At 40.1% G+C, this 72,089-nt stretch overlaps 1 long non-coding RNA gene across 2 annotated transcripts; it reads left to right on the top strand.

Moving 5' to 3' along the window:
* Positions 1 to 34,486: 34,486 nt before the first annotated feature.
* On the top strand, positions 34,487 to 57,519 carry LOC311207472. 2 transcript variants are annotated; one of them, XR_014618267.1, is made up of 4 exons: positions 34,487 to 34,750; positions 34,843 to 34,943; positions 38,623 to 38,766; positions 56,704 to 57,519. It is a non-coding gene; the product is annotated as an uncharacterized lncRNA (long non-coding RNA). The 2 variants fall into 2 exon arrangements; XR_014618268.1 differs by lacking the exon at positions 56,704 to 57,519 and adding an exon at positions 45,410 to 45,537.
* The last annotated feature ends 14,570 nt before the right edge of the window (positions 57,520 to 72,089 follow it).

The following is a 72,089-nucleotide window of genomic DNA, read 5'->3' as shown; positions in this document are numbered from 1 at the left end:
CCCCTTTGCCTATGTGCCTTGTCCCTGACATGGGGGACCACCAAGGACCGTAAGGAACAATGTCCCCACCTTGTCCTCACCTCATCTCTGCTGCAGCTGTGAGCAAAGCTGTAGCTGTGTGTCATCTTTGAAGGTAGCCTTGTGCTATGGATACATATCCCCCAGGAATAGGGCTGAGGCAGCTAGGAATTTAACTGAGAAGACAGAAGAGCTGTTGGATGCTAAAGGCTTCCAGCTAGTGGAAGCCTGGATCAGATACAGACTAGAAAACTCAAGGTACATGGCTCCAATTTCCCATTACCAATTCCCCTGAGCTGTTTGATCTCCCACACTGAAAGCTCTAATTTAGGAGAGATCCCCTTGGGCTGTGTTTTTCTTGTCCTCTCTGCTTTGAGTCTAACTTATAGAAATGAGTCCATGAAGTTTTGCAGCCAGATGCCTGCTGGCTCTCAGGTGAATGTAAGGAAACATCCTGAGAACAGTTCTGCTCAAGATGTAGATCTGTGGTTGCTATTTATATTCCTAGAAATCAGAGCAAATGGCAGCATTTCAGTCCCATTTCACCTGGCTGATTAGCTTTGCAATCAGTGTTTGAAAGAATGTGAATTCACCGGCTATGCAGAAATTTGAATAACATAAACTAAGCAATGGAAATAAAACAATGGAAAGACAATTATTTTTCTTTAAACAATTGATTGCAAGGAAAAAATAACAAATATATTTGCAGTTAGAAGTCAATTCAAATTTGGGATAAATGTGAGCTATTCTTGAAAAAACGGAAGTATGTTAATTCAGTGTTGTTCAAGAGAGGCATTGATGATTTCATTGTTGATTTCTTTAGAAGAAGGCCAGATTCTGAACTGGCATCAACAGATTATTTCCTTCAAAGCTGGCAGAACATTGATGATTGCAGCAGCAGAAAACCTTGCTCAGCACTGCACCAGTGTTATTATTATTACAGTTTTCATCCCGTAAAGCTAAGTAGATCAACATAATCATGGCTGACTCCAAGTTTTTCAGCAGCGTGGGAGAAATTGGATGTCACTCTCCTGTGGATGAGGGTCCAGGGACAAGCTCCTTCTGCCAAAGGAGAGGCAGTAGGAGGAGAAAGGCATGTTTAAGACAGAAATGTGGAGAGCAGGTCTTCCTGCTGCCCCCACCCCTCTTCATGGCTGTCCCTGCACCCTTGCCCTGTTCCAGCCCCAGAGCACTCTGCCTACAGCCCAGCACCAGCCCCAGTCCCAGTCTCATGCCACAGGAACAGCACACCGGGAAAACAAGCCCACACTCACATCATGTCTATGAGTGCCTGTACCCCACCACATACTAAGTGTGATGTGAAGCACCAGCCTCTTTCTCTGCCAAAGGATCCTTGACATCTCTCCCAGGAAACTCAGCCTTTCACGCCACACCTTCCCATCCCTCCACGCAGTCTGCAGTTGTCTCACTGCCGTCTTTGTGCAGAGGCCAATTACATGCCACAAAAGCTCAGTGGCACGAAGTGAAAACAACACAGCATGGAACAGAAATGAGGAACATATGGTCGCCATACAGTATTATTTACCTACCTGTCTTGAAAGCACCTCTTCTTTAATTCAGCAGCAGCCTTTATAACAGGGACAGACAAAAACCCAGTGACCACATCTGCTAGAGGAGAGGGAAGGTCTTACATTTAAAATGAAAATGTTCAGCTTGATACATGCTGTTTTTCTTTCTGGGCTTTCTTTATAACTGAGGCACAGAAGTAAATTTATAAGCAGGGTTTCAAATTTGTGACATTTTTCTAGCACAATAAATGCTGATGATTTCTCCATTCCTTTGTCTTTTTTGATCCTTTTCAGTTCTTTTAAGAATCTGTATGAACTTACAGTATCCGTTTTTGATGGATGTGATTGCTGGCAGAATAGTAAAAAGATAAATAATGTAATTACTCATTTCTCAAAGAATGGTGCTGTATCTGAAGCATAACGAAGGTACATTAGGAAGATATTGCATGAGCTGATGAAAAATTTCTGGAATAGCCCATGGAGATGTGGAACAGTGCATCGATCACCTTGTCATCTAATCTACTATACATAATAACAAGATGGCAAGTTAAATTAGTCAGAAAAGAAAGACCAAGATTTGTATATTAAACAAATAGAACTAGCAGTGGATAATCCAAATTTTGTCGGTGGCAATAATAAAAGCAGCAATAGAAATATTGTTCTTTCACATTAAAAATAGTGTCAGCCTGTGGGGAAGATATACATCTTGACAAAATAATCTGAATGTGACAAATAATCAATTGTTTCAGACACATAAGACATTAAAATGAATGGCATTTCCCCACTGCTTTCAAAGCCATAGTCTCATAACTGAATTAGGATTTGCAGCAAGTTTGACAGCCCCAAATGGTATATAAAATGTATTTTACTCTTTGCTAGTCTACTATTCAATGAGAAGATTAGAAAAAGATGTAAAAATCATCATGCAGAAGGTCTGACAAACCATTCATCTCAACACCCTGTAAAGATAATTCTCAGCCATCTAAGATGGATACTGAAGAGGTTCTGGCAGATAAAGAGACTGGCAATAAAAAATCTCTAGGGAAACATTGATTTCCCATCATTTCTAAAGAAAGAATGGATTGCAGAAAACAACTGGCTACACAGGTGTACTGTCTTCATTACACCATTTCAATCTCCCTGTTGCCTCTGAAATGAAAGGATTCTCTTTTTCCACAGTAAGGGAAATCATAGACAAGTGTAGGTTTGGTCAGGAAAAAGCTAAATAAAAACAAATTTTTGTATTCTAAAACCAGACAGAAGAATCCATTAGCAATTTTCCTGTTGGCTAGGAATGTTCTAAGCACATTTTAAAAAGAACCATGAATAGACAGACTTACTGTGAGAAATCCCTGAGGCACTATTAATCATCAATATATTCATTTAATAGTCACGATGGGTTTGACTGCAGCTGGACCATATACCTGGCGAGTGCAGCCTTAGGAGCTGCATGGATGAGAAATTGTGACCTTGAGAGCTACAGTTCCTTCCGTGTGTTTTCTGTTTGCTGGAAAAAGGACCTCAGTTATTTGCTTATGGTCCATATTTTGAGGATGGGATGGGGAAGGAAACTCTGCCACCTCCTTCCCATTTGCTCTATTGGAAAGCAGCAAACTCATAATGCACTATCTATTGCACTCCTTTCTCTACTTGCTCTTCTGGACCTAAACCATATAGTTTATGCTACAAGAAGGCTTTCTTTAAGAACAACTTTCAGAACAAAATCCACCCATATTTAGAAAAGAATACAGTTCACATTTTTATCCATGTGTATATAGGAGGATTTTTGTCACTTTTCAACCTCAGTTCAGTTTAAAAAATTTGGAATTAATAAGCAAATCTGAGGGGAAAAAAAAAAAAAAAAAAAAAAAAAGGATGCATTGGAGTTAACTCAGTCATTACTTTCACAACCAAGCAATCCCTGCTCCGACAGCCTCCTATTCCTCCTCTGAATATTTTGTCTACTGCCTTTTCCTCAAACAAGTCGTCTCATTTCATTTCATCAGCCTAATATAAACACAACTCCTCTCCACCTTGCTAGGTCAGAGAGAAGTATTTAACATGCTGGAACTCACCAGCACCAGTTACTTGTGTCTTGATGACTGAAATCTTGACAGAAGAGAGAAATGGAAGAATTCTCTGAATGTTCAGAGTCATTAAATGTACATCTGAGCACTCTCATAGCTACTATTACCAATTAACAAAACCCTGGCAGAGCATCGAGGAAACTTGCGATCCAATTCTGTAAATACTCAGATGAGAAGGGCTACACAGCTGAGTGACCTCACTGAGTTGACTACTAATGCCCATGTGCATGAAGCTCCCTGCTCGCTTAAGTGTTTGCAGGAATCCTAATCTTCACCCATGCTGTTCCTAAGTGTGTGATATGAAGAACAGTTCTGAGACTTTTCATCACTTGTCATATTTTTGTAAATTATCCTAAGAATTTTAAAGTTTTCACTATTCCAGTAGTTACCATGTTTACACATAGACACACCAGCTAGGTCACGGTATTTGACTCTGGACTTCTTTTTTAATTAGTTTTGCTGACCAGGGACCCACTGTTGTTGAAACAGATGTTGCAGCCCAATAATAGCTCTCAGCTGCCATCAGCAAACTGTGGAACTCAGCCCTCACCATGCAGAACAAATGAGTGTAATAAGGGGCCAGCGAACTCCAAACAATAGGGACACTTCACAACATGTGTATTTACCCATTTTATCTTAAGCCACATACATTTTAAATGCATTTCTTTTTCTCATCTAAAATAGAATTACTGAGCAACTATTGAGCAACTATTTCACAAAAAAAAAAAAAAAAAAAGAAAGAAAAAAAAGAAGAAGAAGAAGCATGTATAATACACATAATCAACCTACCTTATTAATTTCTTTATCCTAAGTATTTTTTTAATTATCTTATTTTTGCTATGCATCACATGCAGTACTGATCATACAGAGTCTTCTAGACCTAAAAAGACAATCTAGTTGAGCTTAATCTGAGGACTGAAGGGAAGCCTCTAACAACTCCTGTCCTGTTCAGGCATGTGTAGAAGGGAAATGTAACACTTGCTTCCTAAGGTCAGAAGGGGTTGATTCCCCTGAGCATGCTTGTGGGCTCTTCTTTAGAAAGACTGTGGTGTTGAGCCAATGTGCTGATGATCCTAAATCAATATGTTCTTCTGTATGATAAATACTTTATTACAATTAAAAGGTGTATATCTAATTTTTCTGCCTGGGTATTACTATTGTTCACCTACGCCTATGTCATTAATTACCCGAGAAGCAGATTATTTAAGACCAGGCTTCATTTTTTCTGTCTTGTTCTTACCTTCCAGATTTTGTCTACAACCTTCCTGAGCCCTTTAGGCTACTTCTTTCACCTTGTTGGTAGTTATTCAGTACCGCTAGCCCTTACCAAACTTTTTACATGTAGCATTTTATAACATTAAAAAAAAAAATAAAAAATACATAGATCAGTGTTGATCTCTGGACATGTCTTTATATCTGATTGTCTTTCAAAAAGGGCATGAATATCTTTCTTAGGTTGAATGGTATACTAATTTACTAACATTGATGTGGCAGAGAGAATGCATTTCCGTAAAGACTTCTAACCCATGTGCAAAAGTAGGAGTATAAGTAGGCATAAGTATTTAACAACAGACAGAAAACATCCTTGAAAAGCAATGATGCTATCGCAATACTGGTGGAGAGCAAATTAAATAACAGCTTGTGGTTCAATATGGTGTAGAATTTAAAAAACAGCAATCCACATGTTTACAAAAAAACAGACCCATAAATTCTCATGTACAGTTACTCTACAGCTCTGATTATGAATCTCTATTTGTTTTTTAGTATTTTAATGCTACAAAAATTCCAACAAGTGACAAAGGATTCAGGAAAACAAACAAACAAACAAACAAACAAACAAAAAAAAAAAAGAGAGAATGCTAGAAGGCAGCTGAGGAATGGAAGAGTGTTGGGTTAATCTAGTATAACCTAGTATAGGTGCTACGGGAGTGGATACACAATAGTTCAAACAGGGCGTCCAGCTGAAATATGGCAGAAAGGATGCCATTCTGCAAATAATTTGATTTGCTAAGCTGTGCTTTCTACCCCATCAAGTGCTTTTCCAGCACTACCTTTGAGATTTCCAAATACCTTCTGTCCTGCCAGAGTGCAGCTCACTTTGAAAGTCTCTGTGATTCATCACAAAAATACTCCTGGGGATCTCAACATTTTCATTTACAACTACCAAAAGTGTTTAAAAGCAGAAGCCAATTGAACATCAGGGTGAAGAAAGACAACCCAAAACAGACCAGACTTCTGGAAAAAGGTAGAAGTCCACCTTCCCATCATCTCTCCCCAGCTCACCTCTTGTGCCCACACAACCATGCTACGAATGGCCACTTAGCGATGGCTCAGGCAGACCTGTGGTCTGCCCTGGCTCACCCAAAGACCACTCAGTTTCTCTAGACAGCAGAGGGGAGCACTGAGCACAAGCAGGTGAAGGAAACGAACACAGGGACAACCTTCTCTGCCAGCGTGGCCTTAGTGCTGAGCAGCCACAGAAGTGAGCTAACAGGATGAGTCTGCTCTTTTCTCACATCCTCTGTAGCTGTAACAATGTGGCTGTAATGTTCAGGTATCCACTATATCTGTGATATACTGATTTTAATGGTCACTTGTGAGCACAATAAAAAGTAAATGAAAAAGGAAGGATTTAGAACAAATACTGGCTCAGGAACCTTTCTGTAACACTTACACAATATATAAATCTGTCTAGTAAAGTGAGTACAGCATAGATTAAAAGCCTTGTTCAGTCCTGGTCTGGATGAAGCACAGTAGACCATGGAAGCCACAGGCTTCCCTCTCTACTTGACAATTTCCACTGCTCACAATGATGGAGAACACCACCCAAAGATTATTTTCCAGCCTCTCTGTTTTGATTGTGTTACAGCATTCTCTCTTTGCCCCACCTCTGCTTCATCAAACATAAGGCACCAGGCTTCATTTCACAGCTGAGTCTTGTCTCCAAGCCAGTACCCAGAGACAGACTCCCCCTATCACCCATCTGCGTTGAAGTGTTACATTCGTAAGCAACCACATCTGTGGGACTCCCTGTGTTGGGAAGAGTTGGCTGCAAATATCCACAAAGTCAGCTGGTTTTCAGACCCTTTCCTAAAACTCCTTTGCCCTTATGCTCAGGAAAGAAACCAGTAAGGCCGCTGATGGGTTGAGACATCTGCTCATCTGCAGCAGCTTTCACACGTGGTCCTTCCCTCTGTTCTTAGACTTGATGGCAAAGTCTTGCCTCAGTGGCAAAGCCAATCAAAAGTCTTCCTGCTTCTTCTCATCCTTAGGTGTTCACCCTTTCTTCACAGAAGTGGAGCTCAACATTAGTCAGATGTTTTAGTGTGTCCAACTTGTAGCAGCTTCCCAGGTGGTAGGTGCCTATGACTTCTACAAATGAGATCTCTTTAAGATAATCCTGTCTGTAGTTACTAAAATAAGGCATTCCCTTGAGACTGAAGTGGCACTTAAAGACATCTTGACAGTAATGTGGAAGCAATCCCCACTTAAACTATGGAATCAAGAGTTTTTCCAGTTGTGCAACAACTTTCCCCACCCTTACACACATACAAAGAAAGAGCAAGCTTTTTTTGTTTGGGAAGGACTGTGTAGCCACATAATGCAAGGGAAAGATAGAAAATGTGAGTGGAGGAAAGAAAAGAAGGAAAGATGAGGAAGGAGAGGAGAGGAGAGGAGAGGAGAGGAGAGGAGAGGAGAGGAGAGGAGAGGAGAGGAGAGGAGAGGAGAGGAGAGGAGAGGAGAGGAGAGGAGAGGAGAGGAGAGGAGAGGAGAGGAGAGGAGAGGAGAGGAGAGGAGAGGAGAGGAGAGGAGAGGAGAGGAGAGGAGAGGAGAGGAGAGGAGAGGAGAGGAGAGGAGAGGAGAGGAGAGGAAAAAGAAAGGTATCTTGCACATATCTGAACTACAGGAAAGCATCTGGCTCACGTCTGTAACAGAGAGAATAAGGATCACATTCCCAGAGACACATAAATGTTACTCCTAAGACAGAAAGTATGATTCATTTTGCTATCCTGCAAGAAAAGGCATTATTTGGCCTCCCAGCCAGTGAAGTAGACAAAATGTATTGCAGACACATATGAATCAAAAGAGTTTTCTCATGCATTTTATTCTGCTCTGTGGTGCTGGCTCCTTGAGCAGCCTGGTGGGCTGGTTGCTGCAGGCTCCCTGAGCAGGCGAGCACAGCACTATCAGCATCACATGCCAAGGACGAGAGCTGGACTGCTGGAGGAACTGTGAGCACGTTTGAGGCTGTAATCTTAGGCCACTGATAATTGTTCTGCTGCTGGGGAAGTCTGACACAGATACTCACCTCCTTGCGGCATGTTTCCAGGTTAAAAAGTGAGGAAGGATAGCAAATGAGGAATAGTGTAACAAGCTGAGAATGGGAATCAGCACCCATTCAAAATATGTAGGCAGTGCCTGTCTCACCCTCATACTTTTACATTTTAGCTTTTTTTTTTTTTCTTTTTTTTTTCTTTTTTTTTTTCTGTTTAACACACAGACCTGAGGCAGATTTTAAACTATGTAATCTGTTTCTGCATGCTTTTATTTGGAATATATGATCTTTATATGTAGTCATGAGCACTTAACTTACAAAATGCTTGCATAGATGTGTGCTGTGCATATTAAAAATATTTTAGAAGTGAACTAAGCTTTCCTGCTGTGACTGTAAGACAGTAACTTACAGAGGGCAATTATGAAGAATTTTTCATTATTGTCAGACTATTCCCTTAATGTCTTACTTGAGGGTGGGTTTTTTTCAGGGCTTTTTTGCCTTCTTCTGTAGCATCTGGTGGAGGTCAGACCTGGAGCAAGATTTCAGCCTGGAGAGCAACACAGGTCTGATCAGGAAGGCAGCTCCTCTGTTCCTTGGAGAATTGTCCAGACTTTATGGGGTTGTCTACATTCTTCTCTTCTAAAACTAGGTGTGCAGTCAGGCATTTTTATCGTGCTTCCCCAGCAGTTTTATACTGCAGTGCTCTTGCATTTTTGTAGTTTGAAATCAGTCCTGTTTCCCTTGTGCTATTCCATTCCTAGTTGCTGGCATCCATGAGTGCATGTGATACAGCCCAGGAGATACTTTCAAGGACACTTGATTTTCTTCCCCAAACTGCACTCTTCCAATTGTAAAACCTTCCTTTCCCTCCTGACATTGTGGTGCTTTTATAATGCAGAATGAAAGCAGTGATACAAAAACGTCTTTACATTCCAGCATTTTCTCTGCATTGCATATCATGGCCAGCCAGTTCAGAAGCCTAAACGTTGAAATTTTCCTGCAGAAAAGGTTTCCTGATTACCCTAAATTTGAGTGAGGGGGACTGAGTGGGAGGAAATGCACTATTTTAACTGAAATCCCTTAATTAGGCAAAGGGACATTTTCTCAGGGCATTTTTGGGAGGTTGTCTTGTAAGCACCATAAATAGGAAATGAAATGGATCATCAAGAAAATTCTCTGGTGTTTTTTGTTTTTTGTTTTTTTCCTAGTGCCCATCAAGGAAATGTTTCCCTTATAAATCAACTCACTTCTTCATATTAAAAGTGATTTGATCTATAGAACAAGAAGGCCTGGGGCAATACAAACTTATGTGAAAGTTGATATTAGAAAGTGAAGGAAAAGAGAATTAAAAGCAAGATTAGGGAAGTAGATAGGATACTAGGCTTATGTGGTATGCCCGCTGGAAGCCACTGAGACTTTTAACATGCATCTAAATTACTTTTATTGGGTTTTAGAATGAAATAGAACAAGTCACGTGCTGTTTGGGGGAGGCACTCTCAACTCATTTTCTCCATCCTCCACGTTTCACACCAGCAGAACTAATCCCTGTGAAAACTTGAGTGAGAGAGAGAGGGTCTTACATGAATTACTGAAGAAGTGATTTTTATTTTTCATTTCTTAAAAGAGAAGCACAGTACCCACCTCTACAGGCAAACTTGTATCGCACAGACACAGAGCACAGCAAAAGGGCGCCCTTCCTCCCCTTCCGACAGACTCCACACAACGGACTGTCACCTCACATCTCCATCATGACCCGAGAGCTGCGCTTGGGTATCGCCTTGCATGACCACACCGTGTGGAGAGTAACACCATGAATCAGTAATGCTGTCTTGGAAATGGCTTGGATCACAACGTTACAGGAGGGTCTGGGCATCACTCACGAGGAGGTCTCAGGGCTGGCCAAATGGCGGATGAGGGGTGTTCACTCCTGGCCCTTCACTCAAGGCCTTGCTCAGGTAGCAGCAAAACACATGTAGGCCCACTCAGGCGTGAAGGGCTGTCTCCTGCCCTGGGCTGCCCTCTGAAGGCGGAAGTTAAATCCACAGCTCTGGATAAAAAATCGTTTGACTCCCACGCAAACTGCTCGCAGGGGACTCCAAAGTCTTGCCAGTGCACGGAAATGCTGGAAAAGCAATGTAAGGATGGCCGCGTTTGTAAAGATTATCAAGCAAAAAATCATAGCTTAGAGAGGACAGTTTGTGGGGCAGCTACTGCCTGTCCCCACACTCACAAAAGCACAAATGCACAGAAGACAACTGAAATACTGAAAACTATCTGCTTAAAGTATAGTTTTTAAAAAACTATTGTAGGAAATGAGGGAAGAAGGACTACATCAAAGCAAATGTTGGCACTAACTGTATTAAGTTAAACTTTGCCACTCTGTTTTTTTGTCAACTAAAAACAAGTTGTCCCTTTATAAATAAATATGGGCCCAAAATTATCCTTACAGAAGACTGCATGGTAGGGAACCATGAAATGTCCACCATAACAGCAACATACACCTCTTTGTCCATACCTATCTGAAACCATCTATAGAAAGATTTTGTACAGAGTAATCAAGTTTATTCATTCTGCTCATTTGCCTTTCTCCTCATTTATGTTTTTCCTTATTCACATTTTTTTTGTAAAAATAAATCATTTCCACAACAGACTGTTTGCTCATCATGGTGAAGAACAACTAAAGCACATATCTTTCAGTAGGTATCAAACAGATTTATTCACAGCCCACATTGCTGGTTAGCTGTTCCACAGTATTAGAAATGTGATTGAAACTGTTAGCTTAATTTTAACAAGCAACATGTGCCATTTCAATTTTTTTCTCCTGAAAAAAAAAAAAAAAAAAAAAAAAAAAAAAGCCTATCGTATAATTCTCAGAACACATAATTGAGATAAATCCCAATTTGGTACATTTCTCAAATGTTTGGTTGAAGAGAATCCTTTTTAAAAGTCATTTATGAAAAACAAACATAATTACCTTTACATGATTGGTTGTGCTTAATTGCTTCCTGTAGGCTTTAAGAAACGTATGTGTGTGTGCATGTGCATATGTGGTCATTTGTATAATAAATGCTCACAGCTATACTGAATTATACTGCATGTATATAGCAGTGAGTGTACTCTGTATCAGACTGCTTTCTCAGCCTGATTTCCTAAGGAAAAAAGTCTTATACCAATACTCTCTCTGAGTGAGTGTATAAGCATGTATTTGCCAGAGATACTCTCTTTTGAGGCCTTTGGCCTGTTTCAGCCAAATTTGAAAAAGATGGTAGAGATTTTAAAGATAAAAATGTTCCCTGCTTTAGGCAGGTGACAGGCTAAAAGGAAATCCCAGTAACGCGCACAACCTGGGCAAGCTGCAGCATGGTCTTGCCCCTTACTGGACTTCAGGTCCTTCCCTGCCCAGACCCCAAGTCAGGAGAAATTCTTAAGAGGCTTGTTCAGAGAACAAAATAGGATAGTGCATGTTCTCTGCCCACCATTGTTTTGTGCACCAGAATGAGGTTCTAACATTCTTAGCCCCAAAAGTGTGTCATAAATGAGAGTTTAATTCAAAGATGGGGAACATACAACAGCATAAAGCCCAGTGGAAATTAAAAGCAAGAGTCTTCTTCATGGAGGATGGATCTTGACCTGAACATATAAATGCAGCAAGCTTTAATTTCTCTGTTTCCAGTAGGATATTCTTTTTTTTTTTTTTTTTTTTTTTTTCCATCCTTCATTACAGAGAAGAATAAGCATTTAAATAAGGGAAATATTTAAAACTAGCAGAGTCTTTACTAACATCACATCAGGGGACAGATAATTCTGACTATCTCAGTGGCTCACAGGTGTCATCTTTGCTGTGTGAGAGTAAAGACAAGCTCAGCTACAAACAATGATGGAGACAGATTCTCCTTAGTTGAAGTACGCTGTTTGGAAAGCAGTTCTTAGCTTCTGACCAAAACTATGCACTTGTCAGCTGGGCATCCTGGATTAGAGGACTTAAAAAAATATTTAACCAGCAGAAGAGAATCTGACAGAAAACTATTATAATTCAGTATTTAACCTATTTTTGTAATTACTAGGGCTTGAATTACAGTAATTCCAACTGAGATGGGGCCCAGATGCCAGGCACTATACAAACACCTAATAAGAAACTGCGGCTGCTCTGAGTCACTTACATACTGGTCCTGCAAATGCTTAGGAATGTGTTTAACTCCACTACTGTCAGTATTAATGGAACTGCTTGGAGAACAGAAGGTAAAGAGATGAGACCAATGAGAGCCGGAGATTTGAGACTGAAGTGTTTAGGTGTCTAATTCCCGCTGGCCTCAAGATGTTAACTCAGATCTGGCTTTATATGACTTACTGACATTTGCACAACAAATCTTAAGCAGACCCACACCAAGTGCACACATGCACAACATTTGCCTTCCAAACCTGTGCAAACCTATTTCCAAAATGCCGTTCAAAACATTCCTCATTAATGTGTGTGTATATTTTTTTTTTCTCACCTGAAACCCCCGAACAGAAGTTTTTCAGCTTCTTAAGGCACAGTGCAGTTGCACCCCAGTTCTATTTGCTCAATACCAGCCCCAAAAGCCTCCTGTGCCCTGAGAGCTAGCAGGTACCCAGAAGAAATACCCTGGTGGTAACAAGGCAAGGGACAGTCTCTCTTGCTACAACCAGTGCCTTTACTCTAAATAGCAATATTTTAGAGACTGCTGTGGATTAACAGAGTGGGGAGACTGCTTTCACCTCTTCTCATTCCCTTCTTTCCTTTCTGGCAAGACTGCAGGCTGAAGTCCCCCTCCCCACCACCTCACCCCCTGTTTGCTCCCTCCCTTCTCTCACTTTTTGAAAATACAGTTTTCTTTCAAGTCCTCTACAGTTACAGTGTTTCGGCCATCAAAGTCCCCTCCCAGCCATTTTCATTTACCTTGTGACTCTGACCCTTTGTAAGGCTGAGGATTTTCAGCGTAAACCGATCCTCGAGGTCCCCAAGGATGTTATTCTCATTTATTCACTCAGCCCTTTGAATGGAGCAGCCCGGAGTTGGCAGCAGTTCAGCGGCCTCACATTCAGAGAGCACACAATCCTTTTTCTTTCAGGGGCCTTTCAAAATAAGGCCCAAGGTCTGCTGAGGTTCTTTAAAGGCTGTCAGTCATGCAGCAAGTTACGTTTCGCTCCTGGCCACCACTGAATGCGATGAGCAAAGGAGGGATAAAAGCACGGAGTAGACAGTAACTGCAGAGAACCATCTCCTGGGACCTGGTGCTGTATGCACTGCAGCATGCCTGCTTCTCCATCAGCATAGCACGCTCTGGGGACATTTGTGTCCATCCTGACCAAGTCTACCCCAGCCTAGTAAGGATGCTGAACCCCAGGATGGGGAACGGAGCATGTCCCCTGCTCGCCCCTACAGGAACAGCTGTGCAACGGACACTGCCTTCTTCAGGTGTGTGATGGACCTGGGGAGCACCTCTAGTGCCATCTGCATGTCCACAGGCAGTCATTACCTCTGACAGCTGGCCCTCCTTTTCAGGGGGGGAAGGCCCTCCTGCACATTTTCATTGTGAAATGTTTGGGAATGATCCCCTGGGACTGATAAGACAGAGACACGTCTGTGAGTGTCCCAGAGGGAGAGAAGGCTTTAGGGAAAGGCTCATGGTTCTCTACCACTGTACCTGCCAACTGGTGTGTCACAAAAGGCTAAAATTACTAGCCAGTCAATTATCTGATTAAAGAGATCCTTTCATTTGAGATTTAGGAGAAAAAAAAAAAAGTGAAAAAGGAAAGAAAAAGAAAATCCTGGCTGAAAGCAATACCTCTGTTAGGTTACCAAACTTACTAGACATTGCATTCTTTGCTTTTTACTTTTGGCAGTGATGAACAGCAAAGTTAAAAAATGAAGAACTGTGGGGAGAATAAACATTTTGCATTAATCAAACATTTTTCTACATTTCTTTTTTCTATCCTCTGATCTCATTTATCTTCCTCTTTACAAAAAGACAACATTTTTTAAAAACTGCCCATTTTGCATATTTTGATCTTTGTTCAACTGATTAAATAAGGAACATTCTGAGGAAAAACTATTCAGATTTCATTAGTTTGCAGTTGCCTTGGAATCCCTTTGAATTACGGCAAGCATAAATTATTGTTCTGTCAGCTAACATCAGAAATACCTCTTTAAGGCTCCTGGACTCAACAACGGCTGCTAAGGTTTGGGAATAAATGTACGATGTGCCGGGGCTTCACCAGCTGGTTAATGACCTGCTGCAGTAGTTATAGGGCCCAAGACGAAGCTGAGGAAGATTAACTAATCTGGCCAGTTTAGTTTGCTAGCTCTGAGTGCAGAGCAGCATGGAGTGCGTGATTATAAACTTTATTGTCTGACCTGTGCTGAATTAAGAGCTGGGCTGGGTGTCTTTTCTTATTGTTGTTGCTTTTTAATGTTTTATTAATATTGCTTTCTTTGTTTATCCTTTCCGGCTTGAGTAACCAAAAAGGTAATTTCCAAGCACAGGAGTCAGCAAAGCTGCATTTCTTTTAGAAAATGCCATGGTCTTTACACACAAGTCAGACAAACATAGCTCAGGCTGGAAATTATTTGTGCATTACAACAGACAAAACTGTAGCCAAATGTAGTTCTTCATTCATGTCTGTTCACATGGTCCATCCTTCAATTTCTAATCACTGAGCTACAGACGAAATCCTCAAGAGTGATACCTCTGTAAGCCACTAGCTCCACAAAACCTCAAAGTTCAATAAAATCTGAAACTTTTCTGGTCTCAACCATCTCCATTCCATTTGATTTCCTATCCAGGCAATGTGAAAGAGTAACAGGAAAGGAGAGTGTTCATACAAGATTGGCATGGCTAAGGAAAAAAGAGAAAAGAAAAAAAAAAAAGTATGTTATTGTAGTTATACTGCAGTTAAAATGAACTCCCTTTTAACACATCTTAAATCCTTTCACTTTTATGCAACTGTTTACTCTGCTGTTCAACCAAGGCCATGCAGACAGTATCTCTTAAGTATGAAATATTTTTATAATGAAACACTCATCTTCTGGATTTCTTCATATGCAGGGAAAAAGTATGTCTGATGTTAAACATATTTTCCTAGTTGGTTTCTACTCTGGACAAGGGAAAAGAATTGGCAGAAAATATATTACTTTTTTGATGTTTTTAAATTGCTACAAAGAAATTCAGCCAGACTGGATGAGATCAGGAAATCCTGCCTCCTGTCTCTCCTGTGGTACTGACCAGTACCAGCTTGGATAGGCATCTATGGGTTGGCCTACAAAATGGAGAGATTTCCACCAGTTCCTGTAGTTGACTGCATAAATCAAACTTCAGGACATTTATAAACCTTCCAAAGCTATTTTATTCAGAATTTCTATTTAAACTGAATGTTCCCATTAACTTGTTTCCTTTTATTATTTTTTTCACCTTCTAAATCATTTATCTTACGTCAAAGAACTTCACAATCTTCATGAAAAGGTTAAAGTGACTAAAAAGTCACTTTAGTGACTTAAATTCAAAGTGGAGTACCTCTAGGTCATGTTCAGCTGCCTCCTCATGCTGGAAGGATAAGGTTCCGATTTTTTTTTTTTTTTTTTGGTGCCTGCACTGCTATTGGCAAACACTTGCTCCACCCTTCATCTCTAGGCCCCGATATCATCTTCATGGCAATGATTCATCGATGATTCTCCCACTAGCAGCAGTGTAAGATATTATAACTAACTAGAGAAAACTTGAGAAATTGTTGATTTATTTCTTACCACACCTAGGATGAATAGCACATTTGGGGTCAGATGGTACTCCAAACAATGACAGGCAGAAGTGATCACACAGCTTCATTTCATGCAACTTGTCCCTTCTAACCTGGGAAAGGGTTATGGTCCATCTTATTTTCATAGCTCTCTCTGTGTTAAGAAACTACTGTTGGAGACATGCAGTTCTATCTTAGTTTGCCTCAGGCAAACTTGTTTTGTCAAGGTTGTCTTGTTATTGCACAGACTCAAGACATACTTTTCAAGTCCCTAAATGAGGTTTGACTGGGGAGCCACAGGTGACATTGAAACCATGAGGACAATGGGATGGATGCTGACAGTCTGCGTGCCAGCCTGGTGTCTAAGTAAAGCTTCATTTTTTAAAACTCCAGAAGCCCCCAGCTCATTATTTTCCCTGCAGAGTAAAAACAAAGGAAACCAAGAGCTTCTCAAATAGTGCTGCTGCCCTGGTGACAGAAGAACAGTGGCTACCAAAGATGGCAAGCCCAGGGAGAAACAAGGGTCCTTGTATCCAATACAAAGGACAAGAAGACATGGGCCCGATATTTGGACAGAATGTGGCTTTGGAAGGAGTTACCCAATTGTGCAACGAAAAGAGCTATAGGGGTTTAGGAGATTGAACATTTAAGGGAAGGGACCAAGGGGAATTTGCATGCTGGAGTAAAAGAGCAAAGGAGGGCTTCAAGCCACCCTGGAAAGAGGTGAAACATAGTATTTCACTGCTGCTGGAAAAATAAAATAAACTTTAAGGGAATGGGAGCTCTAGTGTATGAGTCCTTGCGAGGGGAGCCAGAGAGAGTTCAGGGAGTGAAGGGTGCTGCATGCAATGGAGATAGGCAGCAGGAGCAGGAGGAGAGAGTTGCTTTGCTTGACAGTCAGAGATGTGTTATGGTGAGGGGACAACTCTAGGTTAGACGCAAAGAGTGAGGGATACCAGCAGGGCAAAAGGTAGCACCAGTACCCCCTTCCTCTTCTTACCCCTCACACATGTAGCTAGAAAGAGGTGGCTTAATGGCATTCAAGGACTCAGAAAAATTCCTATGTTTATCTCATAGGCAGAAAATGGGTCTGAGACAGCAATAAGACACCCTGTCTTTACTTGTCATGCCGATGTTAAGCCCCAGTCCTCTTCTACCTCATCTTGATTTCTTTTCCCAATCTGTCCCTTTAAAAAACACTCACACAGTCCTGGCTGAAGCTGAACCAGCCACAGGGAACTGAGACAGCCAGCCATAGAGATGTTATAAAATCCCCTCAGCGCCAGTTTATTAATGTTAATGAGACTTGTGTATGCTCAGAATAGATATATTACTACAAGGGAGGCCTTCATGCAGCCAGAATCAGTCCTCATGGCTCCTGTGAGATGTAATCTAACAGTTAAAGCATTGCTTCCTGGAACTGGCTTTTTTATTGTAGGACAGGCTTCCTCCCCTCCTGTACAGCAGCCCAAGAAGCAGCACTCTCCAAAAAGGCACCTATAGGCACATCTGGAACCTCATCAGCTATTTGACGATGTTTGGAGTTATTTTCTACAACAAAATCTAACCTCACTTGTAATGAAATATGGCCATAGTGCAGCATGCACCACTCCAAAGTGGCTGCCCAGGACCTTGTTTTATAAATGAAAATCCCTTTGCATTTCCACATTGGTAGTCTCACTCCTTCCCCAAAACATTTTAGGACCAGGAGTTAGTGGCAAAAGTAAGCTGAATTTCAGTAAGAAGAAATTTTTTTTCTGGGAGAGACAAACCAATTTACACTACAGAGTCATGCATGGGAGTGCATCATCAGTTTTTCAAGGGCCCCATGAAAAGGAGCAAGGCCTTTTTAAAAACGGGTTTCTTACAGCTAAACACATTGTCCAAAATCTTCTGTTTCTTGTCATGACGCCCTGTGCATTCATTGCCTGAGGGACAGACTTAGGAGCAACAGCTGCTCCACCCAGGACATGGACATCCGTGCTGCAGGCAGGCCGAAGGACCAGGCCTCTCTCCTTGGGGTATATCAGCCCTTCCCACACATGGCAAAGCCTTTGCTGTGCCACTGCAAACAGCTTGATGTTTCCATATAAATCCCTTAATTTTAAGACTAAAAGGGGTTGCTGGATCTCTGCTTGACTTCATGCCTAAAGAAGACCCCATGGTTTTACTGCCAGCATCTGACTTGAGCTCCATGCCTCCATGCCACGATATTTACCTGAAAATCACAGCCCCTTCAAGCCACATGGCTTGTGAAACTGCTGGCAAGACCACATGGTGACCTGCCTCAGTGAAATGCACCATGTTTTGTTTACCCTTACAAAATAAACAACTTAACAATGTCACTGTCCGGTTGTGCTCAGCCCCATGTGTATGTGGATGGGTACAGACAAGGTGAGGTTTCTAAGCAGAAATTTATCTTTTCCTAGGCAAACTACTGTAATTGGAAATGGTTGACAAGCCCCTCTGGTCTGAAATAGAAGCAGCAAGCTTTAAAATTAAATACAAGTGGGGAACAATTATCCTGAGCGCAATAGGATTTCAGTAGTTCTTATACATGTGGGAAAGACAGTTTTTCATATGATTTTTCTTTTTTTAATATGGGAAAAATATGGAGCAAAGCAGAATTATGTTACTGCAGTTCTCCCCAGTAGGAAAGCATCTTTCTTCAGGGCAATCTTACGGCTGCTTGTGCAGCTGGGATTTGTCATGATGTCAAACAAAAAGTAACCGCACACACTTCAAATGAATTCCAGAGGGACCTGCAGCTCTCAGTGGCACGGCCACATCTGAGCAGGGTGGTTTGCTGTGGAAATAGCTGATGGGCTATGACTTGGGTGTAGTGCTGCAGGTTGGTGTGCCGTATGGTTACAAACATCTATAATATGACACACTAGTATAGGATTATAGTAATATGTTTCTTCTCTCCAGAGCTTCTGAAGGAGCCTCAGGATGGCAACCAAAGCAGAGGACATGACAGAGAAAGGGAGGATTTGGGAAGGCTCGATAGGCAGAAGGGTTGGGGTTTCTCTGCTAACAAAGCTGGAAAAAGACTCTCAGTGCTGCTTTTGAAAATCTGCCCCACAAGAACAAATGCTGTGAAAATAAATTCCTACAGAAATTTTAAACGTGCAAATAAGCCCACTGAACTTATTTATGGCATTTTCGCATTTAAACGTGTTTAAGAGTGGTAACCAGTAAGGAAGTTAATCATTATGAATTAACATGTCTTATGGAAAAAAAAAAAAAAAGTAAAATAAATACCAATAATCAAACATTCATGTTGAGAACATTTAAACAGCACTTTTATTATCTTTATTTTTTCAGAAGAAAACAAAATCAAAGGTAAATAAAAATACTGGTAAAAATAAGACACCATTAGCAGCTCGGCTTTCCTGTCGAAAGCAGAACTGAGAAGCTTTAATTTTCTGCAGTATAGAGTTTTTATTTGTTGGTGGGTTTTCTTATTTTATTTTACTAATGTCCCCCAGCTGCCACAATTCATGACATGCTTAGCAGAAACTGAAGTGTAACTGAAGGCCCAGCCAAATTTCTGTCTGCTGGTCTCAGTGTCAGGATGTCATGTTTCACTTAATTTTTATCTGATGCAACTGGTAGAAGAGACAAAGGAAATCTGTAGTACAGAAATTCTCCATTGGGAAGTATTGCAGTGATTTTTTTTTCTTCATTTTTTTTTCTTTTTTTTTTTTTTTTTTTCAGAATAGACTAACACATACTGTAGATAAACACAAGAGAAATATTGTCATGTTAATTTCTCCTAACAGGGTCCAATGAGCTCCTTGATGGATTTTTTTGCATGCAGCAAACCAAGGGTTTGTCTACAGAAAAGAAATGGACTTCTGACTTTATCTTAACCCGATATGTCTAAAGCTGCATTTTGGGCACAAATACTACCACACATCAGCTAAAAAGGGCAGGTGATTCTCTGTGTGCTCTTACTGTGCAGCAGAGGTGAAATAACTCCACCAGCCATGAAAAAAACTTGGGACAGCAATGTTAACCAGCAATTCCCTCCCTTTGTCTCCCTTCGCTGTTTCGTTGTTTTGTGTTTTTTAACCCAGCTCTCTGAAACACACTAAACTCCAGTACAACTCTACAAAAGTTAGCAGACCAAGGTAAGACTGAGCTGTTGAGGTCTATCATAAACTCTGCTGATAATCTCTGAATAATAATCTCTGAACTTGGTTTCACCACCAGAGAAACTGGAGCTTCCCACTTCATTAACATTTGTCTCCTGCAGAAAAATACTAGAAATGAGGATGGACTTCAGAGCTGATATATTTCAGTTTTCTTTGACTTTTACAGAAACTAAGTTCTGGACTTAGATGCTGCTCCCTTGACTGAATCAAAACATTTGAACAACCCTTGCTTAGAAAGCTGGGGTATGGATCAAACCTTTCTGGCTCAGGCTCTTTTCCAAAAAAATTGAGGGATAAGTAACTTTGCACAAACCTCCTTCTTCTCTTATACATTATAGCAAAATACACTTTAACAGACAAAGTAATGTGTTATAATCACACCTTGATTAAAATTTTATTGTAAATGATGAATGTGTGAACATTATCAACATTGTTTTAGTTTACAAGGGACATGCACATCCTCATACTTTTGAATGAGTCCATTGCTGTCTTTAAAAAAAAAAAAAAAAAAAAAAGTCCTCACTAAGTCATGTCCTTAAATGTCCCCTACTTTACACTGGAATGATATGGAACAACTCTTTGTAGGGATGTTTCAGGGTAAAGCAGACAAGATGCAGTAACAAATACCAAGAAGTAATTTACCTTAGATGCCATAGGGATCCTAGTAAGTAAGCATTTTTGTCCCCAAAGGCCAACTTGGCCTAGCCAGACTGGAGCAAAGAGCTTGAACCATATACAACTGACTGGGAATAGGCTTTAAATAGTGGGCCTACATGGGGGCCATGAGGCTATGTTTAGCCCCAGAGGATGCAGCAACATCCTCTCATATTCAACAAAAGTTTAGCTCCAATGCAGGAAAGCATGTCACCTTGGGGCTTTGTTAGTGTTTTCAGAATACAGTGCCTTGAACTTGTGAGGTCCCTAACAGGCTGTTTTGTCCCAGTCCCTGTTGTACCTGAGTCAGGTAGGGTACCTTGAAGCCCCAAAGGGCTAGAGAGGTGCCATTCAATCTAGTTTCCACTTCACAGTGTCTTAAATCCTGGTTAATATTTAGCTTCCAAGGTCACTAAGAATAGCTGACTCCAGTCATGACACTAAAACATATGGGATTATGACTTGGTAAGATATATGATGTGTGAGGTTTTAGTGCAGTGTTTTAAGGGGCTTTTAACAGAAGGAAAGTAGAAGCCAGGAACATGCCATAAGGAACCCAAAAAAAAAAAAAAAAAAAAAAAAGAAGAAAGAGAGAGAGAGAATCACGAATCACTCTCAGACAGGAGGAGAGAAAGAAATGTCCCAATCTCCTACAAACAGGATGCCTAACAGACCAGGCTGGACCTCTTTATACAGAGAGGCAGTATGAAAGCAAGAGTTTAAGAGTTTTAAGTTGTTTCACCATTAATACTGTGGGGAACACATGCCAAGCCAAATGCAGAAATTGCCAGGTTGTGGCAAGGCATCTCTCCTGTCTGGGAGCAGCCAAAGTCCCTCTGGAACAGGTAGAAACCTAGGGCAGAGAGCACAGGAGATGCAGGACTTGCTTCAAGCCCCCATTATCCCATTATCATTCATATCTGGGGTGATGTGCTTATAGGAGTTTCTGACAGAAGGGGCAGTGCATACAGCAAAATCAAAATCTGAATGAAGTCATCTCTGGGATCCATCATTCTCCCACAGTTACAAGTCAGTAAGAGATAGGACAACACGTGAAACTGAAAGTTTGATCCCATGTAGTATTAAACTTGTTATGGCATTTTCAGTCAGATCCCTTCCGCAGCCACTGGGTACAATCTCTGTTTCTCCTCTAAGCTGTCGTGCTGGTCTTGATCCTTAGGGGGCTACCAGGCTCCATCCCAAAGCCAGATCTACAATGATGCACCGATTTTAGCATAACTAAAAATTAGTCACGTACTTTGGAAAGAAAAATCTTTTGTAATAAAACATGTAACACTAGCATTAAATATGAAATGCTGGTAATACAATGATGTTTACCTTAGATAACCAGCCAAATGTCTGACAGAAAACTGTGCCGCTGGGCAGCAGAGGTCTCCTAGTATTCAACAGTGCTGAGTGAGTAAATGATTTTTTTGTTTGTCTGAAGTCTTAAATAAAACAGTGCCAAAGGGGAGGAGAATGAAAAAGGGTAATATTTTTCTACAAATTAATTTTTGGGAGGTCCTTGCTAAACTGAAAAACTCCAGTCCAGTTTAAATCTTTTGAACAAAAGCAAGGCAACTGAAATAAAGAGTAAGATTTTGGCATAATACACAAGCCTGATAGTTTTTATTCAGCAGCATAGAGTTGAAGACAGCACTTTCCAAATTAGAGAATATTAGGCAAATCAATAGGTGAGGTCAAAAGTCCCTGCAAACAGGGTCTCAAGGGAAAAAGGTGGGAGCCCTTGTGTCCCCAGCACTCACTGTGGGCATCTCAGGATCAATTCCTGCCCCTCCCAGAGGGAACGGGAAGCAAAATCTCCCACCTGACCTCCCAGGTGTATAGCATGATGTGGTGGAGCTTTACATAGCTAAGTGAAACTGCCCTAAGAATGACCACCTCTCCATTTATGAGTACCATGGAGCTGGATATGAATTAACTTGTCTAAATAAAACTGTTTAGCAAACAGATTAAGTTAATAGTGACAGAGGGATCGAAATATTCTGTTATGGTAAACAGTTAATCGCTAATAAAAGCGGAACCTCCCCAAGAAGGAAGCAGCTCCAAAGGTGTTGCAGGATGGTCTCTTCAGACAGGTACTATAATTATATGTGCAGACATAATTATATCCCCTCTATCCAAAGTGTAGTTGTTACACGTGTGTTATGACTGACACTAACTCCAGTTAACTCCTCAGCTCATCTCAGAAGGGCCAAGGAATTATTTTTGAGACATCTGCTAGGGCATACACGTTGCAACTTCATTTGCAGCACAAGCCTGGTTGCAGGTTGGTATACCTGTGCTCTTCTCGGAGCTTCATACAATCAGTCCAAATAGCACCATGATCATCAAACTCTTTTGTCTTCCCTGGTTTCCTCTGCTTCTCACTTAGTATTATTGTGACATGAGAAAACTGTTTAAAAAGACAGTGTCAAAGGGGAAAATTTATTTCAGTTGTTCTTTCCAGTCATAAGCTATCACGGCTGTGTGCATAATAACCATAAGATGTTATGGCAGTAAAGAAATTTAAATTTCTCTTTTGATTTGTTTTCATGGGAGAGTCATTAAGACCATGTGCCAGTAGGATTATTGGTTTTGCTATATAGATATTGGACCACTAGGCAGATACCTCATTTTATAGTGGCAGCAAATGAAATGGTGGCTCCATTTGGATTGTATGAATACAGTCATATACAACATTTTTCTTTTATGTATATACACATATACATACGCCCACAAGCACACATGAAGATGCATGTGTACATAAGTATGTTACAGCAGATATGTATATACAGAGACAACAGTGATTTCTTACCGATGCCTAATAAATGCACTTTAGCGCAAATCTAATTACATCTAAATAGGACGTCTTCAAAGACAAACACTGCTTTCTAGCATTGATTTCTGTTCTTGCCAATTAAAATACGAAATCTGCTTTTGAAAAGTATCCATTTACACCCCAAGTTGCTAAGCTACAGAATAGAAAGGTACTGTTATGCACATCATTTTTTCAGGGGCAACATCCCTGCATTCAAGGACACCAGCACATATTGCACATATTGGTTTATTTTTGCCTTTGAAAGCACATCTTTTACTGAAGTCCTTGAAATTCTGGCCCAGCAGTGTAGTTTTGTATTTACAGAAAACAAACAAAACACATTTTATTCATAATCTATAATTTTTACCAGCTACAACCTCAATGTATCTTTGCAAAATGTAATGGTAGAAAAATGCAAGTGTCTTTTGCCAGGTTTTTCCTATACAGGCTGGCAAAATGTTATACCACAACAGCTGCACTCATTTCATCTCCTCAAAGCACTTCTGTAGTGGATCCCTCCTACGGGATTGTTGGTAGGACAGAAGGAGAGCACCTCAGAGATCCCCAGGGAACAGCAACCTTCCTCATAGTTCTTTTGAGGGGACTAGAAATGAGCACCTAAACTAAAACATCAGAACCTTCAACAGGCAGCTCCATAGGAGAAAAACACGTGATACATGTGATTTTAGCAGGTGGACATCCCTCAGCTACAGTCATTACAAAATGGTTATATGACTGGCCCCATAGCTTTTAGTGTGCATGTTATTCAGAGACACAATGATCTAATGGGCTTTTCCAGGTTTCACCTATAACCCACTAGAGATGTGTCTACATAGACAAAGACTAGCATATCTTGATTTAACACTGCCTCCATCTAGGAACTGTAGAAATATGGCAGTGTGATTTCCCTTATCTTTGCAGCTATCAATAAGTCAGGCATGTAATTTCTAGTCTAAAACCAGTTTATACACCAGCTGGGAGGGAAAGTCAGCTTGGCCCTCCACAATGCAATGAAAGATTGTGTGTACCAGACCCATGGTACCACTGTACCATCTAACAGAGCTGCTTATGGCCTATGTGCCACAGAATATCAGCAAGGTTCATGGCCACAACACTTAGTCTCAAGGTGCTGCATTAACCTGTGTTTTCAGCTGCTAAACAGCAGTAGAAATCTGCAAAATATGTAAGATCATGTTACATTTTCACTTGCTTTACTTGGTATAGAAGCAGTAGGCGATGAAAAGGACAGGATGAAAAGTGATGTGTATGGCTGTGAAAGAGAGAGGAAAATACAGCTGGACATCTCTAACAAGATGCAGCCCAGTTTATGCATCTGGACGAAAAAAAAAAAAAAAAAAAAGTGGAAGTTGAAAAAAATTAAGGTTGGGCCCAGCGCCCTGGTGCAGTACAGGCCCAGATTCTTTGCAAACAGGAACTAATTGCTAAAAGCTCTCCAGAGGATTTTTCTTTTTTCATTCGTTTCAGTTAACATTGGCAAAGAGTTAGAAATTTCATCAAGAGGAATGATCTTTTATAAGTCCTTCTTTCTTAAATCTTTTTTTCCCTTTTTGCTGATGTGAGGATTGGCACCAATTTAAGTAACTTCTTTCATCTTTTAACATGGACATTCTTAAATTGGTTTAACAATTTAATCCATTTAGCTGAAGTCCAATGCAGTCAAATCCATTCAAGAATTGCATGGAACAGACCCTCAGTGTTTTACCCAAACCACTGCTCTGTTAGCAAGAAGAGTAGGAACAGTGACTTCAGTTAAGCTCATGTTGTTCCTTCTAGTAATCTACCCTGACACCCTTATGCTGACTCCTGGAAGATTTAGGCATCCTTTTAAGTTGGCTTCCACTGAGAGAGAAATCAGTGTCTGTGAGGCTGAGAGTGGCTGTAGAAGTATGCTGGTTTTATTCACATCCACATGAAAGCTGTTAAACAAGAGGCAATCACAAATGGCCTCTACAAAATCTCTGTACCTCAAACTCTGAACTGGCATAGCAATACTTACATCCCCCAAAATAATCCTCCTTCAGGGCCATCTTTAAATATTATCAATATTGCATACTTACCTTTTTTTTCCAAGGAATTTTTCAAAGTGGTAGCAAAGATTTGATGGCTTTCCATATAAAATAGGACATCTTCTTTTCCTTGATCTGGATCACATCTTATAGTAAATACTTGGTATACAGAGGTTGTTTTAAATGTGAGTTATTATTATTACAGTGGCATCTAAAACTTGATCATTGCCAGGACTCCAAAAGCCACAGTGATAGGAAGTAGACTCCTTGATAACTATGGCTGTTTTTCTCATATGAAATCAAGAAAGGCAAAAATTGACACAAAGCTGAGAAAATCTAATCAGATGTCACCAAACTGGCCTTTTACAAATGGATATTCTCAGCAATGTTGCATATAGCATACATACAACAGAGATAACAATTAAAAGGAATGTCTTTCCACTGCATTTGGTGGTTTCCCCTTATTTATCATGCGTCGATATGTATGTAGGTCTCTTCCTACTCAGATATGTCAACCTATTATTTTGCCATGGACTAAGCATTTGCTCCTAATTGAAGAACAATAATGTAATGTCCAGCACGCTGAAGCTATTTGTCGCCTCCTTCCAAATAATAAACTTAAGCGTTGGAAGGGTTAATGCTTCTTGTATGCCTGTGTTAAGGAAGCTAATGGCCAAAGAGAAAATTTACAGTTCAGCTAAAAGTTTTGCCCAGTTGTCCAGACACACTCTGGGAGCTTTTCTCTGTACCATGGCATACAGAAAAGTCCATTGTCACCAGCACAGCATGGGACTGGGCTGCTTAGTTGGCTTTTCCCATCTGCTGGTCCCAGTCTGCAGCCTACAAATTGCAGTCTGCTCTCGTGCTGCAAAACACACACACTCTGGTCCCCCACATTCTGTTGCTCGTTGTGTTATTTTTATATTCATGAAAACATTAAAGTCAGGGTAAAAGGGACAAATAGTCCAGATTTGAAGATTTTCCAGCTAGACCAAAAAATGCTGCATGGCATGTGTGTTTAGCATTAGGAGGAAAATAAATGTGCTGTTTTCAAATTTTTGCTTCAGGGTCAGCCAACATCAGTCTACCATGTAACAGCTTTGAGGGGGGAAAAAAAGCTCCACTTAAGGATATATCTGCCAGAGTAAACAGTGCCTCAAACCAGGGAAATCTAAAGCACATGCCTTATTGTCAAGTTTGGTTTAACTTGTTTTACAAATCAAAACAGCAGCTCAGTTTTTAAAACCTATTTTTAAGTCCACTAGTGTTTTATCAAGAAGGTTAAAGACCTACATTAGTGTTTCAGTCTCTACATTTTAAATCAAAGATGATGGAACAATTTCTCTTCAGTGAATTAATGTCTTGTCCCGTTCTTTCATGCACCTCCTCCTATCTCCGCATCATGTCTCATAAATTAGAATGTAGGATTCTCCATTTTAACTGTCTTGGTGTACCCTGTGCTCCATGGGCAGTCTTTGAAAAGAAATATGTTAATGCTTACCGTGGGGCAAGAACAACTGGCCCCCAATATACATTGGAAGAAAGAAAAGTTTTGGTCTCTGTGTGAGCAGGAGGAGTCTTCAGAATTTACTTCTCCTTAGGAAACAAAGTGCATACCACAAAGAAACCTCCTGCACTTAGGATGTGTGCAGACAATTCTTCTGATTAATGTGGGAGTTTTTGCATACATATCTGAGGGAAGAATTTGGCTCTTCACTATTTAAATAAAACACTGAAGAGTATTTAAGGACCAAAACCAAGCCTGGAATGTTTAGAAGACATTTCCAAGAAACTCAAATGAAAAAGTCTTTGCCAAACACAGACAAACCTCATCAAACCCTATAGCTTCCTTTCAACTTTTATTGTTTCTGCTCCCCCACAAACCAGCCCTCAGCAGGTAATTCTGCTTGCTTGACTGAAACTGAAGTTTCATGATTATTTTATTCCAGAAGTCTGAGCTGTGTTGAAAAGGGTGGGGGGAGTCAGGGAGTGGGGAGGAGGTTTCTTCCCCCCTCCTCGTCTATAGAGATCTACTTGTGCCCTTGTGGCTGCGTGTAATTTGTTAAGTTCTGCAGGGAGCTGGAGCAGGGAACTGATCCAGCTGAAAAACATCTTTCCCTTGTCCATCTCTTTATTGTTCTCTGCTCTTCCAGCACCGCATGGTTGCATGAGCAGTAATGACAGCACAAGAAAAGCCCAGGAATATGTGACAGGATGAGCAACAGAAAGGAGCACAACAGTGCCTGGCACGGACATACAACATCAGTCTGAATTCAAGGCTGATGTACTGCTATCAGTATCACTGAATACCTTGATCAGGATGAGATTAAATTAAACACTTTACATGTCTTCAGTAAACATAATGAAAATGGAGGTGGACTTGATGATCCTTGTAGGTCCCTTCCTCCTCAAGATATTCTATGATTCCATTATTAAAATAAATATATAAATAAGGCTTAAATAAAAAGAATTTTATTTTACAACATTCTATTTTCATTTTTTTAAATATCCACAAAAAACTTGATCCATTTCTCTAATACTGTATACAGTATGCATACCTGTCTAAATATGTGGCATATAACCATATCTATTGACGCATGATAAATAAGGGGAAACAACCAAATGCAGTGGAAAGACATTCCTTTTAATTGTTATCTGTGTTGTATGTATGCCATGTGCAACATTACTGAGCATATCCATTTGGAAAAGGCCAGTTTGGTGATATCAAATAAGATTCGTGTCCATTTCTGCCTTTGTTGATTTCATATGAGAAAAACAGGCACAGTTATCAAGGAGTCTACTTTCCAATTACTATGGATTTTGGAGTTCTGGCAATGATCAAGCGTTAGATGCCACTGTAATAATAATAATTCACATTTAAAACAACCTCTGTATACCAAGTATTTACTATAAAATGTGGTCCAGATAAAGCAAACATAAATGTCCTATTTTATATGGAAAGCCATCAAAACTGAAATCACCTCTATAGCATATCCAAAGAATTACTTAATCAACATATGTTAAAAAGGTAAAGAGGTCAAATGATGTTTAATAGCCAAATTTTGAAGTTAATTCAAATCTATGAGTCATTACTTACTCCAGTAGGACCAGTTAGGACTGTGCAACTGCTCACCAATATTAACGTGTGTCCAAACATACAGTATCTTTCAATAAGGCTGCAGGAGATGCAGTCATTCAGGTGTGAAGCTGGAGTGAGATCAGAATTTGGCTTCAGCCAGTATCTTAGTAAGAGCTGTAGCAGAAGTATTGACTGTAGCATGCAGTTGGATTCACTGAACAAAGGAAATAAAGCACATGTGATTCCTGTCCAGTATTATTCAGATTGCTTTGAGGTGCGCTGAAATTTAACTTCTTAGAAAGATTTTTGTCTTAACTGTTTCTTCTCTCTTGGGCAGCAAGAAGGACTGATTCAGCTTCCAGGCATTCCTGTGAAAATTGCTTAAATGACACTGGCCGAAGACTTCCATGCTAATTTGTGAATCTAAATAATGCTCCCAGGGCATTCGGGAATGAGCAACTCTTTGCCAGGCAGACACAGGGATTTTAAACAGAAAGGTTTACACAGACGTGACCCGCAGCACTCTCAGAGGGCACTCAGCCCCCAAAAGGGAGGTAATCCCACAACAGTTCTCTCCCCCAACCCCCTCCCCCTTCTCCATATTTTCTATGCTCTCCAGTTTGGATCTTGCACCTCGGTCTTGCAAGCTGCATCCTGTCTAGAGTCACCCTTCACCCCGGACATGGGTGACACAGATGGTGGATACAGATAGCATTTCTGCACCATTATTTAGCAGCTGTAAGAGGCAAAATTATGTCAGACAATCACCTGCATACAAATGGTTGCAGTCTACCCAAGCAGTTCCTTCTATTTCCTAAAGACATTGGCAAAGAGCTGCTTCCCCCAGGGAGCCTCCATCCATCTGGACTCCTGGGCTGCCTGTACAGATGGTGTCGACAGCAAGCGCCTTGGTGTTCAAGGTTTTGGGCCATGAGGACCATGAAGAAATAGAAACTACACCCAGGGGAGGCTCCCCTGAGTCTGTCCAAGAACAACACAGATCAAGTATGGGTCAGATCGGTCACATTTGTTCTTGTCACACTCTTGTTGTATGTAAATAGTAAATCCAAATCTACTTATTGGTGGCAGGCTTCTTCTGTCATGCTTGTGGAGCAGGTGATGGAGAACTTGGACAAATCTCTTGAAATAGAGCCTTGTGGAATAGGATAGCTGAGACACCATCCTGTTTGGATCACTGTGCAGAAATCCTTTGTTGGAAAGAGCCAACATCTTTAATTTTGCTTCAGAGTCAAATTTAGCATACAGACATTCAGCTCAGAGGAAGCCTTTTTACAGCAGCTGGCCATTTTAATTATAGAATTATACAAACAATAAATTTCTAATATTAGATACATTTCTCACAGTCCTTATTACTGAAAATAATGTCTTAGGGCCATATCCAAAGCCCACTGAATCAATGGAAGGCATCCCACTGACCTCATTGTGATTGGACCAGGGCCTTAGTTTCTTAAAATAAAATTTTACAAGGTGCAGGCTAATCCTATTCCATATATTTTTAGTAAAATGGCTCATTTTTTTTTTCCCCCATTAAGATTCATAAGACACAGTCACAATAACTTCTTGGCACCAAGTACTTTATAAGGAATTTAAATGTAAATAGGTCTTTTTGAGACTCTTTTACACCTGGGCTTCAAAATGGCTGGCTCGGAGCACAGGTTCCAGGGTCAGCAGCAGCAAGGGGCCATCACGATGGGCAGTGTTTAGTTCACTTTGAAGTGCTGTGAGAGCAAGGAGTGGTCAGCCACTTTTCCCGGAAAACAAGAAACGAGCCAAGCCTAAAGCTGCAGGTAGCACCAGCCATTCCAGAGCGCTTACGGAATTCCATCAATAACTCATTTATTTAATTTTTCATATATACCCAGGCTCTAGACATCTGCAAGGAGCTAGAGCTACCAAAACACCATGTGACAAGCTGTGCCTGTGGTATGTCCAGCCACACTGAGGCCAGGAAGTAGCACAGAACTGCCAAGAACGTCTGATTTTGTGATTTTCCAGTTTATTCTCAAGCCCATAAAGTTTCAGATAAGTCTTAGATAAGCAAATTAAAGGGGAGGAGGGGTTATCCAAATGAAAATATCAGCCTGCCCCCTTTACTTTACCCCCATCTGGCGCAAACTGAAAAGGAAATGTTTTGAAAGGCATAAGAGTAAGCTCAGCTGCATGGAAGCAGAGGTTACCTCTCATGCACCAGGAGGAAATCTTCCCGTTGGGCACTGCAGGAACTGCCAGGCCTGGGCTCTGAGACCTTCCCCATGCTAGTATCTACAGCGTGACAAAAGGCAACATTTTTAGAGGATATAAAAACTATGGAGGAAAGAGGAGCTACGAGAAAACAGCATGAGGGAAAAAAATAATAATAATAAAAAAAAAAAAAGAAATTGAAAAAACATAGGTGACATAAACAGGAAGGCAGTGTTCCCAACATACCCACTTTTTGGCAGTCATTCCCACAGTATTTTTAGTTTCCTTCACTTTTTTCCACTATGATCTCCATATTACATCTTGTGAATTTTAAGGACCTTGTTTCTGGATTTGTGAAAAGCCTCCTGGCCAGTTTGCTGAGCTTTTCACATGCCAAAGAAATGTAAAAGCCATGGCACAAATGCTACCATGCTCTGAACCAGCACTGACCCAATCAGTGCCATCTGCAGAGGGCCTGCTATGATGCCCTCCAAAATTGGTGGGTTTTAATGGGATCTGGATGTGGAGTTCAGCTCTAAAGCATGCAGCCTGGCCTGCAATTAAAGTGCACTCACGACCTGACACATTCAAGGAGCATTTCAACACATCGGCATGCAGATATGAATGCCACAGGTCAGACGACAGAGAAGGGGCTAGGAAAACATGAGGAAGACAAAATGAATCCATGACAGCACCGTTCAGTTTCACCATCAGGAATAATGTATTTATTTTATGCCTGAGCCAAGGTTTAAATTGCCAACAGCTTTGTCATCATACCCTTTCACCCCTGGCTCACTTTTGCATACAGCATATCACAAGACACAACAATTCATTTTCTCCTGTCTCACTTCCTGTCAAATCCTCTTGCACGTTGCATTGGGATTTCTTGCCCCATAACTGAGGATTAAATCACCAAATGATCCAACGATGCAGCCTAATGCACATTTTGCTTGATGCTTCTAGATTGCCTTAGTCCACTCTTGCCTGCTTCATTCGGCCCTCTAAACACACATTCATGTTTTAAAATGAATTTTGAGTTTAAAATTATTTTTCTCTAGTCTAAAGATCTGAATGTTCCTGATAGGTAGCTAGTGAATAAATGCTGTAGGGAACAGGGGATGTGGTTGTAGCAGCAGCACAAACATTCTGTGCACAGCCACCACACCCCTGGCACAGACCTGGCACAGACCAAGCATGGACCATGGCATAAAAGTGTGTTTATTGCATGAAAGGGGTTATGGAAGTTCATCATGGAAGCACTCATATTTGATGTGAACTGCCAAGTACAGGAATGGCTAACGTGGCCCTTGAGTTACAGCAAATGAGACATTGAATGGGAAGTATTTACATATATTCCATACCGTGTAGGCCTCACTGTGTCAGCATTGCCCTGGCCACCCTTGAGCTTCCTCCAAGCAGCCAGGTGGAGGCCATTTTGCTGACATATATGATCTGCCTTACTGGGGACAGCTGAAGAAGACTTGGTGTCACTGCAAGAAATGAGTCCTGGGCAGCTGTCTGCCTGACAGACCACAGTACTTGTGCCAAGCTCAAAAAAAACCAGCAAGTTTGCCCAAGGGAACCCTCCAAGCATGGGATGCTCATAAGCTTTCTCCTTTGCAACATCCACGCAGCTGGGCAGCAGTGGGCAGAACTGGTCATCACCAGTTGGCCCCCCAGGGCCACCTCAACAAGGACCTAGGTAGGCCTTGGGCCTCCTTCTGAGCTCTGCCTCTCCAAGGTGACCTAGGAAAGGAACCATGGAAACATGCAAGGGCTCAGAAACACACTTCCAAATATGAGACATAAAGAACACATTTTGTTGCTGTCAAGAAGAATTTTGATGGTTACTCTTGTAAGATGACACCAAGCTGCCCTATTAAATATTTACATAAGGATTCATAAGGTTGAAGACAGAGCATATCTTTAGGTCACCTTGTCTAAGGTTCTAAATCTATGTATTTCCAGATTTTATCCAGGTACCCCTCAAATTAATCCTGACTTTGTGTAGATGGAATGTTATTATTTCCAAGCCTATCTAACAATCAGTTTGTATTGAACAACTTGGCCAACATATTTCATCAGATTTATTCTTGGCATATATTCAAAGGTGTACTCAGTAGTCATAAATTTGTGGTTTCAATAGAGCAACTGGTCACTCAGATTCGAGCATGTTTCCCCAGTTCTTGAACGATAACTTAACCATTCTTAAACTCTTCTTTTGCATACTTGTAATCATTTCATTAATCAATGAATTTATCTTGTTGTGTGAAAGAAGCGCTTTTGATATGCTCATAAATCTGACCTTCCAAAAGGTTTGTGCAACAACTTGTATTTACAGAAGAGTTCATAATAAGCAAATGAAGATGCTTGGAAACACAGCCATGGGAAAAGGCTTCTAGATATAGCCAAAATGTCTATAAATATGTTTTCTCACTACTTACCCTTGTGGTTTAGCAATCCAGACTGTGGGCAACGTTTTATGTTGGTATAAACTATACCATTTCATTGGCTTCACAGGGGATGTGACACAGAACCCAATGCTAAATTTTGCATTTTTTGTGTTTGGAATTTGCAGACAGGAGAACAGACAACTATTTGTAGTTATACTCCAGTCATTTTTAACAACAATGTGCAGAAAAGTTCAGCCATCGATCTTCATCATCAAGAGGAAACGCCTCATAAACTGAAAATGCTACACTAAGGACTCTTTCAGTTTTACCTCTCTTTTTATTTCCTTAAAGAGTGCTTTGTTTCCACTGCTGTCTTGTTCCCATTCAACTCTGAGAAATACAACCTGCACGCTCTACCAGTCTGCCCACCCCCAGATACACTTACAGCCAAATATTGCTTCCCGTTCATTTCTTAAAACAAACATCCTCTCACTGCCCCCCCCCCCCCCCTTGCTGCTTGGAAGACCCTACAGAAGCGGCCAGGATACTTTGCAGATACTTGACAGCCAGCGCAGAAGCGGTGTGCTTTTCCAGAGGAGAAACTACAGAAGGCAGAAGTGTGCTTGACACTGGGGCACCCTGGGAAGACGGGGCCCCTCACCAGCCATGAGGCCACCCTGGGAGTGGGGTCTGCTGTGGCTGGAGTCCCCAGGCCTCTCTCAAGCCCTCTCCTGAGCAGCCATGAGGGCAGCAGCAGGGAATGGGGAAGGACAGTGCTTCCCAGTGCATCCTGATGCCGCAGCCGGTAGTGGTTTCTGCTGGGAGTGGGAGAGGCAGACATAGCTGACAGCCACCAGGCTGTGGATAGGCAGTCTGGGTCACCAGGGTTAGGCTCAGGACAAACTAATGAGCTGCCTCCTGCTTTTAAATACCTTGGTTTTCTGCTGTTTACTTTTCATGACCACACAGGCTTCCAGTTCTGTGAAATAAGGACTTCACACCCTTGTGTCTAGCACGATAAATGAGAGCAGCAGCTGGTCCACTGTTAACCCATTCCCCTGCACCAGCTTTGTATGTATGATTCTTAAGGTATTTCAGGTTTGCATGGAACAATTATCAACCATTGTCATACTAAGATGTCATTTTTCAGCCCAAGAGCTGAGTTGTTCCCATGTGGCAATTTAATTATCAACCTTAGAAGTGCTTTAAGATTAAAAGACCGAATATAGAAACAATAAACATTAAAACCAAACTCTGGGTGACCTCTCCATGAAAGGTGAGCAAACCCTGCCTATCTCATCCTAGTCACTCCAAGTTCAGCTGCTAAGCTACCCAGCTGCAGTGCCCAAAATGGGATACATTCTTAGAGGCGTAAGTTACACCCAAAGGGTACCCAAAGGTCAGTGTTTAGCCAACATGGGCCACCAGAGCCTATATAGGCCACATGTTTGTTCAGAAGGTAGTATTTCTGCTCCTTCACAGCTAAAATTTTCATAAGGACTTCAGTCTCATAAACCCTACCTTCAACAATATCTAAAAATCTGACTCAGTGAATATGCAAATGCCAAAGCTATATAAGTACTGGAAATTAAAAAGCAGTAATACAAGCTTGCTCCTATGGTGCATTTGAAACAGTCTTGAGCTCCTGACGCTCTGATCTTGAGAATACTATCCTTAAACATTTTTTTTTTTTTTTTTAAGTTAAGGGCTAAAATACATTTTGCTATCAGTGCTTCAGAGAGAAATGTGTGGGTGAGTTCTGCTGGCCTGGGACACCTAAATCATTCAGTTTGATTGCATCACTGATATAAGTGTTAAGCTGTTATTTTCTGATTTGCCTTCAGGGTCTCCATAACTACCACTCATGACAGGAGGAACAAGAACAAGAATGATAAGCACCTGTCACTGTCGGAAACCCCCAGGATCAAATAACAGCCACACTGGGGTACGTATCAGATCTCACAGGGCACGTACTATTTACCACTGCAAATACAGCCATTACTTGGGGTCTTGCAGCTTTAGAGAAGCTACCAAAGTACAGGTGGCAGCTAGGAGTAAATTTTGCCTTGTAAATGATGCCCGTTACACATGAAGCTGGATGACATGTACTTTTTTTTTTTTTCCCTTGCAAACTAAGCGGAGACTAAATACTCATTTAGCTACTTATTGAAACACTACTAAAAACTTAAATATGAGATTTGATTCAGAGAAATACCTACTAAATCTTTAAAAAACTAGCTGGTACCTGCTTTTTTGAGATTTAGCAGTACATTCTCAAAGTGTCCACAAAGATTTTACAAAATGCACAGCAAGAATAAATATTTAGACACATGTATTCAAAATTTGCTGTAGCAATCTAATACTCAACATTAATTTGCATCTACAATTCAACTACAGGTTCAAAAGGCAAATACATACTTGGCAAATAAATAGCACTTCTTCAATATATTTTATTTTTACTGTTATAGAAGATCCCATAAAGCAGTTTGGGTATGTTCACAAAGTGTAACAGAATTTAAACCTCTGAAGTATTACTTTCATATCCCACTCACTGAGATGGTGAGATCATTTAAGCACAGGTATGATGCTATGGACAATGGGAGACACATTTTTCTGATTTTCCCAGACAACCCTGTCTGTGTAGGAGTAAGCAATTTGTTCCTGAGCCATTAAATGGTGTAGAAGATACTTCCTTTTCTTAAGCTTCTCTGGCACTGATGATGCCCAAAACGAAGACTTTTATGTTTTCTGAAGCCTGCTCTAGTGCAAAAAATTTTTGTTGGAATTACTTTAATCAGTTGAGAGAATAAAGTCTGCACACTGTTGATTGAAAGAGGTTTTGAGGGGAGAGGTATCCCCATCAGTCTTGAGCTTCTTCCCTGGTGGGATTGACACACAGCCTTTTACATATTATGTCTCTTGTAGGAACAAACAGAGCATTCACATCATCTTAGAGCAAAGAAGTTTAGACACCAGAGTCTTTCTGTGGAAACATTTACACCAGTATAGCCAACAGTGGAGTCCTGTGCCTGGTTGTGGGCTTCTCAGTGCAAGATCGTTGACATAGCAGAGTCAGACTGGTGGAGAGCCATCGGGAAAGCCAGGGCTGGAGGAAATGAAAAAATGAGAAGAACGAGGCTTGTTCAGCCTGGAGATAGCTTTGGGGGATTTACTTCTTGCATCAGCTACCTAATGGGAGGGTGCTGAGAAGACAGAGAAGGGCTCATCTCAGAGGTGCACAGCAAAAAGACGGGACAAACAGCACAAATTCTAATATGAAAATTTTCTGATTAGGAAAATATTTTTACCCTGAGGGTGGTCAAACACTGCTAACAGGGCCCCTGGTCAAACACTGCTAATCCCCCAGAGAGGGTGGGGGATTTCCAATCCCGGAGATATCAAAACTTGACTGGACAAAGCCCTAAGCAACACAATATAAGTTGGCCATGCCTTGAGCGGGGAGTCTGGACCAGGTGAACTATGAAGGCCCCATCCAACCTAAATTTTTCAGTGTTTCAATAAGAGTGGATCTAAGCTACCCCAGCAGAGCTGTGCCTCCTCTATTAATTGTCAGCAATGTTAACTGTTACATGAGAGTTTGGAATTAACTGGATATATAATAGGCACAGGAAATTAGATTTTCTCCTTTAAATTAAGTTGTCATGGTAGAAAAGAACATAAGTAGGGATTGATAGTGCTGTGCAGTATGTTCAGTATGTTGTATAAAATCAACTGATTTCGTTGTTTTTTCATTTCTGGGTAGGACTTTACCTTCCCAAGTAAAAAGAAAAATATTTTAACATAAAACACAGGTAATAATTCTTTCTTTTTTTTTTTTTTTTTTTTTTTTATGCCTCATAGTTCTGCCTTTTTCAATACATTATTTTTGGTTGTATGATATGGACCTAAGAATTATTGTCATTGTTCCATTCCCTAAAGTCACTTTGATCTTCTCTTTGTCTTTTCCTTCACTGCCCTGGTTCCTGGCCCTCCCTTTTCCACTCTTTTGCAAATGTTATTATCTGCCTTTGGCTGTACGTGATCTACAGATAACAGAAGTGCCAGAGGCTGATCTGACTTCCTTCATGTCCAAGGAATTAAACTCATTTTCTATATGAGTAGCTGGAAATAATAGCAGTCATTGTTCAAGACAAGATTACCAGGGCCTGTCCTAAACCAAAGCCGCGCTGCATGAGAGGGCTGGAATTCAGACTCAGGTCTGGACTCAGAATCAAATTGTAATTTGGGAATCAGACTATTTTCTTGGCAAACTGACCACTTGAGAGAGGCAGAAAAGCATTTGTCAAATGTTAGGGATGCAGGGGAAAGACAGTCTTACAAATCATTTGCAGGAAAACTGTCTGTTGCCATTTGTTTTCCTTATCCTCCTCAAAACAGGGTTTGCATGTGTTCTTTGTTAATATGCTGAATTGCTGCATCAGTTTCTTCTCGTAACAGAAAGAGCTAGACAAGCCCATGGGTGTTAGCTAAAACCCTGTATCAGCATGGCAACAACACAAGTAACCAACACAGAAAGCGTGCTTGACCTCTGAGAGTAACCTCTCCTGCAGCCAAAGATAAAAGAAGTAAAACATCAGTGTTTAATATTTAGAAGATATAAATGGGGTAAATCTGAACTTCAGCATGATAAATCTATCCACAGGGTCCTTTCTATACACTTCTAAAGATCATCGCATCTATGGTTCTTAGACAACAACTATGTAAGCTGTGTGTAAAATTGGAAGTACTTGTGCATACACACAATGGTATAAACAACTGACAGAACTGACAGTTTTTTTATGGAGCCAGTAAACATAGCATCATATCTAGACTCAAAATGCATTTCAACTTTTTATGGTATAGAAATGATCAAACAATAGAAGTAAGAAATTAAAACTCATCAGTGACAAATGTGTTGGGTTACATCTAATGTCACAATGGATTCACTTATTATTGAACTGAGCTACTGACCTAATCTTAATTGTAACTATGACAAGTGTCATTAATAACATGTTGCAATCACACAAGGTCACCTATATGTGATTTTGTCTACATTTATAGGCACATACAGAATAAGTCTGTGCAGCTCCATTTTTGAAACTGTGTTCAAGTGAACCCAAGATAAATACTGCATTTCTTAAGGGACTCAGACATTAAACTTTATCAATGAGCTGATCCAAGATTTATTTATAAAATCTCAGGGCATTAAATAATACTTACTAAGGAGAAGATACTGAGCATTAGGAGGATACTTTTTAAGTACAATGTGTTTGGACAACAAAAAATCAAATCATCTTTCCTTGTGGAAGGCCTGTATAATCTGAGCAGGAAATAATTCTAGAAGTTGGTCTCTATTTCTATTAAATTAGAATAATGAAATAACATCTGTTTTGTTTTGGTTTTGAGTATTGATGAAGTGAAGAATAAACTCAATGCTGCAAAATGTGAATTCCTTAACATGGAGCTGTTGGCAATGAAAGGCCATTCTCATGTAGCATATTCAATTTATATAGTGAGCGTTATAATGGTGATATTAACCTGCAAAATTCAAGACACCAGTGAAGTTTTTCAGGAAACCCCAGTGCTTGGATGGCATTTCCAACTTAGTTTTGTGTTCTGAGCAGATGACAGAGGTTGGTGAAGAAGCTGTGGTTTAAATGGCACAAGCTTATTGACACAACACCACAAAAGTCCTGCTCTGAGACCAGAGGGACAGAGAACAAGAATCTCCAACAAATGCAGGTGCTGGTTGAACAGGTTCTTAGCAGGTAAGAACAAAAGTTTATCCAGACCCAACACCATATTGCAATGTGTCCCCAACATCTAGCATTATCATCAATACTAACTCCAGGGGTGGCAAAGGAGGACAGTGTTGCCACTGCTTCTTTGACTTATATGGCGTATTCTCTCCAGCCTGTGGTTCAGGTACTTTTCCTGTAAACACCATATGCAAAGAAAAAAGGACATGAAAATTCTTTTACATTTCCAGCAGATCCTTAGAATAAACTTTTCTATTGGTTTTGCACATGGGTATGTTTGGCCATTTTGCTACTAATTCTCCCCCTAAGAATTCAACAATAGATTATTTCTGGGTTACAGTGGTGATATAGGTGCACTTTAAAAAGGCAATTCTCATTTGGTGGTATGTGTAGGAACAAGACCTTTTTTAAAGTGGAATTTCTGTCATTTCCTACTAGAAAAAGTTGGGTTAGCAGGAAATGGGGAAAAAAAAAAAAAGTCATCTTTAGCTATTGCAAAGCGTTAGGGTTACTACATGATATGAAACTATGAGGTTCATATGCTATGAGGATCATTAACATTTGCACTCCCCAAGACATTGGGGACTGCATTAGCTGGGTAGGCTAATGCACAGCCAACTCTTGGACTTGAAGGGAGCACAGTCCTAGGAACCCCAGCACCTCAGCTGGACATGGGACCTTCCTAAAATGCACAGTGATGTGGAGTTGAATGAGTAGGGCATAAAGTTGGAAAGCTTTCCAAGAAAACTCTGGGTGACAAATAAGTCTGGAGTAAAACTTAATTTCCAATATAGAAAATTCATTTCAAGTAAGTTCAATAAGCAGGGTCTTAAAAAGATCTCTTCTTTTACAAAACTCAGTCTGTGCTCCTATGTGTATGCATGTGTGCGTGTGTGTGGTTCCTGTGGTTACTATATAGCAGGCCATTGAATTATCAAACCAGTAATTTTGCCATTAGGTTTTCAGTTTGCTTCTTGCATGCATATTCTGTGGTCAAATCCATTAGTAAGTTACAGTGATAAACACCTGGAGTCTATCAAAAACAAAGAGAGTCTTATTCTGTAGGTACAACCAGCCTGGTGAACATACCAAGCAGAGACTAACTGCATAATATAGAACTCAAACAGGAATATGTTTTTTATGATGTGCCAGCATAAGGGAGATCAAAGACTAAAGCCAAATAAATAGCAACTGGGTACCAGCAAAGGAAACATATTTAGACCTTAAAGTAATCAGAAACAAACCCAGTGTATGCCAACACCCTCTGAACTCAAAACTAACATTTTCCTCCTTTTCATAAAAGGTTCAAGAGCTGGCAGATTTTGTTTTGTTTTTAAATCTATGGGTTTTATGACTGGAAGAGAATTTTCATTTCTCACAGACAATGGATCGTCAAGGGCAGGCATCATCCCCCCATCCCATCAACCCCTTCTTGCTCATGGATTTAGGGAGTTACACCCCCTACTGCCCTATGACTGAATTTTCTCTGGCTGCATTATGGAATTTGCCAGCTCACATTAACCATTTATTAAGCCTGACTCCTTATCTGGAACATCGCCTGGCAAACTGAAACACACCCGCAGACTGGCAGAGCAAATTTTTCCAGGTGTTGCAAACAGACACCCAGGATTACATGCCAACACTATTTTGTGAGGCAGTTTGATCAGAAGGAAAAAGCCCAAATGACTAATGTTCAGTGTCATGTTTAGTACCTGCAATGTATCTACATAAACACTTTTAAATGACTACTAGTACTAAAAAATACTTGCAAGGGGAGAGGCAGAGAGCAAGGAGAAGATACAAGGGAGGCAGTGAATTGACAGGCTGAGCCTGAGGGCAAAGACTTACATCTGTACTTGATTTGTCAGGGATTTACATTAGTGAAACTTTAACTCTGCAGATGATAAGTAAGATTACACTTACAGAACAAGTTTATGCAAATAAAGCTTAGTCTACAGTGCATGTGGGTCCAGACACAGTGGACTTGGCAGGTTTCACTGAAAGAGAGTGCCTGGGTTTAATAAATTCATTTACATAAAGGATTAGGACATCTGGAAAAGTAGCATGGCAGTTTACTGAGATATAAATAATGTTAATTGAAAGGTCACAGGTATGCAAAACACTCTACACATGCAGAAGGAAACCATGGAAAACGAAGGGGCAAAGACTTGCATCTTTCCCTCGGTTATATCAAGTTAAACTGTAGATACCAGCTAAACCATGCCTTTCTAAATACCACTCTTGATTTTAGTTCCCATTAGTGATCCCTGCTTCATGACAGGTATGCATGTAAACAGTCAGTTTACTTAAAACAAAACGAAACACAGTGGGTCATATCACTCAGCATCAGGAAACATCCAGAACACAAATTGACTCTAGGAACCAATTCACAATCTCTGATTTAAATGAGCAGTGAGGTAGATAATTAAGTTTTACCCAAAAGCCTGATACCCTGCTGCCATGGCAACAACATCACTTTTCAGCAACATCAGTAACACTGAAAAGTATGTTTACACCTAATTCCAACTTGTTTTACAAATTACGTGGTAAGTGCTTACTAGAGTTCTAGATTTACAAAATAACATTCTGGTGAGCTGCTAATTAAGCGATACTAACAAGTTGTAGATGATCAAACAGTTTGCAAGAAGCATGCCATTCCCCAAGATTAATTTATAGTAAGTAATTTGTAAGCAATTCTAATTCCTTTCCGTTATTTTAAGAGTATAAAATAACGTTTTCTCAGCATAAACCTACAATTCAGCAGAGCACAGGCAAACCTTTTTCAAAGGTTTATAATGTCCATATGTTTATACTTCAAGCAGATTCCAATAAAGATTATCTCAAAACAATTGACATGTTTCTTGTACAGAGCTAAAAATAGCTTATTTGGAGGTTGCTTTTTTTTTTTCTTTCCCTTTTTTTTTTTTTTTTTTTTTTTTTAATAAGCTTTGCTTAGTTCTGTCCCTACAATGAGATTTTAAGTGCATGCATACAAAAGACTTGTCCACATGCATACTTATTTAGACATAGCACTCTACACAGGCCACACACTAGGATGTACAGGTGAACAACAGTGGTAGACTCATGTAAAGCAATGTACTGTTGTCTGACCTAGTGCTGCAAAAGCCCTGGGTTAAGCAACTTGGCTTTAATTCTTACCTAAAACAGAGCAATGTGTTAGAATGTCTGTAAAATACACTGAAGAAATAAATATGCACAAAGCAAAATATTTCTACCACCTGGCCTTAAAACAGTCAGCTTTGCTCTTGTGCAATCCAATTATATCATTGCTATATTCAGACAGAGGTGGGAATCTGATGGAAATATGGGGCAGGAGCAGCTGGACTCGTGTAGTCAGTGGGAATTTTGTTGCTGTACATATTGACCTTCTCCAAGCAATTCAATACGTAAAACTAAAAGCCAAGACATATAAGCATGAGGTATGAACATATCAGCAGCCATGTTCAAAAGGGATTAACTTTTGGAAGAGCCAGTTCAGCTGTGTGCTGCTGCTGGCATCTGTTAAGAGCAAGGGAAAACACTCTTCATGTCTTGGTCCACGAGCCAGATATATCACTTCATTCATCCTTGCAGTGGGATGTTGATAACATCTGAAAGCAAACAAAGGTGATGATTTGGAGTGGCTGCTAGTAGGCACTTGCAGTTCTCTTTCCAGTTATCATGCTCTGCTTTGGTTGGATCATTTTCCCAACAGACAAGATTAAAACTTGCCTTAGAAAAGTGCCGTCCACTAATAAATAAAAATTGTGATCACAGTCCCAACGCAGATGAGGCTAGAGAATCCCAAGACATACATCCGATATAAATTAATGGGAGTTGTACAAACTTGATTCTGTTTGTGAACTTTCCACCTAAGGAAATAGATGCCTATGTAATTTCATTTCCATCCATGTTTATGGTAGATAAATGCAAGCAGCCTTCAGCTATTCATTTCTTTCTGTGGCCAGACTAGTTAGTTCCAGCCCATCACTGGCACAGGCTGCAGGGAGAGAGCTTCTAGCCTTTGCTGTTCTTTCTTTGGCATTCAAGCCATTACCCAACTCCTGAGTCAGCTGGCTTCGTAAAGTCAGAGTTCAATTTCATGCCCTTTGAGAAACACTACTAAAAGCTATCTTCAATTTACTGTAATCCTCTGCATCAAATTCCAGCTATTGTCAAGCTATTGCATCTATTTTTACTGCACAATGTTTGTGTCTGAAACAATTACTGAAATAAACTGCCTATTAACTACCTATCTTACAGGTACAATTTCCCATGAACAGCCCCGGGTCTGAGATAGAGGGGTGCTGTTGCAAAGCACAGAATCTCTCACACGACTGTGAGTGATTCTAGTTAGCTCTGTCCACTACACAAACTTTCTCCTTTCCACATCTCCTGCAGTTTGTTCCTAAGAGCACGAGGCAAAAACAGCCTTATTTCCCTTGAGGTGAAGATGCAACATTTGCCTAATGCTGTATAAAGTGTATGCAAAAGCAGCTTATTCTTCCCTTTCTCTGACCAAGTTAATTGGATATTAGAATTAGTCATGTTAAGTAATCTCTGTCAGATCCTATTAACTCCCTTGCTCTCTCCCAGAGTATCTGATGAATGATACAAAGCTTGTGGAAGAGTTAATCATTATATACCTCATAAGTGCAGCTGAAGTATTTTGTTCATGAAGGTAAGCGAGACTCTCAGGCTTTCCATCATCCACACCACAGAGAGATCTCACCGTTCTCCCATGTCACCCTCTGCAGTAACCAAGAACAGCAAACTGGAGATACTAAACTCTGCTGCAATCATAATTTTCACAGTTGTTCATGACCTGGGTTGAGAATTTAAATGCAAAAATATACTGAAATCCAAAGCTATAGTTCCCACAGCAGCTATAACTCAGTCACTGGTATTTGGACATACATTGCAGAGTATAGACACAGTAATGCAAAACACTAAAGCTGCCCCTGGTTATGGTTGGCTGGGGGAACCATAACTCTGAGTTTCCTGACTTTTGTGTTAAGATCTCAACCATAAATATTGCTTTAATGTAGCTTTGTGCAGTGGGTTTACATTGGCATTGGGAGGTGCTCGTACGGAAACAGTAGAGAATTAGTGTGGTATGCTTATTAAATGAGTAATGCTTTTAGAATAATTCCTGGGGTGAAATCATGGCCCCAGTGAAGTCAACAGAGCCAGGGTTTCAACTGAGAAACATCTTATTTATTCAGAGAAGAAAGCAGCAAAAGTCCCAGTAGTTTTGATCTTTATTATAAAGGAAAGAATTTCAGATCAGCTCCATCCCTCCAAATCAGGGCTCTAAAGGAGTAATCAATTTAGTGGAAATAACCAGGAAATGGCTGAGATTTTTTTAACCTCTATAGAAAAATTTAGATGTTGGATTTGTTTTGTTTTGTTGATTTTCACATTGAATACCCCAAAGTGTCTTTTTTTTTTTTTTTTTTTTTTTCAGAAAGTTATTTGCCAACTACAAAACTACAAAAAGTTACTTATTCTAACTTTTCCTGTTTATCCATAGATGACAATAGAGTTTATGACCCTGTAGAGTGTCAAGCAACTGAAGGAGGGTCCTCACTGAAAAAGTTTCAATAGAAAATGTTAAGCCAATCTTGGTATTAATTTCAGTTGTTAATTTCTGCCTGTTTATTTTTAAGGTAGAAGTGACAAACCACCAGTTTGCCTGGCAGGATGATAGAAAACATTTATCCTAAGGGATTTTTTTTTTAACCTATCATGAGTTAGCTTACACAAAACACCCTATTTCACTATGGAAATTCAATAATAAATAAATAAATCAGAGATGGGCTGGCCACAGGAGGAAGAAAATTTTGTATCTTGCAGTCTGTGACCAGCCAGAGGAATGCTCCGTTTGTGCCAGTTTGCCTTGTGTTTTCAGCTGGGAAAGACACTGTGCAAACTGATAGCAGATGGTAGAGCTGAAAATAGGTGCTTTACGTGTTTGATTGAGAGCCAGCATTTTGTCATTTAGTTGTCTCACGTCATTGCACCGCGTTATGTTGTGCAATCGTGTGTGACATGCTGAAGCCAGCCTCACCAACACAGTATTTTCTGAAACAGGATTCTGCATCGCTCTGACAGTGGGCAAGAACTTGGTATGTTTACTGTTTACTGTTCTTGGAAAGGCTTCCTTCTGTGGAAGCAACCCTCTGAGGAAAACTTCTGCTGGCTTGTCTTGATGGAAAGGGATGGCGGTGGCACTTGGTGGAAGCTCTGTTCAAAGACTCTCAGGGCAAACAAAAACCAGAGTCCTCAGTGAAGGCTGGCATGGGAACTGGGGCTGTTGGAGTGGGTGGTCCCTGAGGAGAGGTTGTGAGCCACGCAAATCCAAATTGGTTTGCTTTGCAGTGTGAAAATGTTCCAGCTCCCTGCCAAAAAGTGTCATGTGGCAATAAACTGACATCCCCCTATTTTTAGCTGCAAAGGCCACTATGAGTTGACTTCATTCTTAGCTGGAGCAGCGTCCTTAGACTTTTCTGCTGTGAGCTTAGAATGGTGCATGGTGGTGAAGACTGTTGTCAGATTATTCAGGACTAACTCAGCCCAAGTGCACGGTAACCCTATTTTAAGCTGTTTTTTGTTTTTATTTTTTGTTTTGTTTTGTTTTTTTGAATCACAGATCTACCCATTTCAGTGCTGGCTAGGCAATCTCTCCTCTTCTCCATTACATTTCTTCATCTGAGGAAGAAAAAGAAGAAAAGGATAGAAGACAAGGATCACTGCAAATGAAAACATAGAACAATTTTCTTCCATAGGACTGTTTCCATCATGGTGTCTTTGCCTATTTCTAGACCTTAGAATGCTCTTTGTATGGCAAATAAATAAATAAATAAAACTTACAACAGGAAAATTGGCCTCCAAAATTTCCAGTTAGAAGCTAATGAATGCATCTTATTAGCTTCATGATACTTTCCAGTTTAGGCTTGTGGAGCTTGTCTTGCCCAGGAGTCTCTTCCCTTGATGATGCTTTACAGAGGTGTGATCTCTAATTCTGCTTTTCAAGCTTCTTATGCTAAGTGGATACCATTCCCATAACTTCCACATTTACTGGCATTCCCAAACCACGTTAGGTGTTCCCTCCCTTTTATTATTGAAAGCTGCATTAGAAATCAAGCAGTATGAAGTTCAGACTGTAACACAAATTGGGATAAAAAGCCTGATCACATTGCTTCAAAAGTTTTCCTTGAGCTTCTCTTGTCAGTAGATTTGTTTCCTCTAAGGTAAAAGCCAGTAGAAAAATATCCATCAACTCCAATCATGTCAGATGTTCAGACAGCACAACTTAAAAATGTAAAGAAATTCTTTCAATCATTGCCACTGCTAGCTCAGTCCTCATACAACTCCTGTTCTCTTCCTCCTAGATGCTTAATAAATCTGAAACTGGTTAGAGGAGGAGCAGACAGGTAAGCTGGCTGGCATTTCTCTTTTGATGTCACCTCTACAGAAATAAATGTAAATATTTTATTTTGATTAAGCATTTTCAATTAAGCTATTTTTTTTAAACAAAATTATAATTCAGTGCAGCTGAGGATATTCTTCTCAAAATGTCCAGTAGGCCACGTGCACAGGGCACACATGTTTGAGAGGATAAAGTAAACATATTTGGTGGGCTTTGCTTTGCAGAACAAATATATTCATGGCCATTTCACTCCTCAAATGAGAGGGGCTATGCCTGCTGCACTGGGACTGGAATATAATATTCTCTAGAAACAAAGACTTGCTATGTTTTTTTAACTGCATATTAAAATAATAAAAACTGTAAGCAGCAAGATACGGTGATTTAGTTTTCCTGATTGAAAGTTGCTGCATGCATATCTTTGTTTGGAAGATGTTTTGGCTAATTAAAGAAATAGAATTAAATGAACCTTAACATAAACCCCTAGAGAATATTACCATAGCAAAAATTTTCAGGAAAAGACCCTTGTTTAAAACCCTATAGTTTTCTGTGACATAGGCATTTTGGGAAGGATTTTTACTTTGCATTGGATATGACTTAATGGTTACAATTTGTTATGCAGTTTTAATTCTGTTTTTAATAGTATTTAAGGTATTAATATTATTTAGTTTATTTTTTTTTTAAACTACATTGTTTATTGATTTCTGATAGAACTTGGAAACAAAAAAAAAAAAAAAAAAAAAGGACTTTACAAGACTTTTTAAAATTGCTTGTTAGATTTTTAGGTTGGAGAATTAAGAACACATGGCACAAATGTTAAAGATAAAACATAAATTACCTATGGCATAGAAACATAAATCTTTCTGTATATTTCCAGATAGGTTTATTTTTTTTTCCAACAGGATTTTCCTTGAGATTTGCATCCAAGGAGTCCAAAAGCTTTACTGGGAGTTTGGAGTGGTACCTTGTAGCACAGTCACTCTTCGCTAGCAATTCCTGCAGGGTGCAATGCTAACTCAGTGGGGTAGTTTTGCATTTGGTCCCATTCTGAGCTGAGGATTCTGTCCCTGCCAAGTCCCCTTCCCAGTCAGCGTGCCGTGGGATAAGAGTTGTGGCTGGGAGGCTGCAGATTTTTCCAGGGTGGCAAAGAGGAGATTTGGGGAGGCCCAATGGATAGGCATCCCCAGAGGCCAGCTTAGAATCTAGCCTAGATGTGGTGCTGCTCATCTCTATAATGAGCGGCATCTCTATAGGAGCGGCTGAGGGAGCTGGGCTTGTTCAGCCTGGAGAAGAGGAGGCTCAGGGGTGACCTTATCGCTCTCTATAGGTACCTCAAGGGAGGCTGTAGCGAGGTGGGGGTTGGCCTGTTCTCCCACGTGCCTGGTGACAGGACGAGGGGGAATGGGCTTAAGTTGAGCCAGGGGAGTTTTAGGTTAGATGTTAGGAAGAATTTCTTCACTGAAAGGGTTGTTAGACATTGGAACAGGCTGCCCAGGGAAGTGGTGGAGTCACCATCCCTGGAAGTCTTCAAAAGACGTTTAGATGTAGAGCTTAGGGATATGGTTTAGTGGAGGGCTGTTAGCGTTAGGTTGGAGGTTGGACTCGATGACCTTGAGGTCTCTTCCAACCTAGAAATTCTGTGATTCTGTGATTCTGTGATATAATGACAATACTACCTGCTGGAAACCATACTGGCTCCTTGTCTCTGCTACTCTCTAGCAATAGCAAAGACAGGCACAGTCACAGGCTGGAAGGTGCCCTCATCAGAGGAGCACAGCCATTTCTGTCCCCTGGGGCCTGAGCTCCTGTGCAGCTCACCCTCCTCTTGTGGCAGAGAGCCCAGAGTCCCAGCAGGGGATGGGGTCTTCTGACACACTTCTTTTAAAATATTTTCAGGCATAGTCAGTTGAGGTCCGAAGATCCTAAAACCAAGATCCAAGAAATGAAAAACTATTTAATAGTTTAAAAGCTAGGCCTTTGACAGAGACACTCACGCAGACCTTCCTCATAGCATAAATTTTCTTGCAGTCACCAGTTGCACTTCAGTGGGAGCACATTTAAACATTTGCTTTTTATTCATTTTCTAACCTTGTGCTTTGACGTGTACCAATAACTTGTCCAATATCCATAACTCCCATGGGACAAAGAACTGGTACAGGTCTGTGGAAAATACTGAAATCAATAGAGCTATTTCAGACATGGACAGGTTTATATGGAAAAGAAATCTTGCCCGTACTTCATACAAGGGATCTTTGTTGCTGAAATCTGTGCCATAATTGTGGGTTTGTTTGTTTTTTTTTTCAGCTTACTTACTGGCAAGTACACCATCCTGACCTCACTCTTTCTTTCTTTTGGAGGCTTTTGCATAATAAAGAGGTATTTGGATGAGAGGTCTGCTTTTCCTCTTTTCTTTTCTTTTCTTTTCTTTTCTTTTCTTTTCTTTTCTTTTCTTTTCTTTTCTTTTCTTTTCTTTTCTTTTCTTTTCTTTTCTTTTCTTCTCTTCTCTTCTCTTCTCTTCTCTTCTCTTCTCTTCTCTTCTCTTCTCTTCTCTTCTCTTCTCTTCTCTTCTCTTCTCTTCTCTTCTCTTCTCTTCTCTTCTCTTCTCTTCTCTTCTCTTCTCTTCTCTTCTCTTCTCTTCTCTTCTCTTTTCACAGTGATCTCTCCCTGGGGTACACTTGCATACTGAACCAAATATAAATCCAAAAAGCACCTTTTGTTTTTAAAGATTGACAAAAACTTGATCAAAGATAGATTTTTATCTAAGAGGATAATTCTTTTAATAATGAGCTGAAATGTCATATGCATTATTTATTAGGAGTTACTTTATTCCATACAGAAAAGTGAATTCAGTCTCTATAAAACTGTAGCATAATTAAATGTGCTACTTAAGTCAAAACAAAATCAATATTGTGCATCTGACAAAGGAAAAAAAGCAGCTTGTATATTGCCAAAGTAGTATTTTCATCTCTGCACAGAACTAGTGGTATTCACAGACCTGCTTCTTCTCCTATTTCTTTCAATAGCAACAAAACTGAGATTCCAAATAGTACCTCAAAGGCCAGCCACAATTTGAAGGCCAAAACACTGCTGAAAATTATTTTGAGCTATAATATTGTCTCAGTGATATGGTGGTTGAGATGTGGGTGGTGATACTGGTCAGCTACACTGTGCCTGGAAAAAATCTTTCAAAGAAACTACTTGTGTTTCTCTGCCATGCACGCACTCTGTAAACTCCCAAAGTAGAGTCTGAGTAAAAGGTGAAGAGTGAGATTTAGATTGCTTCCTATGGTGTGCAAGCATGACTGAAAAGCTTTAATCTCCTTAAAATCCAAGGGAATGACTCAACCAGCTGCAACAGCCCTCCAGGACTGGTGGCACCTAAACTTGGTAGATTTAGCTCATTTTGAATCAGAGTTCCTGGTGGCTGTGTTTAAGCTCTCAGCCATGCACAGACTCCCTTTTCTACGGACCATATAGAAAGCTGAGCTTCTGCATAAGCACCATCACTGTTCGAATCTGTGCAGAATGGGGCCTCAACTCTGCTTGATCCCAGCTATCTGGTATGTGCCCTTGAGCACAGCTTTTGCACTTGAAAAGCACTAGGAGTAGTACAAAGTAAAACAGCCATTGCTAAATTGGTTCAAAACTATGAAAAAAACATATTGATGGTGCTAATCCAGGCCTGTGACTGTAAAATGTCATAGAAATTGCACCTTTAGGCTCCAGTCAGTACTCAGAATCAGTGGGGGACAGCAGACCAAGATAAAGACTGAAAAAAAAAAATAAAAATAAAAATAAATCTTAAAGCTAGGATACTCTCAGAAACCAGAGCCAAATCTGTACCTTCTCTGCTGCCTTCAGAAGAGCCTCACAGACCAAAAGATTCAGGTTATAAATACACGCAAGCTCAGAGTGGTTGTTTCCTCTTCCCACCAGATGTATGGGAGGTAAATCCTCTGGAAGGATGCAAGTGACTATCAGCAGGCACCTCCAGTGGATGAAATGTCAGAAAATATGAATCTGGGACATGCAAAATTGCAAATGATTACTTCCTATTTATTTGAGAGACGTCTTAAAAGAAATTCTTGTACTACTTGTATATATACTATTTTTGTACTGTATAATCTATACTTAAATGTTATCTTCATTGCTTTAAAGTAACTGCAGTGGAGTCTAACATACTGACCCAAATGCAAGTCCCAAACCTTCTGAACCTCACGTGCTAATAACATCCAGAAATACCATAAGGTCTGGTAATCCATTTGGGTGCAGCAGCTTCTCCTTGCCTTGCCATCTTCCTCTTCTCTATGTACTTTCCTAACTCATTCTGATCCTATTAAATGCTGTATCTTCACTTGCCTATTTTACAGGGTACAACAGGTAATGTACATAATTCCCTGAAATGTGAAGGAGACAAGGTAGTAAAGGCATTGATTCAGATGAATATCTACCTCTTGACTCATACAAAAGGAGGACACTGAACATCAGGTTCTCCTGGTGCTCCCTGTCATATCACATTATCATAACACAAAAGCAAAGTCTGGAAATGACATATAATCAAATGAATTCAGCTATGATGAGGTCTGTTTTGCAATACTCAGACGGGTGTTCATGGATCTCAGGAAAGACAGAAAACCTTGCTTTCTATATTTTTGGGAAAGTGGCAATCTTAAATTAACTCAGTTTTGTCTGAGAGTTTGCATGGATTTACACAGATAACTTCATCCAAATATTTAAGTTCTGTTGGCTGAACAAGGAGATCTTACAGTTAAAAACCAGATAATCTAATAAAACAAAATAAAAGACCTAATTAGTGATGGTAGCTCTGGCCTCATAAGAAAATACTGTGATTGATTTGGAACAAAGATCAGAGCACTAGCTCCACAGAAGTGTTATTCCAGCCACAGAAGGTCTTAAATACACCTTTTAAAATGTATAATACAATGCCAGATGGTTGAGCCACATCTGAGCTTTCCAGGGCATTCCATATGCAACCAAAGTTAGGTAATTAAAGAAAGTAAAGTAGCTAAGGACCTGGCATTACAGTTAATGTGAGCACTGATAAATTGATTCTTGATCTTGTTCAGAAAAACTCTGGTGGGTGGCATTTCTCTGAAATAGGCGTTAACTGGAATAGTCCAGTTTCAAGTCATGTTTTTCAGCTGCAAAGGTAATTTTTTCTAGTGCTTTAATAAAATAAAATTAATGCAAAGCAGTAGTTTTTTCTAGCTAATCACCAAACTTCTGAATCCTCTCATTCTAGGCAAAATGACATCCAGCTCTGAAACAAAATCTGGGTAGTTTAGCTCTTGAATACAACCAATACCCTACTGGAAATTTTGGGCTACATCTACTCTCTCTTTTGCAATCCTTACGTGTGTGGTAGCTAAACTTGTTATGTTCTCTGATCCAGCAGAAATATCAGTATTGCTTTCTTCAACCAACCTGTGATTTACAGGGTGAGATTTAGCTTTACACTAAGAGGCATAACTTCAGATATGTACACACAGGTGTGCAAACCTGTATTCTAGCTGGTGGAGATCTACTCACTGCCATCAACAGTGTCTGAAAGGCAATTCATCTCGATTGAAACTATATATTTAGAGCGCAGTTGCTTGCATTTTGCTCCCATGCTGTTTGAGATGCTCTAGAGTATCCAGAGCACAGGCATAGGGTACGTAAAGATGATACATGATGACACAATCAGGAGACCTCTGATTTACTAAATTGGTAGGAGGTTAGGCAATGCACCCTGCAGCACCTTAAATAGTATTAGGTATCTGTGCATGGACAGATGAATTCAGTGACTTCTCAACCAAATCTCTTTTTAGACTGCACAAACTGTACTAGTTCTCTGTCGACCAGAATGGGATTCAGATACCTAGCCCACATGCAGACAGATGCTTTAATGCAGAAGCCTTAATCCTCTAAAAGCCTTGATCCTACCTAAGCAGTTAGTCTGCAGTGTGTAAGGACAGATTCAGCTGCCTAGGAGTTCATGATCCTTTATGTGGGTTATATGCATATGTGGGCTATATGCGTATCTTATAGGTAGTCTGCTGTGTTGTATTATACCCCATATATCTGCCTCGGAAATGCCACAAAGGTAGTTGATAAACAAAGAGGGGGCAGAGCCAGGTGACAAACAGCTGTCCATCCAAAAGTAAATATCTGCTCAGGCTTACACTGGGCAACAATGTGGGCTGAGATCCTAAGCGTTTCCCCTTCCCCCAGGTCTTGAAGATAGCATCAGCCCATCTCTGAACACTAAAGTGCACCCAGATGGTGTGAAGAGTCTCCATGAAGACTCAAGCCCAAGCCCATTTATTTCCCAAGATTATTTATTCCTGTATGCCAGCCAGTATAATATTTCCTGAAGTTTCTTCCATCATGCTACTGGTTTCTGAATCCCTGTATCCCAGGAAGCCACTGGTTACATGCAACAGTGTGGAGTGGAGAGAAAATTCATGAAGAGCAGCCAGGCATGCCAAGGCACAAGGGCAACCAAGGACTGTGTCCTTGCTCACCATTCAAGTTGTATAAGGGAGGAAGACAGAGGACCTGTGTAGAAATAAATAAATAAATAAATAAATAAATAAATAAATAAATAAATAAATAAATAAAATCCCTTAGAGCAGGAACATCATGAAGATTCTGGCAACAATTTTTATGTTGTCCAAGTTAAATTACCAAAAGAATTGGTCTGGTATAAAACTCATGTAAACAAGAGGAAATCTCTCCTATATTTTGCAAGTAACGGTGAAAGGTATGAGGTATATTAACTGATAGAAGTGCCTGAAAGGTATCTGTCATAACAATAGCAGAATTTTCCAAGTCACCTGTTTAAAAACAATTGTATAAGACTGATTTTTTTTTTTCTCTTCAGGCTTTTATCCTTCCTTGATCACAGTTTAAGAAGGAACTAACAAGAAACCAGTATTGGGCAAGGAAACAATTTGACAATATGTTATTTATTTAGTGCTTTGCCCCCCTGTTGCTCAGCTTGTAAACAATTGCAAGCACAGTCTGATCAGCAAAACAGACCTGGCATGTCAACCCCACAGCCCAGAGGCTGGGTATAAATACATTTAAAAGAGATGTCCAACTAGATCCTCAGCGGGTGTCCTTCACGGTAGCTCCATTAGCCTTGCTAATGTCTCATTAAGCGTCTCTACAAGCCTAATCCTGATGTGGACTTGATTGACTGAAGATTTTTCTAAGCTTATGCCATAAAATCACAACTTGTGGCATTTCTTTCATACAGTCCTGACATTTTGGTGGTTCATTAGCAGTAAACAGAGTTGTTACAAAGTTATAGAAGTTATATCTCAGGGCATTAAAAGCAATTTAGTAGGATTATCTGTTTATTTTTTCACTCTGTTTTTAAGGAGATGTTTATACAAGCCTTTTATATTAATTTTCCCCATGACTTCCACGTTTTAGTCATGCAAATGTGTCAAACACATAGCTAAAAAATTCTTTCTTTCTTTAACAGAAAATTCAATTTCAAAATAAACAGCAATGCTCAGTGTTCTTAGACTCTGTTTCCCTATACAACATTTAAACTTTCCATCAGAAAATAAATATTTTTAATCACCTTTAAGATTAAAAAATAAATAATTTACCAACCACCTTTACATTTTTAGTGAGAAGGACACAAAGGAGGATTTCCTCCCACTATAGTGAGTAAAGCAAAGTTGTTTTATCATTAAAGGCTTGAAGTGGCTATGCCTCCCACCACAGTAAGATTTCCTGGGTGTCCAGATGACTTTCTCTGGTCATGTCCAGAGCATTTAGACTCGGCAGTGCTTCACAGCTTGGCACCTCTGTCAGTGGTAAGGCTGCCCTCATCATGTACCAAGACCCCTGTATCCCAGATCCAGAAGGTCTCTGCTTGTCTTCAAAATGTGCAGGGCTACTGCCAAACCCTTCTGCTTTTTCAGACATTCCTCCAAGCAGGAGAGCAAACTGGGAGCTGTTTCAGCCACACTTGTATCAGCTCTGCACCTCAGCCCATGCAGTTACATGCTTTCTTGGCCCCTCTGGAGACACCAATCTTAAGTCTGGCGGTACAGGGATGCAAGTCAGCCTGCATCTATATAATCTGCAGATATCCCTCTACATTTTTCTTCCTCGGGGCACTGCAGCATGTTTAATGAAGTCTGCAAACTTGCCAGCTCCCCAAGCCTCCCTAATTAGGCACTTGTGATATGACAAGCTTCTTAACAATATTATTTACTTTCCCTGAGACATAGCAAGGGAAGGTTATGTTTCCCTCCCTGCAGAAACCAGTAGCATGATGGATGAAACTTCAGGAAATATTATACTGGCTGGTTGTTTAAGTTTTAATATGAAACATACTTGTGTCTGGGTTGGGCCTGAATTTTTCAGCAACCTGAATTCCTGCAAGGAAATTTTAATTTCCTTCCTTTGATGCAATTAGGCTTTAAAATCTTTCAGCTCTTCTGTTTTACTAAGAAACAAAAATCCTTTCAATTTGCACAGCTCCTTTTGAGACTACACTAACATGTGAGAGGGAAGCCCTCTCTTCCATTGGTGGTGTTTTACATACAGAAGGAAAAAATCCCAAACCAATTCAACAAGTTGATTAGTCCTGATGAGCATGCAGATAATAACTGAAGGGGAAAGAGGAGAGGGCAGGTACTGAGGTGAGGAGACAAGCGTCCTCAGGGTGCCACTCCCTGTGAAATCCGCCACTTTTCCCACCACTATCTCTTCTGCCCCGAGACAGAGCATGGTGCACACTTGGGGTGCCACCCACTTTGGTGGCACTTCTCTCAGCAGCTTAAATCAAGAACAAAGCAATTCTTTCTTCAAACTGAAAGAAATGTCATTTTACCCTGTATCATCCATCCACTTTCCTTAAGAACTGCTCAGTAAAATGATGCTCAACAGAATTTGGAGGTGTTTCAGGACGCAGCCAATCAGCCTTTGACATCCAGTCCAAGAAATGGCAATAAACAGCATCCGAACCATATCTTCCCATTAAAGTATTTGGGAGTAATGTAGAGCTGCTCTTGCTTACCAAACAGGATCTATCAGTGCCAAGGGGAAGCAGAGGCTGCTGGGAGCTAGCAATACTGTGCTGGTCACCTCCGTTACAGACTTTCCAGGACTTCAAGCAGTTGTGCATTACTTCTACCAAGTTACTCAACGCTGCTGTCATGACTAATAGCTTTTTCCAATCAAATTTTAACCTCAAATAAAATAGTAGTCTCATGAAAAATATAAACCATCAAAAAATCTTACTACATTTCTCAAATGTCAACATGAAAATCTCTAGTAGATGAAACTAAGAACTTTATTTCACACCCATGGATCAACCTTAAAATCAGGGGATGCTGGGAGAGGGCTTCTCTTACATTATTCTGAGGGTGAGGAAATATATCCCAAGAAATGTCAGATAGATAAAAAGACAGAAAGAAATATGGGAAGAAAGAAAAAAGAAAGATAGGAAGACAGATAGGAATTGCAGGGAACCTAGCACTCTCCAATGCACAAGCCAACCACAAGCCAAACCAATTTAGTTATGCAACAATACTTGGTTTCTCTCCTGTGTAGAACCTCATGCCAAGGACGGATTAGAGCAACAGCAATTTGTTTCAGATTTACTCTGTCAGATCAGCTGCTGATAGCTTCAGACCACCCTAATATGGGAGGGAAAATGAAGCTGTCTGTTGACAGAAGAGTTTGTGATTTTCCTGAGGCACTTCATTGTTTATGTGAAACCATTAAGGAAGCCTAAGGTGATATGAGTTCCAGCTCCTTTTAAAAAAGATCACCAAAGAGACTTCAGATTTATGAGTTCACCTCAGTTCTCTTCATGAGATACTTCAATCTCCTTGTCTTGGGTAAAATGCAAGTCTAAACACTAACTGTGACCACAATGTCTGCTGCTACAAAACATTTGCTTCTTTTTCATAGAATGCTAAACAGTGGCTTAGCTCTGGGAGCTGTAAATAAATGAACTTCATTTTGAAACAAACCCAGGGTTTACATCATCTTAACTATAAACTGTAAATTAGGTGCAATGGAAGTTACATTAGATCTTTATATGCTACTTAGAGGTAAGACTTTCAAAGATGTCTAAGGAATTTAAATATCCAATTCCCATTAATTTTAATAGAAAGCTATACTCAGCTCCCTCAGGTAGTTTCAAAAACTTCATCTTAACAGACTGTGTTGTAAACCCTGAGCCTATGAGATCTTTGGAGAGATTCCCACCGAGTTTAGGAGATTTGGATGCAGCTCTCATTGCCTTTACAGGCCAGGGATCTCCTCCTCAGAAAACAGGACCACAGCACAACTGCCTCCCTAATTGTAACCCCCTAACTTGACATTGCAACTTTTTCTCTAGAAACAGGGAGAAAAAGGGACAGTGTATTGCACAAACAGAAACACTGCATATGACTCCCCCATGCACCCAGAGTGTGTAAATTTACGAATTCCTTTTTTAATTTTTTTATTATTATTATTATTTTTTTTTTTTTTTTTAGAGACAGGACTTTCTTGGTTCAAGGAGCTTCTGTTACCTCTCAGCATGACCAGCAAGAGTAACCCAGGAGATCCTGTCAGGTAACTTCAGTGCTGCAGGAGAGATTAGAAGGAGGGTATTATATTATTTTGTACCAAGGTTGACAAGATCCCCAATCCACTTACGTCAGAAGCAAAACTCCCATTGCCCATGATGGCACCAGATTTCCCCTGACTTGAAGATCCTGCTCGCTCTGGAGGATTTAAAACCCTCAGCACCATAGGCACCCTCCTGCTTCCGGCCTGTCTCTTCTTCTCCCTACAGTAAGCTTTGACCAACATGGGGAGGACATGTCCTCACCCCCAAGCAGTGCTGACGCCCCATCAATATGTCACCTCATGACCTTCACCTCAGGACCTGCCCTGGCAGAGCAACATGTCCATTTCTTGCAGCATCATTTCCACTAGTTAACCCTCCAGCTTCACAGGATCAGGCTCATTTGTCTCCTTCAGAACTCAAGTTAAATTGGAGTTTCTTTCATACTTGGGATTTAAACTTGCTTTTTCATCATAGGTACAATGCTGCTTGAGAGTCCAGATGACATAATGCTATAGATTGCAAAAATGAGAAAATAACCACAGGTAATTTTAAACCAAACACAAAATTATATTAGTTGCACTTGAATTTAAAGCCAAATTTTGGATTAGGGCTCCATTTATTGGCAATTCTGGGAAAAGGTTTCAGTATAATCCCCAGTTAATGAAACCTTTGCTAGTGAATTTCCTTTGTCAACACTGCATTTAATGTGAGAAGTGCTTATACCTGCTAGATCATCAAAACCTGCAAAGCTAATAGACTCAACTGGAATGTAAAAAACAGGGAGGATTTTCATAAAACTTTAATAAAAGCTTTTGGCCTAGAATGGTGTAGGGTGATTCTTTTAAAAACAACTCTACTATTACTATTCTCCGGTTTCCAAATACTTTTTTTGCCGTGAAAATTGACAGACAGCTATGCTAATATATATATATATTGAAGTATTTCTTGGAAATGTTGCACAAACAAAAGAAAAATTCAATTGTAAAATCCCCAGAAACCTAGCCAAGCTGAGTTTGAGCTCTAGATCCCTTTAGTCCTGTGCATGGGCTATGGAGTCAGACTGATGCCAAGACCTAAATACACTGGTCAGAAAGGTCATCTTGACCACTACTGGCAAATAGCAAGAAGAAATGCTGGTTCAGTTCAATTAAATGCTGCAGTGCCAGGTTTCCCTCCGTGTCCGTATGTGCAGTGACTGACAGGAGCATGACAGAGAGGAGATCTAACCTGATCTGTGTCCAGCAAGCACATCCTATCCTGCTGCAGAAGTGAATGCAGGTGCATTCTGTATTTAGCAGGGTATGGATATCTGCATCGCAGGCATTTTAGAAAAGCCACCTTTAATGAAAGCTGTAGGGTGGTGTTTCCCTGTGCATTTTTGTGAGACTTCTGTGCCAAAGGTGAAGTTGTTGCCTCTGTTCATATGTCAGCCAATGACTAAAAAAATATCAGAAATACTCAAGGGCTATCTCTTGCTGGTAGTATTACTTATGGTATAGGAAAAGTATTTCCTCTTTCAGGAACCCAAAGTAAAAATGCTTTTGAACTCCACTGCATGATTCTTTTTTCTTTTTGTAATTAGCCCCATCACTATGTTTTTCCCTTTGTCCAACAAAAATCCTCTTATGCTACAGTATCATTCCCATAAGTGGTTATCAACTTGAACATTAGACATTTCCTTCCTCCTTCTCCTACATGACACCATTTGTCACAAGGATTTGGGATCCAACAGCAAGAGAGACTTTTAAAGAATCCTTCCCACTGCAGGGAGCATGTGCTGAGACAGGACTTTGGAAATTCAATTAATGCTTCCATGAACACAAGTAATGTGTGAACGTGCCTGTGGCTGTGTACTTCCCTATGAAACCTTAGAACTAGGATTAAAGTGACTTTCAGGTCAGGTGGGAGGATTGCACTAAAAAAGAAATGCTTTATTTTTCCCTTAAAAATTTAAACTCTTCATTTCAACTGTGTTGACTTTGTGTTTGCAAAAACAGGAATGCTCATGGAAACAGTATTCAAAATATTTTTAAATACTCGGGAAAAGCAAATTTTGAAGTCCTACAAAAAATATTTGAAGTGGAAATCTCATTCCCCTCACCCAGTCAGGAAACAGAAATACACCATATACACTGTACAGCCATTACAGCTGTTTGAAGTGTGCCAAGAACTACTCATAAATTAACTACAGACATTGAATTTTGTAAATAAGTTTGATTAATAACTAATCAAAATCTTCTCAACGGCAATCCAGCTGAAAAATATGGAAACGTTTGTTGGAAAATATGGTGTTACAAACTGCATCTCTAGCTTGACTTCCCAGTTTTCTGAACCACTGCCTTACATTCTGCCAAACGTGTCCCGGATGACTGGTAAGAAAAACTTTTGCTTTATTTTTCCTCCCTCTTGCTTGTCGTATTGCTAGCTGAGTTTTTCATGATGGTGCTGTCAGAATGGAATCTGTGGGACTATGTGGAACTACACCAGAGACACATCCATGGGTACAACCCAACACCAGCACACAGTTCTTACCTTGGTTTCTTGCAACATCCCCTTTTTGCACCTATGCTTGAAGCCTCCGTTTTGAAAAATACCTATGTGCTTGCCTAAATTTCGCTCTATCTGAAATGTGACTTAGTGTGGTGCAGACCTGTGACTGCTGTTAAGCTGTAAACCTCCTTTTCCGTAGAAATGCTTTCCTGAATATGAGATTAAGCACAAACGTAATGAGCAGACAAACATCTTCAAAATCTTTTTTTGTTTCTAATTTGCTACAATTATAATTATCATAGTGCTGTGTTTTCTAATACTGGTGATATTACCATATACTACCATATACTGAAGGAAAAAAAAAAAAAAAAGGAAAGAAAAAAACACCACACCACCACCACCACCACCAATAACTACAAAAACATATAATTCGATTGATATTAAACACTAGGCGAGTGAAAACCAAAGGCAGGAGGATATTGGCATTTGGGATGAAACTTGAGCATAATATCAAGCTTGTTTTCATTTTTCCAACCATGGGTAGAAGAAATCCAAACAGAAAAAGATACCAGTGGCAGATTTCTGACATATGCATGCAAACTTCAAACATACACTTTGAAATATTTACTCATCTAAATCCCACTGATACCAGTTTGATGACAATGAATTTTGCATTAGGGGTTGAGTTCATCTTCAGAAGCATCACTCTCCTGGTTTGTAAGGAGATATTAGCATTACACGTGCCAGCAATTAATGACACCTAAGAAGGCTAATGGAAAATTACCATCTGAACTGTTCTGAAATCCCCAAACTTTCCACGTGCAAAAGCTTTCTTCCTTCCCCATATAAGCAGCATTTTCTGTGATAGCATAGGTTTATTTTAAAAATTATTTACAGGCTGAAAGTTCAGCACTGGTATTAGCCTTCATTTTGAGTTGTATTCTGGTGAAAAAAGTTAAGTCAGTTCCTGGGCTAAAAATGTGTTGTCTCAGAACCAGATAACATTTCACAAACTTAGTTTTTGTCCATCAAGAATATTAATTTTCAAAAGTAAAGAATACCACAGGCAAAACCGAGAGGAAAAGAATAGATGGTAAAACATGGAAGTGCTTCTGAAAAAAAAATAAAAAATGATTTATTAAATTATAAAGACACGAGACTACCATTGCTCAGTTGAGAATGACAACTCTGGCTACAAAAGCATTTTGACTCAGTAGCAAAGAGGAAGAAAAAAAAGAAAGAAATACAGTAATAAATAACAAATCCAGGACAGTAAGCAATACACACTACAAAGTGTGGAAAATTGATAGAGAAAGCCAAAGATGTTCACCTGATCAGGCCGGCAATAAAAATAAGCATAATAAGAGGAAAAGCAAACATAATGTAGAATGAGATGGCAGAGGTTAGAGTATGTAAAAAGTGCTGAAATAGAAAAATAAATCATTCTCTTCTGTATTTTAAAGACCCAGAAAGATGTAATACTTTCCAATGGATTTATAACTCAGAACATCTCTTATAGAGGAGCATTTTGCCCCTAGATTGACTGCACCCCTTCTGTAAAAGGAGACATTTTAAATGCCCACAAGCAAATATATATATATATGTTTAGGAACAAGGGTGTGGGTTGCAGACAGCAATGTGGGAGTAGTATATTCTTGTGGCACCCTGGAAGGAATTGACACTAGCAGGAACCGAGGGGTTGCTATAGCCAGACAGCTCAGCACAAGCCCTAAACCTGATTTTGTAGCAAATACGGGAAATATAGGAGTGAATATAACAAGGTAGATAGATTAGGACAAGGACAGTGTGAAGCCACCAAAGCAGGATATGCAATGGGGATGCCAAGCTCCCTCCAAAAGCAAGCGTGACTCCTCTCAGGAAGGTAAGCTGAGGTAGGGCCCCTGTCTCCTGCTTGGTGCTGAGGGCAGGGGCCTCACGGTGGCCCAGAGAACATTGGGACTGGGGAATTCCCTGCCAGGCCTACACTGGTGTGTAACAGACAGGTTCCCTCTTCTGCAAAGGTCACAAACCAAGTGTCGTCCTGTTACCAGCTAGTCATTTTACTGCATTTCTAGAGCCCACAAACCCACTTGTACCTCAAGTGGGATACCTGCACACCCAAGTCCTGCTGACAGGTTTCCTCCCGTCCCCTGAAGGAGACCCCTCTGGTCCTGTGCCTTTCTGGCTGAGGGGACAGACCACTTCTTGGACAGATTACTTCTTGGGCACTGGTTTGCAATGATTCAGCTCTCAGCACTTGGAATATTTATGACGTTTAAAAATATTAAGAAATAAAATAGTCACAAGTATAACATAAATAAATTTAAATACAATAAACTCGTCTTGCTTCCAGCCAACTCAAACCATGAAATGAGAAACTCAGGGATTGTCTGCCTGAGGAAAAAGAGACTAAAGAACCTTATATATACACAGAAGCCAAAAGACTTCTCTGTCCTAGGAAATGTCTCAAGGCTTAACCCTATATGCCAAGAAAAGTTTTTTGCAGGTGGTTTCTTCTAATCTTCCTTAGGGCCCTTACACAGAAGTCCAGCACAGATGACCCAAGGGAAGGAAAGCATGCCTGCAGGCACCTCAGTGAGCAGCACTGCACAAAGTTTGGCTGAAGATGGGCCTTTCCTAAGTACTGTCTCTAGGCATTATGTCTGACAGCATTTCTGTGCTCTTCCTGTGTTCCCCACATTGATATCTGTCTCCTTATCTTGTGCTCAGTCTGCAAACTCCTCAGAGCAGTCATGGTGTCCTGGTTTATGCAGGCGCAGCACCAAGCACCGTGGGATCCTGACCTGTGATCATGTTCTCCAGACACCATCCTAAGACTGGACAGTCAAATCTGCAGGTGTAGCATCACTAGGACCACATGCAAGCAAGAAAGCTACAGCATAACCTACATATAACTTGAGTACTCATAATTTCAGAGGAAAAAGTACTTAAAAGATCTTCAGTGAGAGAAATTACATATAAAAATACATAATGTTGTATCAGAGGATAAGAAAGCAGAACAGTAGAACCAATGTTGGGGGAAAAAATACTTCTCAGGGACTGAGATATTGGTGTATAAAAGAATTTTCTAGGAGAGTAATGTAGGAGAGTAATGTAGCCTTCAGCTTTTGAGCTATTAATACTGTGTTGGACAAAAACATTTACAGCTAGCGGTAAAGAACAATCTTGTAGTGTCAAAACCAGAATGGATGATGCAGAATGTTCCCCCTCTGGAACTGATAAATGTAATCAGCCATCTCCTTTTTGCTTTTAGGTGCAATATGAATCGCATTCTCCTTTGAATGCAGTAATTCTTCAGAAATATTGTCCAAATAGTTCAGTAGTATTTTCAGCACAGAGGTTGACTGTTAATGGTTCACATTGACTAATCTATGTTCAAAAATAACATGAAATTCCTTTGGCTCCCCTTCTATTTAAGGAATACATTTTACACTGCAAAAAAAAAAAAATAACAAATAAGAAATAATTATTCTTGCTTAACTAAACACTGGAACAGATTTTTCACCCTTATATCTGCAAAACTTGTAAGAATCACTGACATTTATATACATACTCTTAAAGCACACTTTGGCTCATGGAAAGAAGCAAAAAATATCCTGATTCTTCATGTGACATCATTCAAACTTACACTTATTTTAAACACTAATTTCTAATTTCTATAATCATGGTTGTTTCCATCACAAAGCGTTTAACAGGAAACATCTCAATAACGTAGTCAGATCAACAGGACATGGGAAAACAGTATGAAACTATGAATTTTCTGACTTGCATACTGACATTTGATTATTCTGGATTAAGTTTGCATAGTACATTCCTAAATACAGTCGAATCTTTATTAAGGCCCTTTTAAAAATTGTAGTTTCAACAACTGACATGAACTATTTCACAGTTAGACTAGACAGGGTTAAGTTTACTCTTGAGCATAGCACAGAGCCTAAACCTTTTGATGTAAAGGCATAGAATTCTATGCTGCAGTCTACATTACTAGGTGTGTCATAGAATTATACTGTGTTTGACCATTTTAAATTTACTGGCTTTAGCATTAAAATAAAAAATAAATAAATAAAATAAAATAAAATAAAATAAAATAAAATAAAATAAAATAAAATAAAATAAAATATAAAAAGAATACCTTTATTATTTTGAAAATTGAAAGCTTTTATTAGTAAAATACCTTCTTGCAGTGCTCAAGAGCTAGAGTTCAAGTTCAACAACCTGAACTAACACTCAAAGTTAAGAATGTTCTCACAAACACCCTAGGAAGTGGTTGGTGTGACTGTCTGAAAGGAACCTATTTATTAGAGTGAAACCTAAGCCAAATTTATTTTCTTCTCCAGTGAAGAGAAGGAAAAAAAAAAATAATCTTGCATCCCTTTCTCTCACTGCATAAAAGTGTGTAAATAAGTGCTCATCTCTTTATTTTGTGGAAGTTCTTTGTAGGTTCTTTGTGGGGTTCTTTGTAGGTGAGTTTCCCATTTATATACAGAATTATGTAACATCCCCATTCGTTTCATGCAGCTGTTAGAATACCAAGTCAAGTTCAATATTTATAATGTCAGAAAGAGTAGGAGGTATTGTCCGCTTCTAAATCAGGCTACTTGGTAGAAGTGACTTAAAACAGAAATACAAACCCTAGAAACTATCTTTGTGAAACCTGCAGAATTTCAAGGAGATTTCAGAGAAAAATTATTTTCTTTTTCCTATTATGCAATGTTTTAGAACAAAAAAAGAGGGGGAGGTTCTAAACCAGAAGCATATTCTCAGGAAAGGTGAATTCACACTACACCAATAAATATATTAAAATATTGATTAAAATGATAGAATATCTTTGTTACATAAAATTTTGTATTTTTGAAGAAGGAATCTTCAAAAGAAAATAATTTTCATGCAACATATTTTTAAATAGCTAAAATGTAAGGTAAAAACAAAGGAATGTTGCATTACAGCTGCTACAATTATTAAGGCCAGCCTCTCTGCCACTTTGGTCCCATCAGGTAGTACCCAAATTCCTTAAGTAATCCCACTGAATCCAATGGGAAAGCTCACAGAGTAAGGTACAACTGTTGTGATTAACAGTGGCAGAATCTGACCTTAAGGTCATTTTAATAAACATTCTGGTGACTTGCTATTTCCTAAGGACCCCTTTTCATAATACATTCCATAAAAAATAAGCTCCAGAAAGATACAGTTTCTTCTGCTCCAATATACCAGACATTTGGAAATCCTGATAAGAACAAAATGCTGCCTGCTTGTCACAGTGATGGAAATACCCAGCAGAACATCTGCACCCTGAGGATCACATAAATAGCAATGCTAAACTGTCTTCTGCAGTTAAACTCTTTCAGCTCCTTCTACTCTTTCAGCTGCTCTGACTTTTCCCCGCTGACAAAACAAGACCACAGGTCTGCCGTTGTCATCTTGGTTCACAGGTTAAAAGATTCTCTCCGTGGCCAGCAGATACTAGCACTAGAGAAAAAGGAATGATAAAAACCAAAAGTGAGGAAGATTTATTTTTTGGGTCATCATCATCCCAGGGCCAAATTATTCCCAACTGGATGTTCTTCGATATTTTGTCTAGTCTGTCTAAAGCCTCTACAGAAGAAGGAATATGGGCCAAGACTAAGCAAATTTGGCAAAACTGCTTGGAGAAACTGACATTCTTCCAGCTGCAAGCCAAAGAGCATTAGTCCATCACTTTTAAGAGCACAAAATCTACTGACATTTTAAGCACTAGATTCACTTCAGCTAACATCTGTCCTCAGCCTGCTTGCAGCGGCGCCAGGTCTACGAATGCCATGCATATCTTTAGAAGCAGAACTGTACTGGGGAGCAGCCACACAGACAGCAGAGCAGGATTTGCTCTTGTGTGCACTGACATGAAAGATTTATGTAAAGGCTTTGGAAAAGCGCAAGAGATATGTTTAATCTTCAATATCAGGGAGTAAGGAGGACATGCAAATACAAACTTAGCTGCAGAACAAGCTGCATGACTGCATTACCAAGGTATTAGCTGGTCTGGCAGACAGAGAAGCAATGCAGCTACAGCTGATACGAAGCTACTCTAAAGCAAGCAAATACTCACAGCACAGGGACTCATTTCCAGTTCATCATTGGAGGAAAGGATATGGCTGGTGACTTTTTGAGGTGGGCTTTGAACCACAAAATCTCACAGGATCTTCTGCCCTTGTGCTTCCTACGGTCAGCAGCTCCTGCAGCCAGGTACCAGGTACCCATGATCGGGGACACCTATAAATAAAGTCCCAAACGTAACCATTCCCCTCCAGTACCTCTACAGATGTGTGTAAGACCAAATGCTGATTTTTTAAATTTGCTTCTGGTTATCAAGCAACATTTTGCCCAATTGCATAAGTTTAGGATCATAGAATGATAGAAGAGCCCAGGTTGGAAGGGACCTTTTAAAATCATCAGATCTAATCATTCATGGGAAAAGGGAGCCTAAAAAGAGATTATCTAGCACCATGTAAAGTTTATATTCACGAGACAAAGAGAGTACAAAAATGTCAAACTATTAATTAAAATTTAATAGTCTATTAAATAGACAATTTAAAGTTCTAATATACCAACAAAAAGTGTCTTCTGAAGTGTCATATCTTATGTACACCTAACTTGTTGATAGTATTTCAACAATAGAAAATACAAACATGGTCTTTTATGTCCCTGCATTGTCTCCTACCTGCAGTCTCTGGGCAGTGAGAAATACCATCTGTTTTATGGACTGACCTGTCTGGGTTAGAAGAAATGATAAAGGCACAAACCAACTGGTGCTCTCATTGAAAAAATGCTTCAGGTCTCGAGTGCAAACTGTAATATCCTACAGAGATTAATATAAGCATGCCAGGTTTATGGTTATTCATTATTAAGCTTCTGGGAAAATAGAACAATATATCCTGATAGCTTAAAATACATATTAGATCCTCTGAGTCACTGCTGATTATTCAGCCCATATTTCTGTCACCATATTTCAAAATTACCTGAGAGCATTTTGAATTTGTAAAGTTACAGGAAAAAAATGGCAAAAATAACACTTTCACCCTTAAACAGGACACTCAAATGCTGACTGTAATGGAGTTGCATCAAGAGAGCAGGCAGAAAATGGAAGGAAAGAGCACGAGGTAGCTAACAATAACTTCAAGCTGGCCCTCCAAGGTCAGCTACCTAACCATGTCCTCAACCTTGTATGGATTGTATTTCTCGCAATGGGACATAAAAGCCCATCGTGTTCTGCTCAAGTGAATAATTTGCTCTGGTCACAGGACTGAGGAGCCAAACATTTCTAGCAAATGTGGATACTTAAAATCCTGTTTTAAAGTCTGTGCTTACATTGGCGTAGGGAGGAGTAACCTGGGCTGCTGCATTTAAAGCATAAGTGGATTTCTCCATCAGAAGGGAGGAAAAGGCAACATAATTAGCCAGCTCTTCTTTTGCCTTTCAAAGCTGTTTGTCATGGTGGGGAGGTAGGTGAGCACCAGAGTGCATGGTGGCCTGCCATCAGCTGGGGCCTGGCGCTGCTGTGGTAGGTACTGAAAGCAGTGCTGGGGAGCCCACACTTCCAGCAGGCAAGGCAAGCGACAATGAGTGTGTAAGGGGAATTGTGCAATGAGAAATAACAAGGCGTAGGTAGGCCACGGCAGGCTGGTAAGTAAATACTTTATTGCCTTTGTTTTACACTCTCTGAGGTCATTTTAAACTCCCCAAGGTCTCACCTCCCCTAGCCTATCCTCCCTGCTTCTTGAGGTAGATGAGCTGAGCAACTACTTCATTTACCATTTGCCACAGCTCCCATCAGGAGGATGTGGCCCGTATCCCCTGGCTCTGGTCTCCCTGGGATTCATGCTGCTTTCACAGCCCTGAGCCTCTCTGCTCCTGAAGGCAGGTCTCCCAAGAAGGGCTGTGTTTCACATGCAACCTTCAGGCTGCCAGAACAATAAGTACACCACAGGTTTCCTGCTTCGTGTATGTGACCGATTAACCACCACACCTTTACATTTATAATTCAGCAATTCCAGTGGGGGAAAAAAAAAAATACCAACACTCTGTTAAATAAACAGCCATGCTCTGAAGTTAATGGGGTGCATCCATTTTTATATAGCTGTATCTAAGGCTACAATTTGATCCCAGCACTACCTTGAGCTTAAACACAACCTCGAGGTTGAACCTACTGTTAGCAAAAGGCTGGGAGGAGCAGACCTTGCTGGCTGGAAGTCTCCCCGCAGCCTGCCCTGATCCTCAGGAGATCCTACAGAAAGCTAGCTTTATGAGCAGCTCTCCTTCAACCAATGCTCAACTCTTCTGAGCAGGTATTTGGTAGGACTTCTTCACTGCTGCTGATGTGCTACCATTTAAAGAGAAACATAAATAAATAAATAAATAAATAGATTTAAAAGGAAACAAAGAAAAAGCACTCCCAGTTTTAGTTTCTCACAGTTTCAGCCTGGAAATTGCACAGGGGCTAACAAGTGAGCCCCGGCCCCCCTCCATCCTCAGCCAGATCAACATACAGCATTCCACCCTATGTTTACAGCTGGGGAGAAATTGAATTACCTACATAGTATTATTTTAGTATAAACGAACAGGAAGACTTCACCAAAATTGATGACCCAGCGGGTGTTGCCCCTCCCTGACTGTACTGTATACGCAGAGCTTTCTAGACTCCAATTTATTGGTTTGTCAGAAACTTCAGTTATTTTCATCAAGTTGAGTTTTACATTAAACATTCCTCCCCTTAATTGGAACCATGCGGATACATTTGGGCAGCATCCATATTCCTGCTCAAATAAAAGGGGTACTTTGTTACAAATTCAGCATACTTTGCTGTTAAATTATATTTTGCTAGCAATTACAATTAAATATGAAGTTCACACTTAATAGCAAACCTTGTAATCACGTGGGAGTAGTTCTCCTTCCATGAACATCATGCGTGGGTGGGAGAAGGGAGAGCTCTGCAGCCTCATTTTAATAATGAAATAAACAGTTCTGCCGGTGAGTAATTCAGGGATTTTAAAACAGGGCAGTGGCAGGATGGAAGTTGTTTAAGAAGCTTATTTAACCCTCTCACCTGCTACTTCTAGCTCTCTCAAGAGTTACCCACCCAACTGCAGACAGACCAAACGATTTCGGAAGGCATCATTGAGCTGGGGCAGGGTGCTGTGTCACACCTGGTTTTATTCTTGCTTTTAGTCCCCATGTGAAAATTGCCGAGCATAACAAAGTCATACATGCAGAAAGCTTTTAAAATCCTCTTTTTTTTCCCCCCTTGACTTCCGAATTATAATAACAACAGTTCTCTAAAATATGCTGCTTCTCTGGCATTTGTCTTGGAAAACAGGTAATGTTGTTCTGCAAATTGAGATTTCGTTTTAAATTTCATTTGTGGTTTTATGCTTTTGTGCTTGTTCCCATTAGCCACAAGTGTGCTTGTTTGGAAGGATATCAGGGGGTTTCATTAGAAGAGGAAGAGGAGACATTTTGCTATCGAAAAGAGGATTTGATATTTCAGTCAGTTCAAAGCTGGCCCTTTTGACTCTAAAAGCAGAATGCAAGGTGTTACAGCTATTACATGTTGTGGTGATGTTTCCACTAGCCTGAATCACATTTCTACCAACATGTCATGAAATTACTGAATACAAATACAATGAAAGATACAACATATAATACTTAATATAGAAAAATACAAAAATATAATAGTGTACAATTAAAAATATATAATATAATTAAATATACTTGCAAAAATATAATACAGGAAAACCTGTAAAAATTCTGAGTTTTTTTTCCGGGGGGAAAGAGGAAGTGGGGGGGAAGCATTCAGTTTGGATATTTGCATGAGGAAAACTTGTGAAAGACTCTAGGGGACAAGCTCTCAGGAGGCACAAGAATGAAATCTGTAAACTCCGCTTTACTAAAGCGAAGAAAACCCAAGATTAACCTGATGAAAGTATTTCCTCTCAGCTCGAGCTGATTTCCTAGTCTTTGCTCTTAAAATCTCTTGCCATCTTGCAAAGGAACCTCGTTTCCATGCTATTTGGAAGCAGCTGGAATTTATCCTCCACATCAAGCTGACTCTGCCCAGCTACTGCCACCCATTGCTCTGAGGAACTAAACCCACACGAGCAGGCTGTTCTCACTGCAGAGCCCATCTCTGGGTGGCTCACTCCCTGGAGTGAACTGCTGGACCCTCATGGTCATCCACAGAGCTGATGTCCCTCCTGTGGTCCTGGGCCAACCACTGTCACAGGGTACATGGCTTCTGCTGCTAGCCCTCCTCCTTGCCTGGGCAGCCATTACCCTTGGAAATATCATAAATATTGGCAAGTCCATCTATTTTAATTATTTCACAGTGTGTGTTGGAAGTACTAAAGATTCCTTTAAATATTTTGAGGGTTCCCAAACTAGGTCCAACTCAGAAAACACTTTTACATGTGACAGTTGAACTCCATGTTCCTCTCATCACTCTGCTTTCCAGTTGTAATTTCATTTCAAGCCAGGAAAAAAAGATTTTCTTTACACTGGGGCTTTTCTAAAAAGATGACAAACATGACTGCATAGACAGCAAATCAAACTTTGGGATCTATGTCATTGGATTTGTTTTGAAATTTTACAAAATAATGACTCTTAATACATCCTAGAAGTAGCACCGCTCTGTTAGGAAGTCCTGATGGGTCCCAAAGGACTTCCCTGGCTGGTGTTTCTCGTGGTTTATTTCACAGAGATTCTCAGTGCCGTGCTCCAGCTCACACTTTCTCCGGAGATGGCCAGATTTCCCTGAGGCAGACAACATGAGAAAATTGCAGCTGAGGAGACATAACCAGAAACATGCTACTGAGCCTGAAGCACTGTATTCTTTCCAGAGCTTGAATCAAGTCCCCATCATCCTGTAAATATGCCTGAAAAGGTACTATGCAACAGGCCACATCCTGCACTGAAAATGACTCTGCTTTGCACCGATGGATTACTTCTGCTATTTAAACAAGTCCCCTTCAACAACACATATTCTCATCTGTGTATTTTTAATAGAAGCATAATTTTTGTCGTATGTTATAATGAATAGCATACAACTGAGCAGTGCGCATAAGACTGTAATTCCATCTGGGAGTTTGTTGACATTGATAAACCACTCAGGTTTTGCTTTTGTGGCTCATGCCATTACAGCAGCTCAACAGGATTACAGTCCTGTTATGTACAGTTGGTTGTAGACATTATACCATATGAAAATAACTGTATATTTTATTAAAGAAAAGGTTTGAATTTAAGTATGAAACTGAAAATTCTCATCAATGGTCTGATAATATGGCGTTAAAAATGATCTTTATATTATTAGCTGAGTGCCTTGTTTATTTTATTTAAGATTCCTCATCCTAGGCAATGAAAATAGTTTAGTTGGATTTAACTATATCTATACTGAGGGACTGAAGAATTTCCCTTGTAATTTTGTGGCATCACTACTTTTATGGTATATGAAAACCAGAACATTGCACTGCCCATAAAGGAAAGTGAACCAGACAAGTCTAGTAATTTCATAGTCTAAACTGAGTTAAACAGATACACACAAAATCAGATAAACAATGAAAACTGTGGTTTCACTTTTTTTTTTTTTTTTTTTTTTTATTCTAAATGTTAACTGTGATAGCAGTGTTACTCCCAGGGATTGTTTAAAATATGAAATAAAATTTTCCTTTAATTTGACTATAATTAATAGATCAACTGTGCATCCATTTCCCTTAAAATGAAGCTTATGTTAAGACACATTTCCCTTATGTCTGCTTTTAAAGCCACGAAACCCCTGTGATCAGGTGCTTTAATTCTTCTGCACTTTATTCCCAGTTTAGATGGATTTAAAAAAACAAAAATAGGTCACATTGCCGGGTTTCTAGCATGGCCTCACTCCACTTATTACCATCTAGTTCACAGTGATGGCATTGATGAGTCCTGCAAGGTCCAGGTTGTTCTAAACCAGATAGAAGGGTGATATTTCTAAGAACTTTTCTGTTTGTATGAGCCATTGCAAAGGCCTTCATCCCCATCCCACCTGTGATTTCACAGAGCTACTGCTCACCTAGCACCAGCATGCGAGACTCAGATGACCTGATGCTGCTCCCCCTGCTCAGCTGCAGCCCCTCCAGAGTGTTGGGTGAGAGCAGGGGACTTGCAGCACCCCTGTTCAGCGAGATGAGGGGAAGAAACCAGAGGGCCAGACTGCCTACAGTCAGTGGAAGCTCTTCCACCTGAATCTATGTGCTCTGGATCACACGCTGGAGGGTCTGCAGGTGGTACAAAGCTTCCAGACAGAGAGAACATTCAACAAGTGTCTGCTTTATAGGACAAGCTCCTATTTAAAGTATTAGGAGACTTTGGGGTAAACTTGCCAATTTATCCCAATTCCATGTAGCTTCAGACTCCACTCTGGACTAGAAAACCTGAATCCTATCTTTCATTCTAACAGTGCTCCCACACCACGGATAGGACCTTCTCTGTAGTATGAAGTATTCGCAGACCTCATTTTCACTACAAACTCTTCTAGTGGAGATGTGGTGTATATCGGCAGGAGACTTTTGCTAGCAGTGTTTATAGCAGTTACCCAAATGACATAAGTTGTACCTCTCAGTAGAGCTTTTCCTGTTATAAGAACATTAACCAGAACTGCCGATCTAATTACTGGTATGTTTCTTTTCTTTTCTCCCCATGCTCTTAGCTGACAAAGCTGTATATGCAAAATGTTTGAATGCAGACAGACCTACTACTTCTGGGGAAGCCACACAATGGCCAGTAAATGATTCCAGCATT

Source organism: Netta rufina, assembly GCF_964035555.1.
Source record: "Netta rufina genome assembly, chromosome: 3".
Classification (NCBI taxonomy): Eukaryota; Metazoa; Chordata; class Aves; order Anseriformes; family Anatidae; genus Netta; species Netta rufina.
Note: the sequence above shows the minus strand (reverse complement) of the source record. Positions and strands in the feature narration are given on the sequence as shown.